Source organism: Populus alba, chromosome 14 (assembly GCF_005239225.2).
Source record: "Populus alba chromosome 14, ASM523922v2, whole genome shotgun sequence".
NCBI lineage: Eukaryota > Viridiplantae > Streptophyta > Magnoliopsida > Malpighiales > Salicaceae > Populus > Populus alba.
In genome coordinates this window covers 5,007,965-5,078,991 of record NC_133297.1, presented here as the reverse complement: position 1 = coordinate 5,078,991, position 71,027 = coordinate 5,007,965, and the positions used below count along the sequence as shown (strand labels likewise).

General features: G+C 33.2%; 7 protein-coding genes and 1 long non-coding RNA gene across 16 annotated transcripts in view; 4 read left to right on the top strand and 4 right to left on the bottom strand.

Moving 5' to 3' along the window:
- Positions 1–11,671: 11,671 nt before the first annotated feature.
- Positions 11,672–14,180, bottom strand: LOC118041352 (autophagy-related protein 8f). Of its 4 annotated transcripts, none has more exons than XM_035048646.2 (6): positions 13,985–14,180; positions 13,801–13,887; positions 13,666–13,721; positions 12,939–12,991; positions 12,579–12,697; positions 11,672–11,985 (listed from the first exon to the last, which is right to left on the bottom strand). In XM_035048646.2, the coding sequence occupies exons 2-6, from the start codon at positions 13,835–13,837 to the stop codon at positions 11,882–11,884; spliced, it is 369 nt and encodes a 122-aa protein (XP_034904537.1). In that variant the 5' UTR covers positions 13,838–13,887; positions 13,985–14,180; the 3' UTR covers positions 11,672–11,881. The 4 variants fall into 4 exon arrangements, with proteins under 4 accessions (XP_034904537.1, XP_034904538.1, XP_034904536.1 ...); XM_035048647.2 differs by having other exon boundaries at positions 13,801–13,875; XM_035048645.2 differs by having other exon boundaries at positions 13,801–13,854; positions 13,985–14,175.
- Positions 14,181–26,019: 11,839 nt separating this feature from the next.
- On the top strand, positions 26,020–29,060 carry LOC118041351 (scarecrow-like protein 6). Of its 3 annotated transcripts, XM_035048642.2 has the most exons (3): positions 26,020–26,292; positions 26,541–27,264; positions 27,355–29,060. In XM_035048642.2, the coding sequence occupies exons 2-3, from the start codon at positions 26,664–26,666 to the stop codon at positions 28,845–28,847; spliced, it is 2,094 nt and encodes a 697-aa protein (XP_034904533.1). In that variant the 5' UTR covers positions 26,020–26,292; positions 26,541–26,663; the 3' UTR covers positions 28,848–29,060. The 3 variants fall into 3 exon arrangements, with proteins under 3 accessions (XP_034904533.1, XP_034904532.1, XP_073260617.1); XM_035048641.2 differs by having other exon boundaries at positions 26,020–27,264; XM_073404516.1 differs by having other exon boundaries at positions 26,022–27,264; positions 27,373–29,060.
- Positions 29,061–40,486: 11,426 nt separating this feature from the next.
- LOC118041354 (phosphatidate cytidylyltransferase 4, chloroplastic) lies at positions 40,487–46,506 on the bottom strand. Its single transcript, XM_035048649.2, has 7 exons — positions 46,088–46,506; positions 44,505–44,806; positions 44,188–44,378; positions 43,367–43,491; positions 42,537–42,670; positions 41,526–41,641; positions 40,487–40,848 (listed from the first exon to the last, which is right to left on the bottom strand). Exons 1-7 carry the CDS (start codon positions 46,343–46,345, stop codon positions 40,757–40,759), a joined length of 1,218 nt encoding a protein of 405 aa, XP_034904540.1. The 5' UTR covers positions 46,346–46,506; the 3' UTR covers positions 40,487–40,756.
- A 4,049-nt stretch (positions 46,507–50,555) lies between these two features.
- On the top strand, positions 50,556–54,691 carry LOC118041355 (SKA complex subunit 1 homolog). Of its 2 annotated transcripts, XM_035048652.2 has the most exons (10): positions 50,556–50,755; positions 50,845–50,969; positions 51,398–51,501; positions 51,588–51,663; positions 51,941–52,008; positions 52,420–52,525; positions 52,614–52,643; positions 52,921–53,034; positions 53,367–53,493; positions 54,150–54,691. In XM_035048652.2, exons 1-9 carry the CDS (start codon positions 50,659–50,661, stop codon positions 53,445–53,447), a joined length of 801 nt encoding a protein of 266 aa, XP_034904543.1. In that variant the 5' UTR covers positions 50,556–50,658; the 3' UTR covers positions 53,448–53,493; positions 54,150–54,691. The 2 variants fall into 2 exon arrangements, with proteins under 2 accessions (XP_034904543.1, XP_073260800.1); XM_073404699.1 differs by lacking the exon at positions 54,150–54,691 and having other exon boundaries at positions 50,557–50,755; positions 53,367–54,132.
- Positions 54,692–56,276: 1,585 nt separating this feature from the next.
- Positions 56,277–56,939, bottom strand: LOC118041356 (putative lipid-binding protein At4g00165). Its single transcript, XM_035048654.2, has one exon. The coding sequence runs from the start codon at positions 56,802–56,804 to the stop codon at positions 56,409–56,411; it is 396 nt and encodes a 131-aa protein (XP_034904545.1). The 5' UTR covers positions 56,805–56,939; the 3' UTR covers positions 56,277–56,408.
- A 6,419-nt stretch (positions 56,940–63,358) lies between these two features.
- Positions 63,359–64,122, top strand: LOC118041357 (uncharacterized). The gene has a single exon (XM_035048655.2). The coding sequence runs from the start codon at positions 63,593–63,595 to the stop codon at positions 63,776–63,778; it is 186 nt and encodes a 61-aa protein (XP_034904546.1). The 5' UTR covers positions 63,359–63,592; the 3' UTR covers positions 63,779–64,122.
- A 212-nt stretch (positions 64,123–64,334) lies between these two features.
- Positions 64,335–66,932, bottom strand: LOC118041358 (uncharacterized). 3 transcript variants are annotated; one of them, XR_012167777.1, is made up of 6 exons: positions 66,567–66,932; positions 66,265–66,380; positions 65,988–66,191; positions 65,819–65,860; positions 65,095–65,175; positions 64,335–64,713 (listed from the first exon to the last, which is right to left on the bottom strand). It is a non-coding gene; the product is annotated as an uncharacterized lncRNA (long non-coding RNA). The 3 variants fall into 3 exon arrangements; XR_012167776.1 differs by having other exon boundaries at positions 66,265–66,926; XR_004686303.2 differs by having other exon boundaries at positions 65,988–66,161; positions 66,265–66,924.
- Positions 66,933–70,666: 3,734 nt separating this feature from the next.
- LOC118041359 (protein RGF1 INDUCIBLE TRANSCRIPTION FACTOR 1) overlaps positions 70,667–71,027 on the top strand; it is a 2,685-nt gene continuing 2,324 nt past the window's right edge. Inside the window, exon 1 of the mRNA XM_035048656.2 lies at positions 70,667–71,027. This exon is cut by the window's right edge and continues 77 nt beyond it. The gene's annotated coding sequence lies outside the window, so the exon portion shown is untranslated.

The window sequence follows — 71,027 nt, the reverse complement described above, 5'->3', positions numbered from 1 at the left end:
CTGTCTAATACTATATAAAGAGTAAAATATCCAGATTAATTAGTCAATTAGATAAAGCAGATTTGGGTAAAAAAGAAGAAGATAAGGTCGGGTAATTATTATTTTTTAAAATAATTTAAAGTAATTATCCGTATGATTACCCCCACAGTCCCTTGTAGAGTAATTCTTTGACAAACCACACATAATTAATTAAACCTCATTTATGTAATAACCAGATGGTTTTTCTTGTTCTTAGAAAAATACTTAGGTGAACTTGACAGTCGACATATTCATTTGATGTACTCATCAAATATGTCTATGTTTAAATTCTTTGTTTGCAGACAATTCAACGAAGCATTCCTCGTCGGAGACACGACTAGAACTCTAGAAGGCCGTTAAAAATATGGTTCAATAAGCAAACAAGTAACGGTATGGCTACGAAATCAGGTTACCAGTTGGTGTAAGCGAAGATGGCCGATTTGCTGTCGTTTCAGAGGTCCTCTATAACAGAGCCTTAAGGTTGTGGGCCTGTGGTTTAAAGGCCTGGAAGAAAATGCGACTGAAATTTGGGTTGGTTTAAATAATATAACAAGTGTTCCCTAGAGTGTTACAAAAAATTGACCAACTATAAAAAAAAAAATATTAACTGAAAATATGGGAGAAAGAAATAAAAATAAAAAGATTTAAAAATAAAAATTATCCAGATTCTATTTCAGAAAATTAAAACTGATTATACCGAATTTAAATGGAGTAAAAAATATATATAAATAGAACCATAATTTAACCCTAAAACATGTTTAATATAATATCTGTCTCTCTTGTGATTCACGGCTAACATAATTATTTCATGTAATTTTTCTCTCTTAATAGTTGTCATGACTCGTTTCTCTCCTCACTCTTCCCCTTTGTAGTCTTAATTTGCTCTCTTGCAAAGTCAAAAGGTGGGTTCATTGATTTAACCTTTTGTTTTAATAACAAAACGAGTTTAGGATTTCAAAGTAAGAAATCATTTGTTGTTTTGGTCTTTGTTTTGGATTTTTTTCGTTGAATTTTTAGGTGTTTTCGGATTTTCCCCGCTTTGTAAAAATGTTTTTGTTTCTTAAAATGTTTAAATGAATACCAAATTCTAATGACTTGATTGTAATTATTTAATATTTAGTTCTGGATTTAGGAGTACAAACACAAAGTGTTGATTTTTGAGTTTCTGCTTCGATCAATAGCGAGAACTTCCGGGTAATCCAAAGCCTGGTGCCGGTGTTTATTCGATTTGCTCAACCAGACCAAGTTATCCGCAATTTTTGTTTTCTTGTTGCTATCTTTTCTCCCTGCATCTATTCCTTATAATGGACCAAGTTATCTTCCCTCTCTATTGGTGTAATTTTATTGGAGTTAATGGTTTTTTGGTTTTCAAAGTAAAAAAACAACCCAAATTAAACCAAACTATTTCATTTTGAACTCATTTTCAGTTTAATTATTATTAAATTTTTAGAAATTACAACTCTAGTTTAGTTAGATTTATAGACCCAAATTGAACCAGACAGTGAACACTGTAGTGGTACCCAAGGAGAAGCTGATTCAAATTTGTCAGAAGAGGAGAAGTTCATTACATCTTGACAGAAAGCAACAGAATTAATGCCGATTGCAGCGCGCGGGGTACGATGAAGATGGCTCTATTGTCTCAAGATTAGACTTGAACCTCCAGAATCCCTACGGAATCCTTCCAAGTTGAGTGCAGCCAATATGGTCTTTAAAAGTTCAACAGATCATCAGGAAAGAGAGACTGGACTTTTATTGGGCTCCAATAGTCAACATTTTGCAATGGTTGCTGCTATGATCAAGTTTAAGCAGGACTCCTCTTTGCCCAAATCAAAGATGAATGAATAAAACATGGGTTATTAATTTTCATTACCACGCCCCTGAATGTGACGAGTCATTTTTTACTTGATATTATATTAATTTCAAAACTTATTTTTTCATCATATTTTATGATAATAAAATAAATTAGGAGGATATATGTTGGCAAAACCTAACTCAAGCAACCCTTTTTCTATATGTATAAAAGGAAGGTAGGTTTTTTTTTATATATATATCTAGTGTTAGGGAGTATCATTTGGTCAGCTTGTATGTTAATTAAAGTTAAATTCTTTAATGCATTTTTAAAAATAAATTCTCTCGAATATTGATCTCAAGATTTAAATTAGATTTTAAAAAGTATCTCATAAAGTTAAAAGAGAGAGAGAGAGAGAGTATAAGTTATATTGAGAAATTTAAAGGTTAAAAACTTTAATTTTTTCATTAAAGCAAAATTCTAACACAAATTTGTAACAAATTTTTTATGTAAGTAGGATTTATTTAACTAAACAGAATTATAATTTTTCTTTCACTAAAAACAAATCAAATCAATTTGTCAAAAACCTGACAACCCTAACCTTAATCAAGTTGTTGTTGGTGTATATTATGTTTTTTCGGCATGTTAATGTATGTTTTATTTTTCTGTTCTATATAAACAGCCAATGATCTGCCTTAATCAATCACCAACAACTTATATATCATCAACGTATAATTAATCACACAATAAGATTCTTCGAGGAACATTAATTTTCATGCATGTAATTAAGCTACATCGAGCGTAAATTACAGAAAGAAAAGATGCATTGAAAAACTATAGAGCTTCGATATTATGAGGGAGGTTTATTGGAAGAACTACTTGCTATATATGCGTTAAGAGATTCACGTGGCTTTTATAATTAATAAACGGCAACCCTCCATTTTTCTTATTAATCCCTTCCATCTTTAGTTAATTTCAAATCTCTTTGTATCGGCCAAAAACTCACTTGCCCATTTTATTGATATATATGTGGACAGATTTAATCAAGATTATCTTTGACTTCGATCGAAATGGATAGAAGGATCACGTCACAAAAAAATCATGAAATTAATACGAGGGTTGCATTTAACATATTAAATTGATGAGGGGCTGGATCAACAAAAATACGATCCTAGAGGGACCGATTAGGATATTTTTTAACCATTTTGAAATGAGGGTCGCCCTTTCCATCTTAAACTAAAATCAAAGAAAACCGAGCCTTGCATGGCTGTCAATTGGGAAGTGGGAACTAGTTGGAGTGCAATTCCATCCCTTCGATTGCATGCGAAAATGTTTCATTCGCCGGCACATTGCTCATGCTAAAGTTTCAACTATGGGATGTTTGTTGTTTCCATTACAGCAAGAAAATTTATGTTGTTTTTCCAGATCTTCTTTATTGGGATTTTAAAGTAAAGTTCAAATTACTAGTGTGGAGTCTATTTCTTTTGGGAACAATCTAGGAATTGATGCATCTTATGTCTCTTGTTAGGTCCCGAGCCTGCCTGCCTCCGTACGTGAACCCGCCTGCATTTAGCTTGTTGCTAATTAATTAACTCAAATCTATCTGCTAGGAAGGAATTCAGTTTGGGATAGTTTCTCGTAAAGAACATGAAAATGGGAATGAAGATCCCTATTGGCTTTGCTTTGACATGCATGTCAAAATTACTCTAAGAACAAGAAACAACTTGGTCAACCATCTATAAAGACATGATTAAATAAATAAACGACATTTAGTTCATGTATTTTGACTGTATCTTCTTTTGCCTGTGGGAGTTTTCTGAGTTTGAATCCAAGTTTTAAGGGCAGGGAATTCTTTTTGGTGACGAGTGATGAGCATAAATTAATTCTTCACCATATATACGAGAAATACTTTTCACGAAACAAATTCATATCCATGTCCATAAGAATTAAATTGCTGTGTAAAAAGAAAACAAGTGAGGGGACTAGCCAAGGTTGGTTTAATGAATCAATTAAAGAAGTCATTTTAACTTCGCAGGACTTGCCAAGGTTTCCATTAATTAAGTAGTCAAGTCATACAAAAACATTAAATCCCCTCATTCATTGCGAAGATAAAGAAATGCGTTTGCTTGCGACCAAAATACCAAATAACATGTGAGGGGAGAATTTCAAACATTGATTGTAACTGTAGCGACCGGAGATAAACCAGCCGCCCCTCATTTATGAAGAGATCAACTACCATTCCTCACAAATATGATACCTCGTCTGGTTACTTACCCTTCTATCAATGGTTCGTTTGAAACCCTTGAACTTGTAAATTCATATGCATAGAAATTGACTTGGATAAAAATGAACAAGAAATCATATCTCTGTCCAATATATTCTAGCTATATCTCGCTACTATCTAAACAAACACACTGCATTTACAATTAGCTACAGATGCATGCATGTTTTGATTGCATGCGATGAATCGTGACAGTCGCCGAATTAGGATGTTTGTGTTTGTGCTCCCTGGTCATGATCATATGAATCTCTGACCATAACATTTTTTGCACATATTAATAATTATATATCAAGCTACTACACCAAACCAATGAAACCTCAGTGATTGCGTGCATAAATTAAGATGAAGACATTAATTGATCAATGGCAAAGTAAATATATGTTGTAGTGAATTACTGATAGTCAATCACCTAGATATATAATTGGCATATATGAATTAATTAGACACTTAAATTACAACACCAAACTAATCTAACTTAGCTGACCAAATTAGTCGGTGCAATAATTACCCCGCGCAGGAGATGCTATCATGAAAATGATAAAAAGGAAAAAAAAAAACATGTCAAATATAAGAAGAGATGGCCAGCCATGATCATGACATTGTAAGTTAGTGAAGCAAATTTACATTTTGATATTGTACATCAGCTAAAAAGATAGAGAGAGGCTCTTGCCAGTACAGTAAATCTAGCAGCCTGTGCCATGTGATATAATATATGACTTTATAGCTATGCAAAATGCAGCGATTGTTAGAACCCCAGGGTTCTGATAGTCATGAACACTCCATCTGACTTCATATTCTTCATTGCTCTATATATGGCAATTAAATTATTTTTTTGGTTGAAGCCCTCAAGGATTAGAGAAACAAGAAGAGAAACAGGTTCACAAGATAACCTAGAAAAAGGTTAAGTATTCAGTTATGGGAAGGAGGGTGTGTCTTTGGTGGAGAATAATCCAAGTTGAAACCAGGATGTGTTTCGCCACGTTTCTTTTGAGGCACAGGCCAAGAAACTGAAACAAGAGACTCTTTGCGAGCAGCACCTGAATCTTTTACTTTCTCGTCACTCATTGACTTCTGTTTGGCTTTCGAATCCTTCAGCTTTTGAGCATTATCATCCAACTGATCAGTCTTTGCAATGCTGTCTTCTTTTGCCGCTCCAAATTCATTTGACGAAGAGGAATCCGCTTTTATGGTAACTGAAATCTTCTTCTGATCACTAGTCTGTGTAAAACCCAGGAAATATATTATTAAAAATATCTACCATGTTATACCAAGCAAATGGAATTTAAAAATACAAGAAAAACTAGCAACTGGGTGCACCAACCTGATTAGAAATTATCTGAAATTTCTTCTCAGGCTTCTTATCAATATCAGCAAGTGGTCTGGCATTGCATGCATGCAAGGAAATGCATAAAATTGAAAGCAGAAAATAGCAAGAATATGTGATCACTGACATATTAAGGAAGACAAGCTTTAGCTAGCTAGAAAGAGTGTTTTAAGGTTTCAAAAATAACAACAACAAAAAAAAGCTTCCTTGGAGATTTGGAGAGTAGCGTGGTAGTGGTTAGGGCAGTAGCAATGGTGTTATTTGTAGGAAGAGCATTAAATGCAAATATAAAGTCTTTGTATTGCAGAACATGCAAGTGTATGGGTGGGGAAAAGAAAGGGTAAAGTGAAAAGAAATGGTTTGTTTTTTTGTCCCTTCTCTTTCACAATTCAATCGATTGGATGACACAGCCCTCGCCAGGGAAAGAGAAGAAGCTTAGAACTCTTCCTGTAGATATAATGGGGGAGAGAAGAAGAGAGAGAGTCCAAAAGAGAGATTTTCCTTAAAATATATCACAATATATAATTACGAAGCAAATGGAAGCAGGGGTGCTGGAATTAATATGCAACGTTAAATTAACATTAAACAAATTCGAGAAAGTGCGCGCACCCCTCATTGTTTCTACCGAAGAACTCCATTCTTTGTCTGTGTGAAATCTTCACTTGTGTGTCAAGTGAGGAAAAACTCAACGAATAAGTCATATATTATTGCATAGTTTCTGCTTCCTTGTTTCTTGCCCCTGGGCCTTCCCTGCCTTTTTTTCACCTTGAAAAACTAGTTACGAATATTTTATGAGTCATATATTATTGAAAGTAGGTTACCTTTTTAACTTGTGTTTCTTATATTTTCTCTCCTTGTTTGTCAATCTGTGTATTATACTTTATATTACCTTAATAGGGAAAAAAAAAAAAAAAAAAAAAAAAGAAGAAGTAGAAGCACATGCATGACATTGTTTGATGCGCGCAACTTTTTTTGAAGAACCAAGAATCAATAAAATTTGAAGAACCGTGAAATATCAGTCCTCGAAAGTCTTGGTAAATGCAATGTGCCTTTATCAACATGTCTTTTCGGTAGTTTTCCGATGAGAAATAGGGCACCGGGATGGGAATATTCCAGTCATATTTCTTCACAGGTCTTACGAAGTGGGTGAAAAATCTCAATGGCTGCTAATAATGGATGGGGTTGTCCTAACGAGAGTTGTGATGGTGGATCATCTGCAAAATAATTCTCAGTTTTTAAGTTTTTATTATTGAAGGGAAAAGCTAGTACCAAATTATTTTAGTTGGTGAAATAGATGATTTTTTTTTTAATGTGTGGTCAAGAAATGAGAGTCTTTACTCTTTACCTCTTGATAGTGATCAAGTCTAGTAAAAGACTTTAACTTTTCCAAGACGAAGGTCAGATTTAGAGGCGTAAAGGCTATTTATAGCTTACCCAGCAAAGTGATTTATGCTAAACAAATCCTTACCTTGTGAAATAAAAAATGCTTGATTGGCGGGTTATTCGTCCATTCAAAAGTATTCAAAAGTAGAGGTTTAAATATTTTATATATTGAATTGTATAATTAAATTTATTGTGTGTAAAGAGTACTTCAAAAGACATATTGTGCTTGACCAAGCGAGATAGGCTTGTTTCTGACGTAACTTTTATATTTAATTTTAGGTTGTTTTTAGTTTAAAAAAAATAATAAATTGATATTTTTTTAATATTTTTTAATAATTTTGATGTGCTAATATTAAAAATATAAAAAATTAAAAATATATTTTATTATATTTTTAAATAAAAATTATTTTAAAAAATACTATATAACACGATTTCAATCAAATATTATACCAGCGAAGTTTTTTATTGAAAAATCAAAATGTTCTCCAATATATTCTAATTAATGATAATAACAATAATAAGTAACACTAGAATTAAATGAAACACCTAAAAGTTTCAAATTCAAATAAAGAACTAATTAAACAGATCATTGTAAATATGTGTTTATTAATAAAATAAATTATTTTCCAAAATAATATAAAAATCTTTTTAAATCCAATGAGAATACTCTTCTAAATGAAAAAAGTAATAAAGTTAGATTTTGATTTGAAATCTAATTTTTATCAGAATTATAAGAACTATTTTATTTATTTATTTCAGAATTAAATTCCATTTGATTATAGAGAACTATAATTATATATTGTGTGCATTTTTATTGAGAAATTAAATTTTAAAAAAAAAATATTTCGTGAATCTTTTTTTAAAATTGAAATCAGAAAATTCATGTGAGTTTTTTGGATCTTGATGTTGTATACGTTGCAGACGAAGAATTGATTTTCTCTCCATGAAATCTTAAACACACGAAAAGGTCCTAAAACAGTTTAATCGGCTGATCAACGATCGTTGACTAGTAGCCACATGATCAGCCAAACATAGGTGGGCCCTTTGAAAAGCAGGGACACGAAGGGGAGAGAGACAGGAGGGGACACTGGTGCATGAACTCGCCCCTTCTCTGTACCTTCACAAGGAACAGGTAAGAGTGTCCTAACCGTCAACACCGGCCATACAGGACACGTGGAGAACACCCATGTGATTCATTCAACTGCCACGTGGAAAATGTCCGATGCACCTGTATCCCAACATGGTAATTAAACCCGGGTTCACCAATAAAAGAGAAGGAAAATCTTCGGCACACCAGCTGCAGCTCCAAGGCATAAAACCAAGAATTACCCGCATATCAGAACTCTTTTTTGTGTGTCCATTTCATCGCTTCTTCTTTTCAATTTAATTCATGGGTAGTATTCTTCTTAATTACTCCTTTTACTCTTGTTTGTTTTAAGAAGTAGATCTAGATGCAAAGATGTATCTTTATCACCAAAAAACCTTGCTAGAAATAGACATATATATATATATATATATTCAAAGATACCAAAACCTAAAAATATTACTGAAAATGAGAAGACACGAGCTGACGTTAAAGTTACTGAAAAAAAAAAATACAAGTTACCGAGAAAAAAAAAAGGATTATTTAGGTTAGGTAATCACTCAAGTTTCAGATTGAATAATCTAATTATAAATTTAGTTTTTTAATATCTAAAATCCAGCTAAAATCTTAATTTATTTGGTTTCAAGTCAACCCGGAAGTCAGGTGAGGTTTACAACCATGCCCGCCCAAGGCTTGCCCATATTGGCGTCCCCAGTGGTCCGAGAAAAACACACCATAGGTCAGGTGCGGGCATCGTGATCGCCAAGGCCCAGGATGACCGTTGATGGTTATCCAATCTGACGGCAAAATATAGAAATGGGAGAGATTTTGAATGAAGGAATTGATTTGGACTCTCTAAAATGGTTTGTGGCCTTTTTCTTCCCTTCTTTTAAATTAGTTCTTAGCACACTAAAATGTTTGTCAAAGTACCGATTTTTAAATCACTAAAGTCCATGAAGTTTATGTAGCAGTTCATATATTTGATTATGGACTACATGTAATGATTTTATTGAATTGAGAATTGACAAAAATTGACTAAATGTAACAGTTCTGATTAATTCTGGACTAATTGTAATGATTTCTTCAAGGTCTCTTGAACCAATAATTTTAGGCTATGGATTACGATCATCCAACCGTTTATACGATAATCAAGAGATTGTACAAGATGTACTTGGGACCAAATGTTTGTTTTGGATTTAATTCCTATTTCTATCCAATTTAAATTTATTTAATATGTATAGGTTATCGGACATGATGCTTTTGATGTATTTTTAAAATCTGGTAAATTTTATTAGAAGATTTTTCACTTGTATTTTTAAATTTAAATTTTAATAAATATTTTCCTTAAGCAATTATAATATATAAAAATTGATTCGGAAATATATGCTTTTTCTTAAAAAATGTATATATTAAATTGAAATGGGAAGAAGATCACAAGCTCGAGCTCGACTCTCCTGTTTGTTTGTATGTTGGTTTGGCGAGTTGTAGATTCCCCGTGTAAATTTGTAGGCGTTGATGGCCTCCTCACGTGGAGTGTTTATGTTGGATATGATCGACGGCGCGACAGGCTCGGCTATCAAAAATGGCTAGGGATTCGGGCTTGGCGTTGACAGCCAGCTCAACTGGTTGTGTCCTGTAAAAGCAGAGCAGTCTCGGTCGGCTCGCTCAGTTGTCCCCACGGCATCCTCGCTTAATCTGCGCATCATCGGCTTATCGAAGTGAAGGCGGTCCAATATCTACGAGAATTAATAATGTCAGAGTAAGTTCGGTAAGACCATGTCGGTCGGTCGTAGAAGTTAAGAGTGAAAGCTAGTAATGGTTTGTATGTTGAGACTTCCAACATAAACAGTCCAGTTTGACTGCTTCTCTGTATCTGAGATCAAATGCCCCATCATTCCCGTGTCAATGCCACTTAGTTATACAGTTAATCCTGAATCCATCCGGATTTAAAAAAAAAAAAACAAAATCTTGCTTAATTTTATTAAAAATTCAGGTTGATTGAGTCTAATTTCATCAGCATCCAGCTTTTATTGTTGACTTTTTTTAAAAAAATTATTTATTAAAACAATGTTGTTTTTATTATTTTTAGAAAAATTTAAAGCCATGACCTGGTTTTATTCCAAGTCGATTTCTTTTGGATTTTACAGCTAAGATTTTAAATGAATTCATATTCGAGAATGAAAAATTATTCACAAAAAAAAGGTATAAAATGGCTGTATATTTTGAACTAATGTCACTTTCTTTTATCTAAAAGGGGCTTTTGTATAGAAAAAGATAAAGCTTATGTGAAATAATTATTAAATTCTAAAGACCATTTCGAACTGTAGAGGGCCGAGGCTTAGGTGGTTCGATGGTGAAATTTGAAATTTCATATCTGTAAAGTTTTAGATTCAACATTTTTCAACACCTTATAATAGCCTTTACATGTAATCAAAGAGATGCCTTTTCGATATATGGAATGTGAAGTGTAAAACGTATCCAATAAAAATAATTTGAGGTCTAAATTAATTTCTCAAAACACCACCACTTGGAAAGTCAAGAGACTTGATAGAATAATATTTAGAAGTATCTAGTGGTAAGAGTTTGGGATTAATAAGTTTATTTTTTTATGATTTTAAATTTAAGTCTTGTGATTGTTAATATTAATAATTATTAAAAACTTATATGATTATTAATTTTAAAATTTATAAAAATTAGTTGAAATGTGTGTAAATTAATCTAGACACGTTAATAAATAAATAAATAAAGCCTTGATAGCCTTGATAGAGATTTCATGGGCTTGGCTTGACTGTCTAATGTTCTGATTGAGCAATCACCTCGTAAAAAATGTTTTTCTTTTAATATAAACTATGGATTGATTTTACCCTCCCTGTGTGGCGTAGATGCAGTTTTTCTTTCAAAGCTGCTTCTCTAAACCACGTGCATCATTTATATTTAACAATCATAAGTTACAAATTAAAATTTATTATTTTTTCATTACACTTTAGATTAAAAAGAGAGTAAAAGAGATAAAATAATTTGATTCTTTAAAAAAAAAAGTTCAATTAGGAAAACCACGAAGGATAGAGTTTTAAAACCATCCAAGTCTTACAAAAAAAAAAATTATATTGATACATGCACATAATAATCAAATAATAAACTATTTTTAAGACTACCTCGTCAGTCAAACTTAAACATGGTAATGAAGATTAATAGAAGCAAAGCCGAATTAATTTATCTCCCAATCCAAGCAATTAATTAGCAAAAATAATTTATTTAAAATCTTGAATTTTTTTAAAATAAAATCTAATTTTTTTTATTTTAAATTATTTTTTTTTATTTTAATGTACTAATATCAAAAATAAACTTTTAAAAATATTTTTTTAAAAAAAAGCTTTAAAATAAATCCTCTTCCATACTATCAAATAAACCCCATCTAGACTACACGGATCACATATCAAATCCGCGATCCAATATCAAAGGGTTTTGAGAAAAAAGTAAACATGTACACATATCAAAGGATTTCAAATCCGTTGATACCACTTCGATGGATCTCCCTCTTCTCCCCTTTTCCTTTACTACTGACAGCTTCTCACTTTCCAAACCTGAGATGTGCGGTTTCCCACATTGGGAGCCAATTCAACCTTTTCTCCAGATATACCCAATCCTCACTCTCTCCCATTTTGTTACCACTGCATTCATTTCACAGTAATATTTCTAGGCAAGCTTCAAGATTTACTCCAAAGTAAACCAAGACGCCTGCTCCTCATTTATGTGGAGGCAAAAACTAGAAACCAATTAATAGACAAGTAGTGAGCGAGGAAAAGAAAACATGTTTCCAAATTTTTATTTACTTTCAGTAGCTGACACCATTTCAATTTCCGAAGAGCTGTACACATGTACAAGAAAGACAACAATGCCATAAATCACAGGGCATAATATCAGGACTGTTCAAGTCCTAGGAAACGAGAGATAGATTTTAACTTGTAATGACAAAGAATGGAAGACACTGAAAGAACTTGGCTATGACAACATCTGGCACCCAAATGTGTTTTCCCCACTGTACGTGACATAGAGAAATGCATCCTCATCCTTCTTTTCATTATAGATTGAGGACATTATTGCTCCTGCGATATGTTTGAATTTACACAAATTATTACTCCCAGGTTTCTGAAAAATGTTAAAACACTTTTGCCTGCTATTAAAAAACTATCCACAATTTTAAAGGGAACACGCCAGTTATACAAGCAAACACAGAGACTAAATACACACCAGTTGCCCTGCATATGAACTAATTTGTGCTAAACAAAGTTTAGATTTCTACAGAAATTAATGTTCGTGCATCTTCATGAACGTGCATCTTCAATGAGCAACTTAACAATTGAAGTAAACAAAATGATCATTAGATGCTTTAATTGATAATTTAGTTTCGGTTGAAAAAACATTTCCTTGACCCATTTAATTTGCGATGGACTAGTTCAATTGGTTAGTTTTAAAGGAAAAGTTATTCCATGCAGTAGAGATTCATTGTCAAAAAATCAGTTTAATAGCAGTATCTAAAAACCATTTCACACCCACAGCCATTATTATATATAAAAAATAAATATACATATCTGTATCAGTGAACCTGACTAGTTTGAGATTCAAGCTATTTTTGATAAGTTCATAGATGTATTATGCACATTTCATTAGGAGGGGGAAGAGAGAAAGTGATTGATACCAGTTGGTGGGAGGACATTGTCCACAAATATAAAAATTGCCTTTTCTGCGCTCAGTTTAATTCTCTTCCGGATCACATAAACAAATTGACCGACTGTCAGGTCAGCTGGGACTAGGTACCTGTAAAACTCAAACCAAATAGATATTATCTTTTGCACTTCAAAATGTATAAATAAACAGAAGTACGGGACATAAACAACCATATGGTGCAATTTGAATTGTAGGGGAAAAAACCCATCAACTGAATTTTTGGAGGACAAGAAAGATGCATTCTCTAACTAACAATACTAAAGGAAGACCCGAACCATATCATGAACGAAACAAAGGGAGAAAACATTTGCAGTATGAAAGTGATTCTTACTTTATCTTGTCGATGTTGGGAATATCGCTTCTCTCAGCCTTCTCCACAATTACCTAGTTGGTAAGTAATAGAGGCTAACTGGGATGAGAAAGGTGCCAAAAGACTTTACTCCTTATTGAAATTAGGCTATCCATTGTAGAACATATATAACTTAAACAGAAACAAAATTCAAGGAAATAATATCATTCAACGAGCAAATGGAGCACCATGCATCAGTCCTCAACACATGTAATTAAAATTGAATGCGTAAATGATGTGATGAGCACAGATTTCAGCGCAATGCAACAAGCAAGCTCGCATGATTAAAGCACAATAAAACCCACATCGAAACAGATACAATATGTACAAAATTAAAGCATGTTCTACCACCTAAATTGTTTCAAAATTCAAAAGGCTTTCTTTCAACAAGAGAAATAAAAGGCAAGCAAGATCTTGTGTTCTGCTTTCCAGAATGAACAGCAAAATTTTAGGAAGTTCAATCAGATGAATAAATCGACCTAGCCCACATTTATTACCAACAGTCACAGAGTAGAGATAGAGGCTTCAATCAATCGCTAAATGCAAAAACAACCATCATAAATCATCATGTCTAAGTAGCGAGAACAATTCAAGCCCCATTGACAACAATACCAATATTCATCAAAAAAAAAAAACTCAGCACCAGCAAAAAATAACTCTATCCCGAACTCCGTCAACTAATGAGCTACAATTAAAAAAACATCCTTACCGGAATCCTGTCCGGGTATTTCTCCCTGATTCTCGCAGCTTCAGCCCTCCTCTTCTCTAAAGAAAAAGAAAACGAAAATTAGGGTTTCGTAATTACACAGAATCAGGCATGATTAAACAAAAACAAGAAAAATACCGAAATCATGCTCTTGCTTGAAACGGCTCATAGTCATAATTTTTATCAGAAATTCTGCAAACACAAGATTATCCGCTGCTTACGAAACTAAAATCGATCAATAGAATCAAAAGGACGAGAATATCAAAATCCAAGAAGTAATTAAATTTCCTCGGCAACCAAACAGAAGTTAACGAAGACTTACACAAACAGATTTTTTTGTTTGGAGTTCGAAGTGATGATTTTATTTAATCTCGGTTCCTCTCCGATTAATTTGTGTCAGGCATGCCAATGAGTCATTACCACGTGAATAAAGTGGAGTTGGGAGTAGAGTTTTGGATACGTGGTATTGTGTGTTTGGTTGAGTGAAGGAAAGGTATGCCGATGAGTGATTGCCACGTAAATAAGATGGAGGGGAAGTAGAGTTTTGGATACGTGGTCTTGTGTGTTTGGTTGAGTGAAGGAACTTGAGAGCCAATCACCGTAGAGAGGGATTTAGGGGTAGAATAATGTGGCCAGCTGTTTTCTTCCTGAAGTATCAAGGGAGTGTTTGTTTTATGGTTAAATATTTTTTTTTTGAAGTATTTATGATTCAAGAGGTACTAGATTGATAATTGTGCTGCATGCTTTCTGCTCTTGGCATTAAGGGTAGGGGTGGAGCAAAAAAGAGAAATTAAAAGGGGTTAAATTAAAAAAAATTATTTAAAAAATTTAAAATTTTTATTATTTTATATAAAAGAAGGGCTAGAAAAATTTTCCTTGCAGGGGCAGGGCCTGCCTGCCCCCCTTCCCTGCCACTGATTAAGGGGTTGTTTTAATTTGTTGTTTGTTCGATTATTAATACGTTATAAATATAATAATGTGGTATTAAGGTTTTAGTTTTTTTTATTAATTGTTCGAGTCAACTTACGTATACTTCAATTTATTATACAGGTTTGAAAATTAATAATTATATATGCCTTCAATAACTATTATATTAGTAATTATAGGGCTTAAAATTGAGACTGTATAGAGTTTTATTATCTTATTAAACTAAATGCAACTATTACAACATAATTCATCTAAAAAGAATTTTAGTATTGATGGCTTTATGAACGTGAAACGACATATGTTAAAAAGTTATTAAGAATAAAATAATTATGGTGTTTTGTCTTTTACAATAGATCTAGCTCGAGTTCTACTACTCTCTTATTCATGTAACAACTATAAAGAGAAAAAATGTTATTTTTGTTTCGTAAAGTTTCAATAATTAAAAAAATAAAAAAGATAAAAAAGCTAACACGTGAACCTCATAGTAAAAAGATAGTATTCAATATTTTTTGTGAACCTCATGCTGGAACTCATTTATTGATGGGTTCCATTGACTCTGCCAAAACTGTGATGCATTCAGAACATTAAATTCATTATAAAAATAAATATGTTTTAAATATTTTTTTATATAAAAAAATAATTTAAAAAATAAAAGCTATCACAACATTAAAAAAAATAAAAATGCAGGACTTTTTATGTTCTCATCACATGTAGCATTTTTAACAAAAGAAGAAGAAAGATATCTATCCTTGAATCGCGCCAGATCTCTATCCTTGAATTGCGGCAATGCTCCTTTCCAGCCATCTCCAGTGTTGCCGATCGCTGCTTCTATTCAATATTTTGAAGCTCGACTTTGATAACAAATTAGTCAAGCTATTAAATCACCGAATTAAATAATTGGATTGGTTATATATATGCATTACAAAATATATAATATAAATAAGAAGTGGTGAAGTGATAAGTATATATTTTAAAAAATGGAGGTATCGAGTTCAAACCTAGCAAGGCATCACCTTTTTTCCCCGAACCAGGTCATATGGGTTCCAGTATTTAGTGTCAACCTAGATTGGTTGGGTGGCTAGGCCGTCGAACCTACAATCAGACCGACCAGTCCAGTTCATGTTTAATAACAATGCTTTTGTTAGAACCCTAATAAATCACCCTGTCTTTTTCGGTATATAATTTTTCTTTTCCCTGGATTAGTGCTTGAAGTTGTAGGCTAAAAATCATGAAGCTGTTAAAGCGTTAAGCCTTCAAGATTGTTTACTTTAAGAATTTGAGTCTCTCTTTGTATCCGCGTAACATCCAAAGAAGCGAGTATTTGTTTCTATGTTTTTTTTTTTAAAAAAATCAAAATTAATTGTTTTAAATGATTTTCACGTGTTGATATTACAAATAAAAAAAATGTCATATATCATATTTCTAAATACATGTATAATCTTTAATCTTGTATGGACGATGTCATTATCCAGGAAGAGGTTGAAATAGTGTCATTTTCAACATAAGAATTGGAAGTTTATGGAATTATGTCACGTCAATCTCGTAATAAAATAAAAATCAACTGTTGAAAACAGCTGGAAATTAAATGTATAGCTAAAAACACATCACCCTTTTTATTATTATTAATATAAATATTTGGTTTAATTTATCCATATTTTAATTAATTTTATAAATTTTAAAATTAATAATTATATAAATCTCTAAAAATCACTTGAACTGCACTCTTACTTGTATTCACTGTAACGTTGTACATGGGATTAAACTCACAAAATTACTTGGACCTTGTACAACGTTCCAAAATTTTAATCCCTTTTTCCACCTCACTGGTTGTCTTGGAATTCAAAACAAATCAGGCCATGCATTGTGAGTTTACACTCAACCTTGCAGGCTGCCCATGTATTATGAACCCAGGCCTACAGTTTCTCGTAAAAGGGCTAATTAAGTCTGGCCCATCAGCTTGGCACGTGCCCGACCAGATTGAGCGCTAAACTGGGCTTTGAAAGACCATCAATAAGCAAAAATGACTGTCGTTTTTTTTTTTTTTCACTCCATAAAATTATTAAACTTAGGTTGTATCATGATCTGATTTCATATTTGAATTATGAGTTGGGGTGATTTAATTAAGTTTGGCCGGTAACCATTCAAAACAAAATAATGTCATTCAAAGATTTATTTAAAAATTAAAATAATATAATTTTTATTTTTATTTTTATTTTTAAAAATCAAACTAAATTTCCATCCAATTATTCAAGTTTAATTGAATAACTCTAATATTTTAGATTCAATCTTGGCTCGATGGAGTTTTGAAATTGACCCCTCAAGCTAGGTCAAATTTATTAACATTGATTTTATGGATTTTTATTATTATTATTACTAGTTAGATATGAAGGGTGAAATGATTTTAAAGCTCATTAAAATCATTATTGAAATTTGAACCTGCAATCAAAGATAAAACCGAATACTTCCAGCAACTAGCTGTATAGCAGGGCTACATTTTCTCGCCGTCCTGAACTCTACTTGCTTAATATTTTAATTGAGCAAAAACACGAAGACATGGAGGCCTCAAGTTTAATTTTCTTTAATAGGAACTATCACAAAAAAAAATAAAAAATGCAAAGCACCGTTTACCAGTATAGAATATATACAAACAGCTGCTGATAAAAGACCTTGTCCATAATAAGAGTAATGGAGAAATAGAAGTCAAAAGACAACGCACATCTAATAATATATATATATATATATATTATCTCTTCATTTGCAAATGCATGCATGCATTCTGTATATGGTTCAATTCCTATTTTATTGAGCAGTTACACTTAATCGATCTCGTGGCCTATGAGTGCCGCCGGCCATCTAAATTTTGTTCTCTAATCCTGGCCTGCCAACTATAGAATTAAAAATTGGTAAAAAAAAACATTGGTATTACTGTTAAACAAGGTAAATGATATTCTTGGGTGCTCCTAATTTCATGTCCCTGAAATAAATCTTGTTTTTGAACTGAGGAGGCATTCATTTACAGTGCCCTCTACGGCTCAAATTCTGAGATTTATGGGGTTTTTGAGGTTGAAATATGAAAGTTATACCATTTGCACTGCTAGCTAATTCTCTTCATTTAGATTAAAAAAAAATACATCTTGCCAATTTGATCTTGGTTTTTCTCTTGTTTGATAAGATAGCGAGGTATTGATTTTAATCCACCACGCCAGAGGAGACTGGAACAATAAGGCCCTCGCACCCGGTCAGGACCACTGTGCCCAACCCTTGCGTGCTGATCCAGGCTGGTTAGAGGTTAGAACAACTTCAAGCAATCTGATCGACCAAGCATGTGGCTAGCCTAACAAATACGTTTGTTACATACATATGATTTTAGCATGACGACGACGAGGAGCCTTCGATGAAACAATAGTAACAAGTTCTTACTATTGCTCAATGAAAAAGTATCGGGCTTTAAACTTTAAAGTGCTCTTTTAGCTCTGCTAGCTATATGTGGTGGATTAGGGCAGGCAAATATTCTTGTGTGTTTTCGCTTGCTTGAGGCGTGGGGTGTCCTGACAAGAGAGAGAACTTGCGACCACCTTCCTTTTTGGCAAGCAAAGAAACAAAATTTGTAGAGAAAGAAAAAGAGAGGGATATAAAAAATTTAAAATTTCGAATAGAAAACTAGAACTAGGGAAGAGAGAGGCAAGCAAAGTGAGTTGAGGGGTCACTTTACACTTCATAACAGGAAGAAGAGAGGTTGTTGTTGTTGAGCCTTCACATGGGATGGAAAGGATAAACTAAGCCTTCTTCCTGACATGTCCAAATCATGGTTGCCCTAAAAAATTATTGACAAACCTAAGCATGCCCCTCTCTATCTTCCCAGTTCATCACCAAAAACTGCAATCTTCTCCAGACAATGGAACTACTCCCTTCTTCGAGTTCCTTTAACGCCCACAGTACTGGTTCCTATTATTGTCTGAGCGTGATCATCATGGCGCCCTCCTGCATGTTCATGATCTGTAAGCGTGTGGAGTTAAGTACATGGGTGGATGAGGAAATTAAGTGACACTATATTGATTGAACGTGCCCCATTTTTACAAATTTGGACCAGACCTCTTCTGAATTCTGGAGGGGGTGAAGATGAGTAAAGATAGAAAATTGAAAGCAACGCTGAGATGAAAATCAACATGTTGATGAGGCTAGCTATAATGTGTCGAAGCATGGTTCCAGAAAGAGATACAGAAAACATTCAAAGTCTACCTGTGCTCTGAATTATGTCCCACCCTATAAAAGGACTGTTTCTTCATTATATTATTTGACCCACATGGTGACCACTGCACTGGCTATTCACAGGGTCACGTATTAATTTGCCCCTTTGAGTACCAGCGAGGGTTGGGTCTTGCAGCAACTGCCTGGTTCTTCTCGTCAAACGAACGCGGTTTTAATTCTTGCTAGCAGTGAAATTTGTTCTAAGGTGGGATTCGTTTTCTAGTCTGGAATTTTGCCTCTTAGAGTGCTCTAAAACGAGAACTCAAAACCTTTACTTCGAACTTGTACGATATGCCCGGAGGAGCAACTATATTGTTTTTTTATACACTCTTTGCTTGGTGAATGAAAAAACTAAATAATGGTAATCCAAAACAATAATTATCACAATTTATATATTAAGATTGTGCACTGTTCTTCTTTTTTTACATGTATGTTATTATGTTTTTTTTTTTAATAATATTTTTTTGTAAATTAATATAAGTATTTCGGATCAGCTTGCGCGCATCTCGATTAATCCCACGAGTGAAGTTAATAATTATATAAGCTTAGAATGACCCTAAGATTTATGAAACTTAAACTAGTAATTTTTATAAAGTAAATCTAGAGCATAACAAATTAAATAAACTCAGGAATAATATAAAGATGTGTGTTCTACAGTGACATGATTTATGCAAATGAATTAAGTTTTCTACATGTTGGTTTCGAAAACTGGGAATTCATTTAAGAAAGTAAACTTTTTAAATTACCAAGTCAAATTCCTGAGATCTATATATGCACTATACCTTTTTGATTAACTATAGAGGTAGACTTGGTTTTAAAGTGTAAAAACTAGTATTTCAAAAGGATCACTTAATTGTTAAACAGGAATAAATAAATAAATAAATGCAATTAACATCTGTTAATTACGGATGACTCGAAGAAAAAAGAAAAAAAAAACATTTCGAACTAAAATAACTCAAAACACAAAAGGCAATAAAGTTCCATCAATGTTCCACTCTTGTAATTCGGTGCCTATACTAGCTAGTATCATTTTTTTTAATCTTCCAAAATAGAAAAACAACCTCATGTGTGTTTACATGGTTTCATCGAAGCGGCTTCCTGGGTACTTGGGCAGCGGGAAATTGTATGCCAGAATTTTTATTTTTTTTAATTAATGAGATCAATATAATATTAATAATTAGCTAGGAAAGAGTGCAGGCAAAGGAGCAATGTTATCTTTGATCACTTTGCGGCCATTAGCTTATGTTCTTTAATTAATGCGTCGGCTCAGTGTCTTTCTCTACTTTGTTGTGCTGTTTTTTAAAATAGTTTTTATTTAAAAGTATATTAAAATATTATTTTTTTTATTTTTTAAAAATTTATTTTTAATATAAATGCATCAAAACAATAAAAAAAAATTAAAATTTTTAAAAACACCCATTTTTACTCTAAAAACAAATATGCACTAGGATGGTGAGCAGATGGCTGCTGATATATTATTTCAGAAATTTTAAAGTAGTGTTGTCGATTTACATTTTTCTCTGCATTTGGAAAAGATATTGTCGAGGCCCTGCTTCTTCTTTTTTGTGTGTAGTCACTATTCATCTATTTCTTGTTGCCGAGCATTATTGTTTGTTTCCATTGATCCGTGCCAGTGTCCTGATAACTTTATCAACTAGGTTTTTGTTCATCTTCTCTTTTAATCCTAGCTGGTTTGCAAGCTGGTGTTATGCTACAAATCAAATCAAATCAAGGTTTCTTTTTTACACAATAAAAAATATATAAATTGTGAAAAAGTATATGATATTATTGTTAAATTCAGCTTAACGGATAAACTTTGAAACCTTTATAGTCGGACTCCTTGTTCATAACAAGTTTAAAATTAAATTATATAAAATTTGATTCAATATTATTAATATTCTTTTTATGCAATAAAAAATATATAAATTGTGAAAAAATATCTTATATTATTATTAAATTTAGTTTAATGTATAAATTTTGAAATCTTCATTGTCTAATTTCTTGTCCAAATTTAAAATTAAATTATATAGAAATTGACTCAATAAGATCCAGTTGACTTTACGAGATTAAAAAACACTTCAAGTAACTGGTTTAAAAAAATTCAATGATAAAATTAAAAAAAAAAAATTATTCAATTTTTTATCTAGTCTGTATTTAAAATTAAAATATGTGTGAATTGTTCCAACGTGATTCAAATAACTTGTATCTGATCTAAAGAAAATTCAAATGACTATTAAAAAAATTAATGATGAAATTTAAAAAAAAAATTAAAAAAGGCTGAATTAAGAAAAAAAAAAAGTAGCTTATTTTTCACATTAACAATGAAACTCAAGAAATAAAACGTTTATTCTTTTAATACATAAAGGTAATTAACAATACAGGTTCAGCTCTTTTTTATATTTCATTTTAAGGTGAATAACAACTGTTTTTTTTTTTTTCCAATTAGGCACTTACGCTCTTATTCTTCTAATAACATCACTAATATTTTCAAATTAAGTCGATGAGCTGGTTTGCTTTCTCCCTTAATTTTCCGAGTTCGAACTCTTAAAACCAGTATTCAAGAGATATTATTTTTTAATACACTAAACAATGTGAGATGGTATATTTATAAAATTCATTAAAAAATAATATTGATTTATGTATAGATCTGCTCAAGGATGATCATAACCCGTTGAGTAATAAAAACTAGAGATTAACTACCTGTGATTTGTGGTTAATTTTAGTTAAACCCTTGAGTTTTGGGTCATATACAATTAAATCCTTTATGATTTGGGTTAGTTTGACGATTGGTGTGAGAAATAGATACTTTATCACCGAGATTTTACAAGTGACGAGCCGGTTCTTTCAAGTGACTCGGTTTTAAAAAAAGAACTTATTTTTTTGGCTCTTAAAGATTCATCAATACTTCATTTCTATCCCCGTACTTTGAAAATCTCTCAATTTCACCCTATAATACCTCTTAAGGTGTTTGGATTTCACCTTTCAACTAACAAAAAATTTAAATATCTTACAAAAACACTTCAAAATAAAAATAAAAAACGAAATTCATAAGGCAGATTGATTAGTCTATAATAGCGTGAAGTGGCTAGCTGGTTTTTCAAAGTTGCCGTGTTAGATGACTAGCAATACACAGTTTACTGCAATAACCGACCAATCTACCCTAATCATGCACCTTTGACTAACTAGTAATGAGTCGCATCCTATTTTCATTTTATTTTTGCATTTAAAATTATAGATAATTGTGTTTTCAAGATATATTTAATTTGATGGAACTTATTTTTAGTGTTTTTTAAATACTTGATATAAAATATATTTAAAAAAAAAAACACGTGAAGCACATTACCTCCAACTGTTTAGGAGTGATTACGATTATTTTTTAAAGTATTTTTTATTTGAAAATACATTAAAATAATGTATTTTTATTTTTTTAAAAATTATTTTTAATATCAGTATATTAAAATAATTTAAAAACATGTATTAATTTAAAGTAAAGAAAAAAAATAAAAATATTTTAAAAAATAGTATTTTTTTTACTTTTTAAAAACTATTTTTAATATTAATGTGTTAAAATAATTTTAAAAATATAAAATAAATAATTTTAAAATATATATAAAAAAAAAAAAAATTACAGTTCAATCAAACATTGATGGGTACTGGAACACACGTGAAAAGTATAAAAAGCTACTATTCTGGGTAGAAAAATGCTGGTGGACAGATTGACATTTTATCGTTGCTTGTCAATTACGTGAAGGTCACAAGGTGCACTACAGATAATCAGCGATTATAACATTCCTTTTCCTGTCAATTGATGCAATTTTATCATTCATTTGTCCTTATTCAATGAACACTAAATCCAACAATAATTCTACGAATGCATCCTCTCTCGAGTCTTGACTTTTGCATCGACCTCAGTTTTAATTTCCAAGACAACCTTAAAAGTCATTACACTCAGTTCCGTACCCGAGTTATGAGTTGGTTGGATCAATAGAAACAAAGTTGATTCAATTTCGAGGAGATTAAAATGGCCTTTCTTACCGATGCTCGTATTTAAGATTCTTTCAGAATGCTGTAGGGTTTGAATCTTTGTGTGTCGAGATCAATCACGTTTCAAGTCCGATAAAAAATAACTAGCTGGATCCACAAAACAATTTTATTTTATGAATTCTAGTCGTATAAAAAAAGCATGTCCTTTTTTCCACCAAAAAAAACATCCCTTTTGAGTTTTGAGAGTTTGTTGATTTATATTTTTTAAAATATATTTTACTTGAAAAATATTAAATTGATATTTTTTAATATTTTTATAATATCCTGCTACGAAACTTGATAAAATTATTTTTATGTATTTTTAAATATAAATTACTTTTAAATATCATTAGATTTTTGATGAAGTAGCACACTTTCATCTTGTTACATTTAAATGCGATATTTACTAAATATTGTTATTTTTAAACATGATATGATAATTGTCGTGTTTTAAAATAGTGATATTTAGTAAAAATCGCGTTTCTAAAGCACAGCAAGGTGAAACTCAAATTATTTAACTCAACCAGTTGACCGGATAATCTAGTTGTATGAAACACTCAACATATCCACATAAAAACTATAATTTTATGAACTTTTTTATTCCATGTATGTTTTGTGAGTCAAGATATACATCTTTGTCCAACGTGTAGAATAAAAAATAAGCTCGAATTAAAATCTAAAAAAATCATTGTTCACCTAGTAGCTATCATCTGTTTTTCAATGTCAATGATTTAGCTGAGCTTACGATAATGTGTGATTATGAGTAGTCAAATGTGGGTCTGTTATACTTAAATGAGGATCTGCTCCATACATATTACATGAGATGACATAACATATGCATTCATAAACTAGTGGTATAGGTCCATTCATAAGAGGAGGGATAAACAAAAAAACTGATTAAACTGAGAAAATCAGGAAAAAAATAACTGAAAAAACCGAACTGTTAAAAAAACTTGATTAAATCGATTAAAAATTTAAAAAAATCAACCGGTTCGGTTTTATAAGCTTAAAACAAAAAAAATCAAAACCTAAAAAAACAGAAAAACGAGCCAAACAGAGGAAAAACTGAAAAAACCAAGCCAAACCGGTTTGAACCGGTTTTTGTCTTAAAAAATCAAGCCGGACCGAAAACCAGTTGGTTTGAACTGGTTTTAATTTTTTTTTTAATTTCGGCTGGGTTACTTTTTTTTTTTTTTTTTTTTAATAAAAACCAAAGCGAACCTAAAATGATCACCCCTACTAAGGAACTGTTTGGGAACGCGGTTGAAACCGCGTTCCCAAAAAATTCAATTTTTTTTGTTAAAATTTAATACAGTTTGTATGTTTTGGATCATTTTGATGTGCTGATGTCAAAAATAATTTTTCAAAAAAATAAAAAAACATCATTGGTATACATTTTGGCACGAAAAAGTTATTTGAAAAACAACTGCTACCACACTACCAAACATACTCCAAGAGAAGGTCTGATCATACCAAACTAAAATAATAATTCAAAAGGACAATAACTTCTGATCTAACTGTTGAATTATACTTAGATTTTCACAGGAATTTCTGAAAAGTGTTTTTCTTAGAGTATTTATTGGATTGCTACTCTATCCGTCGAAACTTCAAGTTTCTAAAATCTCACATTGGGATCCTGATTTTGATAATTTTATAATTTTCATAATGAAATAGTTGATCAGTTTATTTTAAATTTAAATAAATATTATAGTTATGAATTACATTATTAATTAATTTTTTTTTTACAGTTTACAACCATGACATCAAAAAGATACGCTATTTGATAAAACCTTTTGCTTCCGTATTATTTCATTATTTCTTTGGATTTCACATGCTAATTGCACAATTTATCTTGTGTGGATGGACTTCCTCGCTATATTAGAAAAGCCATTTTGTTTCCCGGACAGGAAAAATCATTTCTTTTTAATTTAATAGTAAGGAAAAATCATCCTGTTGAATTGACTAGACATGTAATTTACTATACTTTTTTTTACTTTTTACCAGCAACTAGAAAGTGACAATCCATCAAACGACCACAAATCCATTGGTTAATCACAGCTCCAACTACGGGATTTGGACCCCAAGAACTGATTTTTCTTTGTTTTTCTATTTGAGCCAAAAACAACAAGAAAAAGAAAGAAAGAAAACAGCCACACATATTTGACTATAACAAAAGATCATGACCGTTGAATTAGTCTCGATATTTTCAAAACCCCACAAATGCCTTCACTCATTGTCTCGTGCCCGTCAGATTTAGTTTCGAAATCCTGGCCAGCAGAACCTGTTTTCTCATAATTATTTAAATGACCCTATGTTCAGCTATCCGTCCTGTAACCACTCGGGAATGGCAGGGGTGTTATGGGTAATATGATAAATTACAAAAACTATCTGAGCTAGATCACCTTTTCCCTGTCCCATTGATCTCTGTAAAAGAAAATCATCAACAAAAGACGACGCAGAATGAGAAGCTCACGCGCTTTCATTCGAGTGTATAAACGTGCATGTAACCTACCATTAAAAAAAACTGAAATGATAAAAAAAGAAATAAGTATAAAATATTTAAACTAACTGTTAAAATATTTTCATGTTTAAAGTTTACTTTACCCTCCCTTTTTTGTTGCATCAATGTGTTCTCGGTGGTTTTTTTTTTTTTCATATATATATTTATAAATTCTTTGTTTGAATTTTAAACAGATTATTTATATTTATATTTATATTTAACTTCTGCATTTACTGGATATTTTACATGATTTAATATTTTTAAATGTATACATATATCACTGCATCCCGAATAAAATATTATTTTTGTTTTGATAGTAATTTTATTTAGTATTGAATTAAAAAGTGGAAGTGCATATTATATATATATATATATTAAAAATATAACAAATTGTCTATTTAAATGAACATATCATTAAGAATATAATGAATTTTCAATTAAAATGATAATAATATAAAGATCTCTAGCTCACTATTAACGTGATTGTTAGGAAAGTAAGATTATGAAAAAACTCTTCACTGTTTTTTTTTCTTTTCAAATTACCTTTCTTCTTTCACACGAGCCATGGAAGGGAGAGTGGAGTGACACTCAATTAAAGAAAACCCTACGAGAGAGATAACCACATCTACAGACAAAAGCCACATGAAAAATTACAAATTAAAAATTGAAAAAAAAAAAAAATATAGACTATAGAGAGAGGAAAGGAGGAGAGAGACAATAAGAAGAGAGAGGGGGGTTGAAGGGCACTTTACCACTTTTACATGCTGCGCGCATCTACAGCAGAAAATAGAAGGAAGACAGAGTACTGCAAAGCCACAACAAGAAGGCAAGAGAAGAAGCTGAGAGGGGGGAGAGAGAGAAACACAAAAAAACTGAACGAAGTTAACTAGCTTGGAAGAACCATGGAGATAAAAGATGGTACAAAAAACGAGGTAGCTAGCTAGATGAGTGCCCAAGAAGAAGAAGAAGAAGAAGAACTCTTTTACAAGCTTTCTGTGTGTTCTAAAATGGGATTTTTTGCTTTTCTTTTTGCCAGACCTCTCTTTGTGCATTTAACAACTTGTCTCCTCTGAAAAAAAATTGATTTTGATTCTGGAAGTTTTTTTTTGTCTCTTGTTGCAAGGTCCAACTTCTTGTTTTGTTATATACAAACTAATCCCATAAATATTTTGCCTTTCAGCTACTTGCTTCTGCAAAGCTTTAAACCCTGAAGGGGTAGTGGTGGGGGTGGTTTCTTGATTTTCGTGAAACTAAACTGGATATATTCGGGTTTCTTGAATTCTTAGTTTCTTGATTTTGTTAAATGAAGGCCATGCCCCTACCCTCTGAGGACTTTCAAGGGAAGGGGGTGTTAGATTTCTCTTCGTCTACTACTTCCTCTCCAGATTCACTGTATCAATACCACCACAAGTGGCAGAACAACAACAGCAAAGAAAGTTGTGGTTTTTTCGTGGGCGGTGCTGAGCCCACATCTGTGCTTGACACAATAAGCAGACGAAGCCCACCAACATCGTCCTCAACGCTGTCTTCTTCTCAAGGCGGAGGAGGTGGTGGCGGAGGAGCCTCCACCGACACCACCAACGACGTGGCAGCAGCTGGTGGAAGCATCCCTTGTGTAGATGAAGAATGTGGACAGCAACTTGGAATGGAGGATTGGGAGAGTGTGTTGCCAGGTTCTCCTAGTCAAGAGCAGTCAATTTTAAGGCTGATTATGGGTGACATTGAGGACCCATCCGGGGGACTTAACAAGCTGTTACAAGGTGGAAGTAGGTCTCTAGATATGGAGCATGCATCGGGGTTTGGTGCTGTAGATCAAGTTTTTGGCTTTGATATATCCAATATGAGTTCTGCTAGTGCCAACTTCGTTGCCAACAACAACAACATCGATCCTTCTTCAATCCATGGTATTTAGCCTGATTTCCCTCATGATAACCGCAATGTTACTAGAATTTCTAATATGGGTATTGAACCAAATCCTGTTTTGTTTAATTCAGAGATCAATCTTTTGCCAGGTTTGTTTACGCAACAACAGCAGCAGGCAGCATTTAATCAAGATGAGAAGCCGCAGATTTTTAATCCGGGGATGATGAGCAACCAGAACCAACATCAGTCTGTGCAAAATCCAGCCATGTTTTTGCCATTCTCATATTCACAATTAGAAGAGCATCATAATAACCAGCATTTCTTATCACCACCGCCGGCGAAAAGGCTTAATTCTGGGCTTGGATTCAATTATGTGCCAAAATTCTTTGATTCGAGGCCTCCAGAGTTGTTTCATCCACGACAACATCAACAACAGCAGCATAATCATCAGTTTCAAATGTTGCAGCAGCAGAGGCAGGGAGTGATCATGAATCCGAAAATTGCAAGCGATGAATTGGCAAACCAGCAACAGCTTCAACAGGCAATAATAAACCCGATATGTCAAGCAGCAGAGCTGATCGAAAAAGGGAATCCGGTACTGGCGCAAGGGATATTGGCGCGGCTCAATCACCAGCTCTCTCTTCCTATCGGTAAGCCTTACCAAAGGACTGCTTTTTACTTCAAGGATGCCTTGCAGTTACTTCTCCACACGAGCAGCAACAACCCAATTGATACTGCTTGTAACCTGATTTTCAAGATCGGTGCTTATAAATCTTTCTCCGAGATCTCACCAATCCTCCAGTTTGCGAATTTTACTTGCAACCAAGTCCTTCTCGAGGCTTGTGAGGGGTTCGAGAGAATTCATATTGTTGATTTTGATATTGGATATGGTGGACAATGGGCTTCTCTTATGCAAGAACTGGCTTTGAAGACTGGAGGTGCCCCTTCTCTTAAAATCACCGCTTTTGCTTCTCCTTCCTCGCATGATGAGCTCGAGCTTGGTTTCACTCAAGAAAATTTAAGAATCTTTGCAAGTGAAATCAACATGCCATTCGAGCTTGAAATTCTAAACCTTGAATCCTTGGGTTCTGGTTCTTGGCCACTGCCTCCGCGCACCTCGGAAAAGGAAGTAACTGCTGTGAATCTTCCAATTGGCTCCTTCTCAAATGACCCATCAACTCTTCCCCTGGCTCTTCGCTTTGTAAAGCAACTGTCACCCAAAGTTGTGGTCTCTTTGGACAGAGGCTGTGACCGAAGCGACCTCCCATTTGCGCACCATATCAACCATGCCATTCAATCTTATTCAACCCTGCTGGAATCACTGGATGCTGTGAATGTGAACTTGGATGCATTACAAAAGATTGAGAGGTTTTTGGTCCAACCAGGCATTGAGAAAACTGTTCTGGGTCGTCATCGTCGCCCTGATAGGACTCCTTCTTGGAGGAATCTCTTTTTGCAGTCTGGTTTCACTCCAGTGACTTTCAGTAACTTCACCGAGTCGCAAGCCGAGTATTTAGTACAACGCACTCCAGTTAAGGGTTTCCATGTTGAAACGAGACAGTCTTCTCTTGTTCTTTGCTGGCAACGGAAGGACCTGATATCGGCTTCTGCTTGGAGGTGTTAAGAAAAAAAAAAGCATTTTGGATATTGTTTCTATGGTGCGGAGCTCGTAATCGCCGGTTTAATTTCTGATCTTTTTTGAATCTTGTTGTCCCTGGTACTCATTCGCTTATTGTCTATGTGCTCTAGGTCTCCTATTATTTCCAATCAAGAACATGAACATTTGACTAACTGGATGGGTGTACAGTTGTTATTTTCTGTCACTTCAGTTATTGCTTATAGCTGGTTATGGTGCTTTTCTTGTTTTAAGTTGGTAATTGTTTGTTGCACACTTGACAAGAAGGCAAAACCCAAATGTGGAAGACATAATCAACCCTTTTCAAATCATTCTTTGCCAGATCTGCTGAGTAATTTTTTCCTTGATTGTCTCTCATGTTCACAGTAATCATATCCTTTGATGCCATGGTTCAAGAAAAGCATCAAGACAATGATTCTTAATCTCCACATCTCCTCTGCTTCAATCACGTAGCTTGCCCACATAGTACTTAGAATCTCTGGTTAATGCTATCAGAATCTGAATGCTACCCCTTTTGTATGCTTCAATCCCCACTCTGGATTAAAAATTTGACTGAGCCGGACATCTTTTTCCGTCCCGGTAATAATCTCACCCTTCTCTTATTTTTTGGTTTTGGGTTTTTCAGAGTATTTTTTTTAAAATAAATTTTTTTTATTTTTTTTTAAATTAATATATTTTTTGGTATTTTTTATATTGATGTTAAAAATAATTTTAAAAAAATAAAAAATATATTATTTTAATATATTTTCAAGGAAAAAGCATTTTAAAAACAAAATCCTACTTTAAATTTATCTGAAGAGCATAAGAGCATACGATTACAGTTTATCCCCACATCATAAGATTACAGTGTACTAGGTTAATGGATTTGCGCCATTGAAGGCCACAAGGATGGCAACAAATGGATGCTTGATACAACTTTATCGAAGAGTATTATTATATTATTCACCAGATGTCTGTTACGGGGGTGCAATCGATGCTTAATTTAGTAGCGAGGGCTATTTTTTTATCATGATATTTATGTATTCATCCTAGCACTTGTATTATTTTACACTGAATTTGCTATTGGTTTTTTATTGCCACCCCTCATGAAGTCACATGGGTCTCGTACCATTGGACCGTTGCGTGATTATTCTAAGTCCGTTTCTTTTTCATCATCTTCATTAGCATGAGTTATTAATACACTTTAGTTGAGCTCCAATCACCTTATTATATGATAAATTCCATGTTGCATTTGAAAAGGAGCGAGGGGTATGGTTCGGACCCATTATTAATATTACGTCTGAAAAAAAGATTGCTAGGAAAAGCGAAAATCGTCGGCTCTGTGGACTCCATGTTAACAACCCTGCAAATTAACAACCCATGATTGTTAATATTATTGTGCTAAGTAGGGATGATTAAAAGTAGTGTTCTTAATTGCGGTCCAATGTTGGAGAAAAAGCGGTGGTCCAATTGGGAAAGCATTGCTACCATTTCACCATGGCCAGAGGGCACCCCATTATCTATAAAGGTAGGGGCTAGCTAGAAGAAATTGACACAATTGCAGACATGCAGCAGACAACCGTGGTATAACCGTGTTTTTATAATTTTTAATTAATTATTTTAGTGTTTTTAAACTGTTTTGATATATGAATATTAAAAATAAAAATATTATTTTAATGTATTTTTTTAAAAAATATATTTTTGTAAAGTAATTTTCACAGTATTTCCAAACAAGCCTGCATAGTGTTTTTTTTTATAATTTTATTTTGTTGATATTAAAAAAATAAAAAAATTATTTTAATATATTTTTAAATAAAAATTTCTTTAAAAAACATAAAGAGTACATCCATGCAGGTTGTCTTTATTAATTATTAAAATGATCGTGTCTGCTGTTTATCCATGTTATTAGCTGTTATGTGTGGCATGATAACTACACAATTACTCTGGACAGAAGGCAATTCCTTTAAACAAAAACATAAATAATACTATATAATTTGCAGAGCAATAAAATATCAAATGTCAATTCTTTTTTTTTTTAATCAAATGCCATAAAGTATACGTATCTCGTTTCATCCAACCTTACAGGTCAAGGGAGATTATAATTTTTGTTATCTTATAAATTAAAATAAGTAAATAGAGAATTCAAATGTATAGTTAAATCCCAAAAATATTAGTATACTTGCCTTCAAGACTAAACTGAGCCAAATGAATGGCTTTAGATAAATTTATTCCTTGCGTAGCAATGGCTGCCAAGTTACCTTACCTTCCATGCAGGGTGCCACTAGCAAAATAGGGCTTGCGTTTAGCCAGCGTCACCGCCCCATAAACAAAAGGGCTTTTCCCTTTTCAATCATCGAGTGATCGATTGCGTGTAGCCATAAATTAGCCAGCAGTTTTACAGCTTCCAAGCTGGCTCTCTCCAGGACTCTCCGTCTCCAACATTAGTGTTGTTGCTAGCTGACAATTCTTCCATTTCAAAGAACTTCGAAGGTTTTTTTTTTTTTCTCCAAAAAGTATTTGAAATTGTTGGAATGGTCAACGGGGTGTCTCCAACAAGTTGTGCTGACATGGAAAACTTAAGAAAGGAAAAACCTTTTTTTTTTTTTTTTTTTTTTTTTTTTTTAATAATTAATCCACATACTCTCACTTTCAATTTTTTTTAACTTTCTGGTAGTTTCATATATTTAAAATCAATCTTTTTTTTTTTTTTTTAAATCGTGGCTCTCTCTATCTTACATGTAAAATTATGGAATAACTTAAATGTCCTTGAAATCAATAATCTTCGACCTGGTTGATTATTTATTCACTATAGTTATTTTTAAATATTTAAAATAAAATAAATAGATTTAATATTTAATTTTAATTATCTATTCAAAAAATTTAATTTTATCTTCTTTTTTTTGTAAAATCCAGTAGCCTAGATACTCTTTCTTGTTCATCTTAAAAAAAACCCAGTAGCCTCAAAATCTCTTCTTTGTTTTTTTTAAATTTAAAATCAATCTTTCTACATGTAGAGCTAAAATTATGATATTGAATTTATTTTTAAAATATATTAAAAAGTCTACAGAAATCTAATTCTCAAACATTTAATTCAAGTATATTAAAAAAATAAAAACTAATTCAAATTTTCTAAAAAATAAGAATAAAATTAAGAGCACAGGAATCTAATTCTCAAACATTTAAGTTTTTAGCAATTTAACTTCTCTATTTTTTTTAAAAAAATCACCATAGTCCAGTGAGTGTACCGAACATGGATCCAACGACTGTGACCTATTGTCTCATGCGTCGCCACTGCTAGGGGACAGTGACACTGAAAGATGACAAGTGGGATAGATACATATCCTTCCCTCTTTCATCAAGCAAATTGGGACCCAGAAAAGAAGAATGAAGGGTCATAATCCCACGTCGGGCCACGTGTACGGTCAAGAGTACCTATACTTTGATCACTAAAATCCAAAATCTACGGATCAAAAAAATGGGAACAGATTGTGGCTCCCACATCTGCCTGTCCACCATGTTAAAATGAGGACGGATACATTTACATTTACCGTCTGATTAGATATATCACACCTACATGGTGAAAAGTCATATGATCAAGTGATCTGACCCCACGTGCTGCTTTAAGATAACTTATATGAGGGATTTTTCAAAAAAGTGATTTATATGATTATTTTCTAAATATAAATTTTGAATTATAACTCCCCGGGAAGTTTCATGATGCTATATGAATAATAATTAGTGATATATTACTAGTTATTTTTTAGATTTACATTTTAAAAAATACGAATAGAATTGAGAAATTCTAAATAAAAAAAGAGTCTTCCTATTAATTATTTCTTAATCACCATGAAGTTTTCCTAACTTCTCAACCAAAATTAATTAAAAGTCTCTTGTGAAGAAATTATGAGTGTTTAATACTTGGGTCCAAAGCCAAAGATTTCATTGTATGATACAACGATTCCTCTAAGATTTTCATAGAATATATAAATAATATCGAACTTAATTATTCGAAGATCAATTATTAACTATTCTCATATTGCACTCTCTTCTCTAGTATGAAAATAGATTTTGATGATCAGGGCAAACTATATTTTTTCCCCTTATAAATTCACCAATGTTCCAACTTTATCTTTTATAATTTGAAAATCTTCAAGTTTACTCCTTTGTATTTTTTTTTAAAATCAAATCTACCCTTCACTGCTAAATAGCTAAGAATAAAACCAATTTTTTATATTGTTATTTTACTCACTTTTCTAACATTTTTTTCTTTAAAGTCCAAATATATGATATAATATTTACAAACGTTTAGAAAGCTAAAATGACTCAAAAACCTAATTCAGAAAGTAGGTTATTTAATCATTAGAGGTAACATTAAAACTTTTTGAAAAATAGAAGGGTAAAACCGAAAAACATTAAATTATATTTCTATATGTTTTTTTTTGGGTTGTTTTCTATAGAAGGGTAGAATATTATTGAATTAATCTATAGAGGTAAGATTAAACCCATTCATTGACGATATATATGAGAAGGGAAGTATGAAATGCACAGTATCTAATATTAATTTCTCTTAATTCTATCCATATTTTGATTGGTGGTAGCTATGACCACCAAATTTGTTTCGAGAAAATGTTTGATGAGGTGAATCTAGCCATTGAAAACGAAGAATTAATAGAATAGCTGATTTGCAAATAGACACGATCTTTTATATATTTCATTGGCTATATAATCAAGGATTATGAGAGGTGGAGGGGGGTCCAAATTGAAAATTACTCAATTAATTTTAAGTGATAATAATAGACATAATCCAGGTATGTTTAAGTCTATAATGATGTTTATTTTACCCTTTAGAATTGGAAGGCAAGTCCTTCAGGAAAGGATAATGGCCCTGACAACTTGATTTTCTTTCTCTCGTCCTCTTCATACCCCTCCATATGAACAAGATTGAGTTGGTTTTCTCTATGTTTCTGTGGCATACTATTTCCTACAAAATTCAAGTTTGTGGGGTTCCCTTTGTTTCTTCCTTGTTCCTTCATGTCTTTGCTCTTGTTTGAGCTAAACTAGGTCGTGTTTTCTTGCAGTGTTCTCTTTTCAGATATTCTAATTTCTGTACGTGGAAGAATTTAAAGGAGTGGCAATTTGGTGCATGTGATGATTTTTCTTTTGGCTCTTCTTCTTCTTCATCAAATCTTCTCGGTCCCCATTTCAATTTATTTGTACTGGCTTATCCAAATTCCAAACAAGCATCGAAGAAGGAAAGAACAGCAATCATTTTTTCTCATTCTGTTTAGATTATTTTATTTTGAGTGAGATTGTTTTTATAATATAATATCATAGTTTTATTAATCTAAACTAGTGTTTGATATTATAATAATGATTTTTTTAAAAAAATATAATGTTTCTTTTATATTTTACCGAACGGTATTTAAACTGTGTTTTTAAATACTATTTAAATATTTAAATGGAGATAATTATTTGATGTATATGCCTTCAACTCACAACTTAATTATTTATATTAATAATTTTTAATTCTTTACCAACACGCGAGTACATGTGTGTGTGATATCATAATTATTATCCAGGAGGATAACCGGACAAGTTTCAGAAAAACGTTGAACAACTGTTCATGGCCGTCCAGCAACATGGGGAATAATTATCCTGATATATGCAAGCAGGCTTTTCAAAAACAGCAATGTAGATTGTAGAGTCATTATCAGCTTAAGGAATTTTTACTAAATGCAGCATTTGATTCGTATACAAGCATAACTTGACCATCGATCTCTGTCCAATGAACAATAATGAAGTTCAAGTAGAAGCAAAAAACAAATAATAAATTAAAATAAGAATATAGTAACTAACATGAAGAATCAAGGGTTAGATAAAAAAGAAGAAGACATACATTGAATTTGCTTCTTATGTTTGGGTTAATTTCTTCTTATGCAAGTCTTTACATACAGTAGGTGACGTCCCAATTCTCAATGTTTGACAATATATTATCAAATTAAATTTCAATTCATATTTCTACAAACCAACTTCGTATCTAATTTTTCTAGCCACTTTGAAGCTCGGTCCTAGACACCTCCAATCGAGCCGGGAGGCCAAGATTTATCAAATGGAGGTTACAACGACCTCAATAGATGTCGAAAACTGGCTTTTCAGCTAGCTTTTATCTCCTTGTTCGTTTTTCTGACAGGGAACCTCTCGCTCCAACCAGAGATATGTTGATACACCGGCTAATTCATGTAAAAGAATCAAAAGTGGCTGTGCTAAAAAGAAAGACGAAGGAGAAAATTCAACTAAAATAACATCGTGCTTTTGTGGGAGGGTTACTGTTAAAAAATGAACAGTAAAGGGGAGAATTTACTGCGGGTTGGAATGGTAGCTTCAAACCAAAGAACATGAGCAAATGTGGTAAAAAAAGAGGCTTTTCCCTATCCTATCATTCTCTTACAAGACCGAATTCAAAACCCCCTTGCATGGACCTCCGAAGCAATGTTGCCTCGGGTCACTTCAAGAGCTGAAAAGCAGATTCGGAGGGGAGGAGAGAGAGAGAGAGCACCATGCAAATGCGAGCATCTTTCAGATGTGGAAGCCTAAAAAAGCACAAGGCTTTTCTGAAGCTGCAAATAAAAAGGATGGAAAAGTATAATGATACACAACTTTCCATTAAGAAATTGAGGGAAGCACTTTTGTCTTCAAGAAGCCTCCTAGGAGTTAGGGATTTTATCAGCTAATAAATAAACTAATTGAAGGGCAAAAGGTGCCTCTTACAATGTCCCTAGCTAGTTCCCTTTTAATATTGTTGTTGGATGAGAATCATTCGATTTTATCTTTTAAAACAAGAGAACCACTAACCCCATGTATAACCATTCGCTTCCTTTTCCCAAAAATTCAAAAAAAAAATAATATATTTTTTCATAATTTAAAAAAAAAGTATTTAATTTTAAGTATTCAATTGGGACTGAAAATACAACAAATTTGTTTTCCAATAATAATTGAACACGCATCCACCTCTTTGAAAAGGTCCAAGGTTCGAACCTCTCCTTCTTTTTACTATTTTTTATGATAGAAATGTCATGGTTTATTAATTATTTGACTATAAATAATACACATATTTTACTGTGTAACGCGATTTTTTTAGTTTTTTTATTTAACATTCTACTTTATCATAGATATTTATATGATGTATTCATTTTATCATAAATATTTAATATTCTACTTTATTATAAATATTTAGCATCGCAATACGCATTATGAACAACAAGTGGGATTGTAAGGTCACCGTACTGTAGAATTAGCCGAATAAAAATATGCTATATATATATAGGCAGCTTTGTCATCTCCAAGAACTGTTTGGTCGGTCATTAACTAAACCCTAATTGGTCATCCATTTCTGGTTCATCTAAAACCAAGTTATTCTACTGGATAACCAATGGGATCCCCACCATACTTAGATTTTAGAAACTTATAGCCAATTATTTCTTCATTTTTTTTATCAAAAAATAAGTTTCCTATATATTTTTCTCTTTCTACCTAGCTAATTAACATTGTCCACTGCTTTTCTAAAACCCTTTTAAATCGATGGGTTCGAATCCAAGTCTTTTTAAGAGTATATTGTCAGAAGTATTGCTTTCAATCAAAAACCGAAAGAACTTGATTTCTTTGTTGAAAGACAAGTCATAATTAATTAGATATTTACCCTTTAAAATATGGTGCGATTTGATATATAGGTGCTTCTATAGATATTTACTCATGCCATTGCGTGTTGAGACTCTAAAATTAAAGAACGAATATTTTCTACATTCGACGCGTTTTCTCTAGAATCGAAGTGCAGTATTTATAATTTCTAATTCTATTACTTTTTTTTATACAACAGTGTTACTCGGATTTATGCTATCTGTATCATATCCTTTTGGCACCCATAGTTTTTACCTTTGAAATTGTGTTTTAAATATCTTTTTGGTTTAAAAAATATTAAATTAATATTTTTTAATTATTTTAATATACTAATGTTAAAATTTTTAAAAAAAATCAAAAATATTTTAAAAAAACAACCTGCACTATAATTAATACCAAACTCACTCCATATCTAGATGGAGAACTCTATCTCTCTCTTTCTGTTTTTTTTTTTTTTTTTAATGATAACGTCTCTTTGTATATTGTAATTGTACAAGTACTAGATTAAAAAATAAAAAACAGATTCTTCCATCTTGCATTTCAAACGTTCATGTTGCACTGATGATGAATGATGGCGGAATGCATGATATTCTAGCTTTAATAATTTCACAATGGAATTCCTCGTCATATATTGTGTGTGTGACTGGGCACAATAGTTGAAGCCTTTATTTAATATTTATACAGGATAGTTTTTTTTTTTTCAAGGCCACGATATTTCCCATAGTCATTAATTCACACTCAAACCAGTAAATCATTCACACTCATATATACCAGTATATTTACTGAGAAATTCTCTTATCACATCCTCTCATAATCTCATTGAATTCGAAATTCATAGTGCGTTAATAGTAAAAAGAAAGATCAAAACACAATGTATAAGGCGAAACGCCAAAAACATTTGTATGGGAGAGAGGTAATGAAAAGAAAAGCAAGATGAGATATGGTGTGCGGGTGCAACAAAAATTCATGCAATCTTTTCCTTGTCTAATTTGATCTCTTTCTACGCATACTTTTATAGATGCTTGCCAACCATATCTTCCCAAACTCTTCTTTAAGTTTCCTTCATTGTTTTTATTATTTTCGCTCTTCCTATCCTTTTCCTCCTTCAATTTCTTTATGCAGCTTAGAAACAACGCATTCTTTGAATCCCACATATTTTGTTGTCACGACTTTTTTCTCTCCAAAAACGCAAAAGTAAGCACTCATGCTTTCCTTTTTTTGGGTAAATAAGCACCCATGCTTGTCAAGAGCCACTTCGGTAGGCCCTCCAATAAGAAAAACCCAAATTATCTTATTGGTCTCCCACCTCTCTTCATGCTCAAGACTCCCTGTCTCATATATTTGGTGGAGATTTAGCTCCACAGGGACTTTTGCATGGATTTGCTGGCTAGTTTCCAAACCAAGGGTTTTGATTTTTCTTTCTATCCCCATCTTCTTGTCTTATCCCCGTCCTTTTGTTTTATGGTTATCTCATCGTGGTCAACCCAACATTCATTTCCCATGTCTCTTTCATGTTTTCTTTCTTTTTTATTCCTCCCTCCTTAATTATATGTCATTCTTTCTCGTGAAAAAATCAGACTTGGTCAAGCCTGGTTAATTCTAATTGTTTCTGTCAATTCCTTAATAAGATTAAATTAAGGGAAATGTATGTTTTAAATATTGATGATGAGATCATCGTGCATCGAACAAAGTCAGGGAAAAAAAGTATAATCCAGTCTCGTTACTAGGTGAAGCTACAAAAAATATATCAGGGAAAACCCATTCAAAAAAAGAAGAAGAAGGGGGGAGCAAGACGAGTATATATTACACTCGTTTCCCACCTTACTCGGATTTTCTTTCCCAGCTGGGTAACCTGGATGTGAGTTACCGATGTCTATTACGATTCGTAAGCTTCCAGGGATTTTTTGTATTGCGAAGTGTTTGCAAATTGTTTTTCTGTTCTAGTTTTATGATTAGCAGCCTTGGTGCTTCAGAAACTTGCAGTGTGAATCCCTCAAATACATGCAAATTGCCACGCCCACGGCGCTATTAAAATTTGATAGGTCAATGTATAAGTATAATGAGAATTCAGTACTAAAACATGCATGTGTGACAATTCTTCCAGTATCTCAAAAGAGTTGATAATTAAATTGAGTCCGTAAAAACAAACAGGAGAGTAAGCCAGCTAGTGCAATGAACCACTGGCCAGGTTTTGGAAGTCTTTTGTTTTGTGGCCAAGTTTTAAAAGTAAAAAGAGAAAGAGAAAGGAAATAAGAGGATGCAGACGAACATACTGTGGGTTAGACATTCCAGGCATGCCATGTGTTATCTATTATTGGACAGAAGATTAAAAGCAGAAGCATACAAAAGGCCAAGAGGGAGAAATTAAACAAACAAGTCCACATGAAATTACAAGAACTTGCAACTCTCAAACCTCTTTGGACCATGTCTTTATGTGGTGGTTGCCTTGAGAAATAATTGGGTGGCAATGGATTATAATAGTAGAAGAACTCTTTCGGCTATGGGATAAGAGATGTAGTCATCATGACTTGATTTTCCTCGCTTTTATGATAATTCCGACGGCACTAAAAGGTTGAAGAAGCAGTGATATACTGATATTGACTTCATTTTGCCGCTGCAAACAAGAATAGGTTGGTGGGATTTCTTTTAGGGTTGTCCCTTGTGGGCCTCTTCAATTTCTTTCGGGATTGATGAGGTTGACATGGTTGAAGCCTTGAAGCCATTTTTCTTTCGATGAGGAAAGTGATGGTATAAACGAAAGTCTGATGGTCAACAATTTGAAGCTGAGTGACAACGTGACATAAGTGGTGTCATGGCGACGGGGCCGATGTCATGTCGTTTTTAGCGTTGGAATGGACGTCATGGCCTTGTTGTGTTTTTTCAAAGTCATTATCGCAACCACCAGGATTAATTATTATTATTATTATTAGTATTACTACCATGATAAGCATTGGAATCGTTTTGTGGTTATATTTTTTGGATTCGTATTGTCAGGGCATCACAATCCAGTTTCAATCATTCGGTGAGCATGATAAATTCTTATTTTACAAATAACTTATTTATTTTAGATTTAAATTAAGAATGTATTTTGGAAACCGTACAAAACAGAGTTATAATTGAAATTGCCATGTTAATTGTCTAATCCAGGTAGGTTATAAATAAATACAAGAACAAGAAAAACCCAAATAAGATTACTATTTTTTGTATATTTTAATTTTTAACATCAGATGATATCTGTGGTATCCATTGAAATAATTAGTCCGTGAGGGTGCACTGTCTAAATCCAAATAATAAAATGCATTCTATTGGACCTTCACGCATACAGAAGCGACCAGCAACTGAATCTCTTCCTGCAATTATTACTTGAAATCGACGTATTACCAATTAAAATTTTATTGATTACCATCTGGATTAATTAATTGATGTATTTAATATGACCAGTAATTTCCACGCTGCCGGAAAACCAGTGCAGGAGTGGTATAAACATGTATGAAATTCTATTTTTTTCCAGCAGAAAGATCCCCGGGTTCAGGGGGCAAAAACTGGATGATCTCAGTCAGGGTCACCTGCAGGCTCTATAATGGGAATACAACAGAATACAAAATCTAGTTATAACTCAGCTGCATCCATGGCTAACAAAGTCCTCAAAGCTGCATGATTTGCAACAGTCCTACCTGGTATGATGGCGAGAAATTCTATAATGATGGCTAGCTTAGGCTCTGTGATCAATGACAATTTAGTAGAGTTCACTGTTCATATTAATAAAATGGGAATTTTGATAATTTGGAAATGCAGTGTAACTTGATGTATCAAGTTCGAAATGGAAATAGTCTTGGACCTGAGAGAATGAATGAACTATAAACTTCATGAAATCAATGGGGAATGTAATTCCCAGAGGAAGGCAGCTCTATCCTAGAGATCAACATAAATCCATGGAAATGCAGAGGTACGCGATGTATGAATAAACAGTGAAGTACAGGGAAAATTGAAACATTAGTATATAAGAAAAGCATTCTCTTGCAAGAGTTTCCAGGGAGAAATGTTGAAGAGACCTGGTAGAGTTGCAAGTTTAAGCCTCATCATCCTTCTCTGAGGTTTTCAGAACAAATATTATTTTCATCTGCCCCGCCCAAATTCCTACTTTCATGTATGGGCTTCTTCATGCTCCTGGATTTCTGGAGTTGAGAAAACCTAAAATGATTTGGCTCTGTTCTCTTCTCTTGTGTTGATAAAAAATTTATATCTCAAACTCCATGAAGTGGCAGGAAGGTTTTAACGAAGGAGTACGCAAGAGCACCAGTGAAAATGTAACTGTCTGATCTGTCCAGTATCCCACCTGCGGGCAGTATCAGATGTTAGACAATCATTTGAAAAAAGGGGGGGAAGCAATATAAAACTTGAGTTACAATCAAGATCGAAAGAAGAACTCAATAAACAAAAAGCATCAGTTCAGAATCTCTCTGTCCAGGGATAAGATTAATGGTGCAAAATCAGATAATGAGAAATGGTCGAAATGATGTATGCTGGGTGGAATTTTTGTTGTAAATTTAAATAAAGTAGTTAAATGATGAATAGGCGAGATCTGCTTGTGCAGCTGCCATGAAGATAATGACCATTATAGAAATGAATCACCAACATAAGAGGGTTCGATGTATAGGAAAACTGAAACCCTGTAAAACAATGCTGATATATGATGGTAATGACCAATTTTTAAACCATATTACAAATTACTTGAAAGAGTTGACAGGTGAAAAACTTGAGGATAGGATAAAAGGATTGGGAATAGTGCCCAAGGGAAATTCTAGAAACAGCCAGGCACGCACAAGCTGAAAGAATGATAGCTATTGAAAGAAAGAAAAAACCCTCTCAAAGTTGCACCAATCATCTAAATAACTCAAACAAAAGGTGTAACACAACAAAATGCAGCCAGGTAGGTTCTGCACGTCAGTAAGGAGTGAAGAAAATGAATTGGTGTCTTATCAGATAACAAAAGCATGAGAAAAAACATATTACCATGTCCAGGTATTAATGAGCCAGAGTCCTTGACTCCTGCATCACGTTTGATCATTGACTCCGTGAGATCACCAAAAATAGATCCGAAGAAATTTAGAAACCCCAAAGCAATTGCACTGAAAGCCAATCAAGAGAAAGTCAGTTTCACATTAACAAATTCTAAAATTACCAATGATGCATATTCACATAAAAACAATATGTACAGCAAAAAGTAGTACATATTTCACCTATCTTTTATGTTGATTCAAGCTGTTCTAACAAAAGACATAACAAAAAATTTAGATATTATTTTCCAAGAACAAAGAAGAAGCCACAAATTATCTTATTGACCTCTCAAGATGAGCGAATGAGATGCATATGCCAGTCAGTCATAGATAACCTCATTGCATTTTCAATCTATTTAAAGATGTGCAAATGGGCTGCACATTCTAGCCAGTTGACAGATAATCTCATTACAATTAAGCTGCATGTCGTTTTGTTCGTTGCCAAAAGCCATCTATATCTACCATTAAATGTTGTAAGAGAGAAGAGAATTGAACTGCCAAGACACTTTTTCTGAAACAGCAACCCACCCCAACTATAAGGAGGGACATAAGAAAAACATAAAATAAAGTAATAACTCATAACAAAAACAAAGCCTTGCAACACTAAATTAAAATGGGAATACATGTCTCACTCCCAAGTACCAAGAACAGTTTATTTAAGAAAGTCCACCCAACATTCCTCTAGTTCATTTGCATTGTTCATAATTTTATTTTGTGGTGGTTAGAGATTAGAAAAAATCGGGATTCCAAATAATAAATCCATGAACCTTGTTTATACACTAATATCAATCAGTGAGAAATCCATGAATAGTTATCCTGGTTAAGGTGATCCAACATTTCTGCTACATAATTGATAATTTTTATTAGCCTCCAATTCTATGGAGTTGAGACACATGGATAATGGACTGAAAAGTATAAACATGAGAGAACATACTGGTCCTGCTTTTGATCAAAGGCTAGAGAATACCTTAGCAAGGATGTTGGCCAGCAAAAAAACTTTGATAGTACCACCGAAGTGGCTATACAGCCACCCAAGCCTATAATTGTTCCTTCCCATGTCTTCTTTGGACTAATTCTAGTTAGGAGTGTCCTGCCAAATGCCTGTATCGGATTAGCAAAACTATCTCATGCTGCTTTGTTGATAGGACAAGGGAGAATTTGAAAACAAATAACATTGCTAGAAACTCAGGTTCTTGAGAAAGCTCATCACATTCTTGTATCCAGCAACCTTATTAATGGAATATCAACATCTTTCTACAAAACTCAAAGTAGAAAGGAAGAGTAAATTCTGTGAGGATGTATGAAACATTGAAACTGACTTGCTTATTTATTTTCTGGAAAGAAGCATCACATCTTGATACTAAAGTATGTACAGATGTCTAAAAACCACTGCAAGATTTTTCTTTTCTTTTCTATTTTCTTAATGATTTACAAACTCAGTAATTCCTTGAAAACTGACTGCTTAAATCCAGAAAACAAAAGGATTCATAATTGCTACAAGCTCAGAACTGCAGGAGCCACAACTTCAGCAAATTATGACAGAATGGCTGACTCATGAGTTTATGTTACAAGATATCCAACAAACACATATGCATACAACACATCCATGCTTAGGTTGATTTTTAGTTATTTGAAGCATATGTACCAATATGGAAACTATAAATCAGAAGCAATCTATGCATAATGCCTTTCGAAATAGAAACTTGCATATAACACCAAATGTTTTAACTGTTAAACAATACTTGTCCATTAACATTCTAATAGAAAATAGAACTCAGCTGAACAGCAATCCAGTACCTTGCCACCTATAAAAGCATATGTATCGGCTGCAATGATGCTGCTCATAGAAATCAAGGTTGCTACAAGACCTACAGTCCAGTGAGCTTGTCCTCCAAGAAGAACAGGCCATGTTGTTCCTATTCCTGCCAAAAATAAAAAGTACAAAATCACTTTGCTAAAAGCACCAAGTCCTAGATCAGGCCTCACATATGCATATAGGAGAACTGGGCTCACAAGATGGGAATAGGTTGATTTTACGTAAAATATAGCTAGTGCTTGAGGATACTCCTAAAAAACTCAAACGTAGATGGAGAAGTCTATGCATTTTCCTTAGCCATATCATGTTCCATTTATAACAGTTGAAGTCTCTTGTTGTCAATTTACAATTGGATGCAGGCCCACAGAACCTAAAAGTCATAAATGAAAGAGAGAAAGGTTCAGGCCCCACAGACATAAATTAGTCTGACATGGGAGTCCATGAACTAAAGTCTAATGCCATACTAGCACAAAAATCTAAAATCTCGAGTTGGATGCGAACATCTCCGTATTTAGATTGCTCCATATGTTGTTTCAGTCATTATCCTTCTATCCATTTAGATTGCTCCATATGTTGTTTCAGTCATTATCCTTCTATCTGGAGACTTACATTTAATGCAAGATACCACATTCATTTTCATGTGTCATAAATATCAGTAAAATAAATGGATAGTCCTTAATCCATCAGCATAGCATGTCATATGACATCTCAATTTGACAATATGGCATACACGTTCATTATTTGATAAGCTTCCTAAAATCTAACATTATCATTACATAAGCATAACAGTGCAGCTACTTACTTGTGTTCAAGGCAGGGGCTGCTAAACCACATCGAAGCTTCACCCAGAAACAAGGAAGATATCCACAATAAAATAGCCCAAATATAGTACTACTAAGCTGAGAAAAACGAGGATTCCCTCTCTGTAGAAGCAATGCCATTGCCACAACAAAAGCAGCAAATGTCACTGGAATATCAATCTGACCAAAATACCTGACCAAATTTTAGAAATACTAATTAGCAACTGAACAAAAAAATTTAATACTTGCAAGAATCATTCGAGTATCACAAGTTAAATGCATGTTCGAAATATAAATAAAGATACATCACGATCTTTACAAGGTAAGAACAGGCATGAAAGCACAAATAACAGAGCAAACTCGTGACACATATCGAGGAGGTGGAGTCATTCCTGCAGTGATTCCACGACTTCTAACCAATTCAAAGTACTCACGCGCACCAACAAATACAACGACTGCTAAAGCTACAGTGAAAACCCATCCTCCAGCTAATACTATGCCTCCGGCAGAAATCCCAATCCCAAGTCCAAAAATGATTCTTTTCTTCAGTTGACTTGCTTTTTGTTGAAGTTGTGAAACAGAATCCTCCTTTGCAGGTGAAATATGATCTTTCTCGACTTCCTATAACACAAATATTTCAACAGCTCCATTTAACCTCGCAAACAAGCAATATAAGAACAAAATAAATAAATAACATGCACACAAAAGGCACTAAATTTACTTTTAAGTATCCTGAAATCCCAAATTTGCTAGTTTCTTTGTACCTCACCATTTTTAACATATGTTCCTTGTAAATTGCATATTACTCTTACTTTGGATGGTGGAAGATGTGGCAAATTATGACACTTATGGAAATAGAAAACTCTTTTGTACCCAATCGATGTCCTTTTCCAATTTGAAAATTAGCACACTTGAATCTGCGAGTGATTTTGTTAATGACAGAGATGATTTTAGCAATTCCAGAAACTAGAGATTAACACCCAGGCCCCTTTATCAAGTTTATTTTTGCCTTTTTGCAGAGGCACCTCTAGCATGTAGTAAAATCGTTGGGATCCTGACAAGGATTCTAGTATGATTTTACAGCAGGAAAGACATGTATGAGGTGTGCAAGACAATTACTATCCAAAAAATAAATTTGCAACACAGATTGCATTTATTAAAGTACTTACAATCGCATGGGCAGACAGAAAATCTCATAAAACTACCAGGTCAATAAAACAGAATGCCATATATGTTACCATCCTAGAGATATACTAGTGATAACAAACACAACCAAAACCCTTTAAATACTTTTCCATCAAAACTCAGAGTCGTAGGAATTAGCAGAGTCTGTCACCACGTAATACTCTCCATCAGGAATAATATAGAAGTGAAAAGAATTAGGAGTAATAACTACTAGCAACTCTTAGCACTTCCAGGTCATAAGGAAGGAGGGTATTCTTTATGTGGCATACGATAGCAATTCCTTGATTCATCCGCGAGCTAACTTTAGATGTAGAAATATGAAAAAGGGTCATTTGCTGCATTTTGTTTTATTGACTTAGCAACTAGGTAGGAAGCGCGTGTGTTCTTGTCGGTACAAGAAATTCCTTGATTCATAGAAATTCATTGATTCATAGCAATTCCTTGATTCATCCGCATGCTAATTTTATTGACTTAAAATTCCTGTTTCGTAGCTTAACTATATTATTGCCTTGGCACCGGGCAATAGTGATGATAAGTGATTTCAGGCTCAGCTTTACTTTACATAGCAATTTTTTCCATCAAAAAACACAATACCTCACTCACTCACACTCGTCTTCCTCGACATAACACTATTAAAGTCTAACAATTGCTAGAATAAACTTGATTACGGAATTCCCAGTTATCAATGAACGTCAGTTATAGGAACATTTTTATTACCTCTTTGCCGCTGTCTTCGTCGACGCTATCAGCCTCAGCTCTGGCCACGGACGTAATTAACCACCGCTTCGCCGTCGCCCTCTTAGCGTGAACCGGAACTGCGGTTTTGGATCCATTTAAGAGGAGATCGAAATTGAGTTTCTTTCGATTGAGAATTAGGGAATTTTTAGATAATAGAGGGCGGTGGCAAGGGCAAGTTACTGACAGTACTGATATCAAATGGAACCGCTCAATTTCTACAAACGAGGAGGACGCCATGGAAATTGGAATAATTAAAATTTTAAAGCAGATAAAATTAAATTAGGTCAAAATTTTGTAAGCATGCTGATTTTTTTATTTTATTTTTAAGATTTTATGAGGGGATATTTTGATAGACAATAGAGATAGTGAGGTTGGCAATGTATTGGACGCGTTGTGTACTGCGCGTCGCATAGTGAAATCCTAATTTGTGTAAACCTCGTAAAGATCGCCGCAGCGGGATGGTCTCTTCTGAGAGTCTCAAGAATTATTTCTTAATTCTATGTCCCCAGAGTACTGAGTTGCTGTGCAGTAACAAAAAAAAAACAACAATTTTTCTTTTTTATTTTCAGTTTTCTTCTTTTTTTCTAGTCTTTCTTCTTTAATAAAAAATTATATTGTTTTCCATTTAGGGAAAAAAATAAAATAGAAATCCTGCTCTTATTATATTTTTTACATTTTAACATACACAAATATTTTTTTATTTATTATTATTTAAAAAAATATTTTTCACTTAATTAAATTAAATAAAAACAAGAATAATATAATATTTTCATTGTTAAAGTGTATTGATAATAAATTTTACATGAATAAAATTAATTAAGATAAAATAAATTTTTAGAAATTCATTTAGAAATTCCAAATCCTTCCCTACGATCAGTTATATCTTCCATCCCGGACCACGAAACATGTTCACGAAGGTCTTTTTTGTTAGGACAAGAGATTTGAGTCAGAAATCCGGCATGGTTTCTCCTGCTCTCCGGTGCTTCAAGATCCAGAAAACCACACATATTAAATACTCTTTTCGACATTCCTTAAACATGTCTAGTAAACATATCTGTGTCTGGTTAAGTGTTGGCTTACCTCTTTACATGTTTCTGTTACCTTTACTTGAACATGCAAGGATGCAGCCATTTCTTCTGTGGGGATTGCATCATCTAAGCCTTGTTCAAGATCCTAATTTCACTAGAAGAAGTTAGAAATGCTGATGAAACACTATTACAGTAAATCGTGATTAGTTGTCTCATGATTGGTTGCTCCAACTATTCAATTAACTTGTGAGAAATGCGATGCTAAAAATGCAAAGATTGTAAAAAGCTGAAAAACTTCACTGCTGGGCTGATGAATGGATGCAATGACAGTTCTTCCAAGTCCATCGTTGTGATCTAACCTTGCAATCCCTCTCATGACATAATATGATGCTTCTCTATAAAAAAAAAAAACTAGTTAGCATTTGATTGGTGAGATCCTAACTCATAATTGCCATGAAACTCTAAAATTGAGATAATTAATAATAAACAAGTCATGAACCCGTATTTTTATTTTTCTTGAGACGATAAAAGTATGTTGTTTTTTAATATTTTTAGTCGATTATGATCAAGGAATTCTCCATATGAGTGTTAAACCATGTCAGCAAATACATTATCAAAAACAATAAAAGAGTATATATTTTGTAATTCCATCAAAGGGCATTTAGCACTAACTCACTGTCATCATGGGATATCAACTTCCAGGCTTAATCTTGCAAACAAGTGCTTTAAGTAAATTAGATTGCAGTACAACCTATTGATTCTGCTTTCTTTTGTTAATCTATGATGCACAGACAACACACCAAGAGAGCAAATCATCCGAAACAACACATACACATATACAATAATTCTTAAGGCTTTTTTATTCAATTTCAATTTCTATTTGTTATTTAGCATTAAGGTACATAGCTTGAGTCACTTAATTTTTTTTAAGAAAAAAAACACGTTGGCAGTATTTTAACATTATTTTAAAAAAATATAAAAGAAATTAACTTGACCTATGACAAGGCGCGGGCATCTATTTAGCAATTAACAAAAACTCAAAGAGAAGGGAATTTCATTATACTTCTCATTGCAAGACATTACTCATTATAACAATGTTTTTTTTCTTCTTCTTTTTTTTGTTTTTTTTCTACTTTAATTACACCATTCAACATTATATTTATTAGAGATTGAGATTGTAATTTATTTCAATTTATTTTTTTATTAAATTATCATAGTCACATGACCTAGACCGCGAGTTTAATAAGTTAAATTGGCTAACTCAAGTTTTTTTTTTCTTTTTAATTTCATCGTTTAACACTGGATTAATTGAAGAATTAGGCTTTATTACTTGTTTTTATTTTCTTTTTATTAAGTAATTTTCATCTCATAACTTAGATCATGAATTTTATGAATTAACCTGAATTGACTCGAGTTATTTTTCTAGTTGTCTTTTTTTTAAAAAAAAATTTATTTTATTTTTCAATACTGAGTTAATTGAGAATTAAACTTCATAGTTTATTTTATATATATATATATATATATATATATATATAAAACTAAAAGAGTAAGGGTTTCAATGTGCCTATCATCACAAAATACTATTCACTATAACAATGTGATTTTTTTTTATTTTTTTTTTATTTTGACTACATCATTTAGCATTAGGTTTATTGGAGATTGAGATTCATTATTATTTTTTAATTTTTTTATGAGATTATCTTAGTTTTATGATCCAAATCACGAGTTTAGCGAGCTAACTCGAGTTTTTTCTTCTTTTTTCTTTTTTTTTTTTTTAATTTTATATTGCAATATTGGATTTTTTTTTTTTTACGATGTTGCCTTGCTAACTTGGAAACTTCTTTTGTTATTTTTTCTTTTATAAGAGATGGACAACTCTTATTTTTGGAAAAACAAAAAAAGCACCTAACATGTCACCTACCATGACAAATAATATACTTCATCTACTTTTTTAAAATCTGGCCATCATTATGGTAGTAAAAAAATAAAAGGCTTGTTTTTTTACATAGGAAGTTATTTTTAACTCATTTTTTTCAAAAAATAAAAAAACACCCAGTAACGTTATTAAAACCACCTAAGAGCAATTTATTAAGAAAACAAGAAACATAAAAGCAGTAAAAAAAATAAAAAAATCAGGAATCTGTTTTTGGGTTTCGTACGAATAAATGTTCTTTATATGTTATATTATTCAATTATTAGATCAAAAGTTTTCTTTTATCTCTCAAGGCCATTCTAGTTTTTCAAGCTAGGTGAAGGCCAAAAACCATTTCGTCTAGCTTCTCTCATAAAATAAAGCTCTTTGATACCAAGTTTGCTTATTTTAATTGTAGCGAACATGACAATTAACAACCTTTTCTTTTCCATCGTCATCTTGCAACAAATTTTTCTCCTTTTTGAAATTTATAATTGAAAAATAAATTTTTTAAAATTAAAATGAAAATTGACATGAATATAAAGGGAGTAATGTATTTTCTTTGTGTTTTACTTTTCAGTACTCTATTTTTTTAATTTGGTATTTGTTTTTCACAATTTGAAGCCTAATTTTATCTAATTAGGCTATATAAAAATTCAATTGAAAGAAGAAAATATAAAAGAAAAGCTTTACTGTTTATACGAATAAGAAAACATCACAAGGAACCCTATATCTTAGATAATTGCTTGTGAATAAAGATCGAGCAAGACTACAACCTTAGGCTCGTTGCACAAAAGTACAGAGTATGAACAAACATTTGCTTAGCTCGTGGGGTTGATGACCAAAATGTTGTTTTGATGTTTGTATTGTAAGTTCAATTCATATAGTATCAAGGGTCTTGCATATGTCTAGGATGATTTCTGTTGAAAAAATTAGATTTATTTAAATTATTGTACCTAATTTAGATAATTTTTTTTTTCAAACTTTATGAAAAACAAACGACTTGGGTAATTATTTGATTTTTTTAAATTGTTTTTTCTTTCTCTTTTTTATTTTTTTAAAAAAACTACGAGTTTGTAATTTTTTTTTGGATAGAATCCATTTCCATCAAAGTCTAACATTCAAGTTTTACTAGATCAGTCCGCATATCAACAAAGCTCAAGCTTATCCATTTCCAAAATCAAACATAGTCCTCAAACCTTAAGTTTATTTTTATATTTGTCCCTCGAAAATGATTACTTGCTCCCTCCACAAATTTTCAAATATTTTCAAATATTTCTCAAGTATAATGATAATTCTAACTTCCTCCGCCCAAACATTTGGTCCAATAAGAAAAGTTTTCATTAATTCAATACTATTGGACTGAGTTGGAAATATTAATTTGATTTTGGTATTGTTTACCTGAAGAAACCCCATATTTATAAGGAAAAAAAAAACATAACTAATTTTCATAAAACGGCACCCTTGACTGCGTTTATCCCAAATTTTTTGAAAACAAAACATCCAGTTCCCACCAAAATCATTTTTATGAAATCCTAGAAATACAAATCCAAATACTAGAGAGAGAAACTGCAAAATTATTGAAAGAAAACCTAATCTTGTAGAGAGAAATGGATGTGAAGCAAGCTGGTTCATCACTCGATTCACTGATTTCTTCATTCAATACTCGAATCGCTGAGTTACAAGAACTCGTTATTGCCCGAAACAGTGAGTCACCGAACTCGATATAAAATTCTCCTGTGACATTTTGTGTTTCATTTTCTCATACACGGAACTGAAATTTTTTGTTCTTGCAGTGTATCCAGCGAGCAGCGTCACCGATTTGAAGGCGGTGGACGCAGCATTGAAGGCGATGGAGCTGCAAGTGCAAGCTATCAAAGACCGCTTGCGTGAGGAGACCTTGGCGATCCCTAAAGCTAAAGTACTACACCTTTGCTCTGAATTCCCTGTCTTTGTTTTTTCAGTCAGAGATTTGTTTTGTTGATTGTAAAATTGAATAACCGAAATCGAGTTGCATCTAATTAGGGTTAATCATCTAGGTTAAGTTGAATTATGAAAAAGAAAAGGAAATAATGTTTTTTGTTTTTTTGAAATTGATTTTGCTAGAAGTCATATACGGTTTAAAGAATTAAAAATAATAATAATTAATTAGGCTCAATACAATCATTGTGGTTTATTTAAGTGGAACACAACATTATCTCGAAGAAAAAAACTTGAATAAAACAGAATTTTATTGTCTCTAGGGTTATAAAATAGAGGGGGAGCTGTTTTAGTTATGTTAATTAAGCATGCGCATTGATATTTTGTTGTTGTAATTGTTTTTTGTTTTGTTTTGTTTTATGGATTCAGAAACTAATTGAAGCATCACTAAGGCAGCAGAAAAAATTGCAAAGTATGTCTGTACATGTGCCAGAAAGAACAACCTTCTCGAATTCTGAAATTAATAATAGAAGGTACTGGTGTTTTTATGCGTATATTACAAGTCTGCGAGTCTAAGGTTTTGAGCTGCAAATGTGGTTATTTTATTATGTATTGTCAGCATTCTGCCAGAAGCATCTAATCAACTTCCTGGTTTTGGTCCATTGAAACCTGAGGAGCCTGTGGCAACACACAAGGTATGTGATTGTAATGGAAAATTTACGTTTTAATTTCAATCCGTAAATCTATGGGGATACGGATTGTTGACGTTTTGTATGGCTCAGACCAATAAATTCACTTTCATTCTCATTTTGAATTTAATGAACCCGGAAAAACTAGATGGATAATGAATAACTGAAATAAGGGGAAAATAGTTTGCAAATGTTCAGTTGCTATAATTTTCATAAATTTTTTCTGTAGCTTGAATGCGAGGGAACTATTTAAATCACTGATCAAGATTTTGTTAAATTTCAGGAGAAAAAGGGTCGTAGCCCTCCACCATTGTGGTATATAACTGCTGCTGAGCTGGATTCCCTATCTTCGTAAGTTAATCTATCTTTTCTTTCTAATCATGTGGTTTTTTTTTGAAGAATCCAATTCCATTCATAGACTACTTACATGTCACTCAGTGCCATTCCTTGATATGTCACTCCGAGCAAGTTCTCTGTTTTGAGTCTTTTGACACGGCCCTAGCTTTCCAATGACATATCAAATTTCACACAAAACAGTATGTATTTCTGCAAGTATAGGACTAGTGTTTACACTTATGTCTCAACTGAGTTTGAGGCGTGGCACAATCTTGGTCTGAGTACTTTTGCACAGATACTGAAACCGAGGCTAGTATATGAGGTTTCATAACATAGATTAGCGGGGAAATGTTGGGAATGAAGAGTCCCGTCTAGCATTCATATTATAAAGCTCCCGACCAACTCCAGTGCTATTGCTGATTGCAGATACATGAGAGGAAGGCTCACCCTAGATAAGGTCAATGCAGCTATTAATGACATGGCAGCATATGCTGATTCAAATTTTCAGCTTATTACAGCCCCAAAGAAGAAGGTCTCAATTCAGTACTTTTTTCTGACTTCCATAAGTACATGCTTAATTTTTCAACTATTCTGATTTTTTTCAACTTTCCGTTGTGAAGCTGGCAGAGAATCTCTGGGAAAAAGCATTGGTAAGTGAACTTTACTGCTGGGTAGTATAACCTAAAATTTCTTTATCTATGTTCCCCTTTGAAGGTTAAATAGTTCTTTGAATAGCAGTTCCCTCCTGAGTTGTTGCACGATAAGGTTTTCCTAAACTAGGAAGTGCTTAAGTAAAAAAATATGCGGAGTCAAAATTACACGATGCGTCTGTGATTTATTTCAAATAGTTGGCATTTAGCATTGTTTTGTATTCATAGGCAAACTGACTGTTATATGCAGTTGAATTTAGTGTCTCCTTGACTACAGGAACTAAGGGATATTGCGATGACAGAATCAATAAAGGGAAAACACTTTTTTCTTGAAACTGACATAAAAGGACCTAGCTTGAAGCTTGACAATACAGGAAAAGCGATTTTGACTGTAAGTTGTTCCTCTTTTCTTTTTCACCTTTTGCTAGATAAATTTTCTACCCATAATCAAATCATGGAATACAATGACTAGTTGCATGCTTAAGAAAGTCAAATTAAAGTAACTGCAGTTCCTGTTCTATATTAACTGTAAATTTGTCATACATGGCATGAACTTTGACACAGGGTTTACTTGGCATTAGGGAAATAGATCCAAAATTCTTGGAAACTTGTTATGCTGTTATTTTGACAGCATAAAATGGTAAACACTGTTCAGTAGATTCATATCTGTTAAGTTCGTTTACTTGGTGAAATGTCATACCCATGCATTCTGGTCTTTTACAGGTTCTTCGCCACCTTGGTCGCATCAGTGAGACTCGAATTGGGCATCATCGTGTTATCATTCTTTCGAAGCCTCAAACTTGATGACATCTAAAGTATGAAACACATCATGAATATAACTTCAAGGAATGTAAGTGTGTGTTTCATATGTGAAAAAATACAGAACCGTGGTCAAGGCAGGCTATGCACCCTCTATGAATAACATCTTCAGTTCCCTGCTTCTGTTGCTCATCATATTTTACAATTTCTTGAGTCTCTGGCTTCAAAAACTCTCTTGCTCGTTTGCTCTATTTTATCATTGTCTTCTTTGTTTTCATAAGCAGTTCGTGGCATGTATAGTTATAGACCCTGCTCCAGCCTCAGATCCCTACTGGCTTCCAATAATAGATGTCCCTTTATCAATCCTGCGAGGCTACTGCACTTCCTGAAGCCACCTGCAATCCTTTTCCATTTCCTCAATGGAGAGGCCTCTATCCCATTACTGCAACTGATTGCAGCATTGCATTTGCTCGTGACTATTCATAATATAATTTATATAGTTTTTTAAGATATTTTTTCAAGTAAAAGCAATTTAGGTTTCAAACTTACATAGGTTTGTATTAAATTGTGTTTAATTTTTATTAAATAAAATGAGGATGATGTGATTCAAATTTGTGACTATTTAGTCAATAAAACTTTGATATTATATCAAAAAATTATCTTGAATTTAAGCTTTTGAATGGGATAATTCTTTAACATTTTCACCCACACTTGCCGAGTCTAATGCAGGTTTTGGTCGCTTTGCAGGCAGTGGAATCAGTGAAGTTATTGAATCATGTCCTTGTGTACCCGAGTTGCTAGTATCTGACTCGGTTGTATCATCGCTGGCTTTGCAATTAACTTTTTTAACTAATAAAGGATTTTGTATTGGCGTGACTCGAAACCATGCTGTGCCTGGTGGAAAACGCGTCTGTACGTTCATCAATGCTATGCAAAACATCAAAAAAGTAAAAACCCTTACTGCCTGAACTAACCCCCTCTCTCAACTGTGCGGCTATCATCAATGTTCCAGCTGGGCTAGAGTCCGCATACTTGAACTACTGGCTAGCCACACCAGCTGCAGACGTGAACTCGGTTATCAAGTGTGAATTAAATGCTAACAAATCCTGTAGACCCAACTTGGATCGAACCGCGTTTCTGTTGCCTTGTGATGCCATCATGTTACCAGCGGCCAGGTTGAAGTGTACCAAAAAACACTTCGCCTGTCCTCGTATTTGCTTCATTTATTCATACCAAATCCAAAAATGGATTCCTGTCCAATGGAAAATTTCCTTACTTTGTTACTTTATTTATTATTTTTTCCCGATCTTTCTTTTCTATAAAACAATCTTCTTCTTTGTACAATCATTTAAGTATCAGCTAATCTTCTTTTACGTGCGCTCTTGTATTGGTTTGTCTGGTGAGAGCAGTAAGAGCCGATAGCAACAAAAGGGTTTGCTTAGTGTGTTTGGCGGATTTTAGGAGTCGCTTGAACCATCAAGTTCTGCAGAGCTAAAACGCATTCTTCCCAATTGCATGGTTACAGAAGCCTGACCTTTATGGAGGAAAATGGGGTTGATATTATTTCAGAGAAGCTTGGTGATTTGATAAATGGATTGGACGAGGAACTTTTTCAAGGAGCAAAGGTGAGGATTGTAACTTAACCCTAATTGTTTTTGTATTTCAAAAATATTTTTTAAAAAAATTTAAAATTTATATTTTTTTAGTGTTTTCAAATTATTTTGACGTATTAATATTAAAAATAATTTTAAAAAAAATAAAAAAAATATATTATTTTGATGTATTTCTAAAAAAAAAATACTTTAAAATACAACTACAAACATCCTCTCAAACATCAATGCAACCAGAAGTTCTGAAGTTTGGGGTTGCTTGGTGGCCATGGCTTCGGTTTTACGGATTGGGTTTTGGGTGGGGAAGTGTGAGGTTGAGATCACATAGAGATAAGGCCAGAAATGGAACCTTTGGTTGAGTGCTTCTCTCTGGAATTGCACTAGCCACAAAAAGACACTGACTTTTGTAATCAAGTTCTGTCTTTGAAAGGTGCATTTGGTGCTTTGTGAGTTCTTCGTCGCCGTTGAGACTGCAATGGGACATTATCATACTGTAATCATTCTGTTGTTTACATTGAAGAGAAAACAAAACTTTATAATTGTAGATGCTGCAGAACACATTCTTTATTTATTGAATCTTAACATGTTTATTTATACAATAATAAAAAAAAGAATTGTAAGTTATCATCCAATTATATCTGATATTCTATTACATAGAATGAAAGATAGTAGTCATTAGAATAGCAACCGTAAATAAATTCTAATACTGTAAACAAACTCTAATTCTGCAGAGATTTTATTTTGCTTCTAGAGTATCAACACATTCTTTAAGCCCCAAACTTAAAAACATGTCAAATTGTACATTATCATACACAATTATCATTTCAAAAACATGCTTTCGATTAGAGAAAGCCCTGCTACAAAAATCCGTTTGCACAATTGAGTCAAAGCTTCAAACCTTACTTGCTGCACTGGAAAAGGAGTGCTCCTTTGGTGATTCAACTGGCTATGATGCCTCTCCTATGGACATGTTCTACAAGATTTAAACCCCTTGGTGCTGGGGGCCATATGTTTCTTTTGCGACGCTTTGCTGAAAGGTTTTACAGCATCTTATTAGCTTCTTTATTTTATTTTTTTTAAATAAATTATTATTATTATAAAACAGGGTAGATGATGAGGATTCTCCTGATTCTCCTGCGCACCTTTACACGTTTAAAGTGAATGAATTAACCAAAATGCCTTGCAGCTCTTAAGCTGTAATCTAGCTTCGACATGTTTTCGCATTTTGCCATTATTTGTCTCAACTCTTTAGAACAGATGCAAAGCAAAAGGAAGAGACTCAAAACACATTTTATTGAGAGGCATTCAGCTTCGCTTCTTATAGGAAAGCGAGTTTTACAAGAGCAAACAAGTTTCAAACGTGAAACAAACATCAATGAACAGGAACAAAGGAGTTCTAAGCGCATTTAAAGCCTTCAGGAACTTTCTTTCCACAAGCACTTAGGAGCAAGCTAACTGCAACGGGAACTTTGAGCTTGACAACTCCCAAGACATTGGCCTTAATAGCTGTGCATAAACACAATGCGGCTTCAAGATCAGCAAGACCCTTGATAAGGGTACAGCATTCCTCGCTTGGAGGGGTCCCAAGAGCCTCGTGAACCAGCCCTAACCAGTTGCCACAAACACCAAATTTGAGGGTATCTTTAGGGCATTTGGCTGGCTTCTTCGGGGCTGGGGGAGCTTTTGGAGGACAGGCCGGTACGTTATGAGATGAGACACAAGTGAACAAAATGACATTGAGCAGAACAAAAATAGCTGCTGCCTTAGAACCCTTGAAGGCCATTTCTTTCATGCAACACACACGTTATGGAGCTTTCAGTGCTCCAAAAGAAGCTTTATATAGAGAAATACAAATGCATAGACAATTAAATACTGAAAATAACAGGCAGCCACTACAGGAGCGGTGGCCAATGTTAAGCCATGAATGTTGTGTACTTGAAGCTGGATTTTTATTCAATTATGTGAATGGCGTTACTCAAAAAAGCAAAATCTTTGGCCCATCGCCATGTGCAGTAATTGTGTGGCCAAGATAACTTCTTGCTTATCATTTCGCATTCTATTTGGTGTTTACCTTCGTCCTCTTTGTTCTGTCCTCGCAGAAATTAACATTCCAGGTATCTCAAGGTCCCAGTCTTGATTATCGAGAATTTTATTGCTAAAAAAACACCAGGTAGGTGCTCGCCCTCCTACAAGAGCTTAAAAACAGGATACTATCCTGGGAAATTGAAGCATACACGACAGAAGACTAAGTCCATTTTACATACTCTGACCGAGAAAATTATCAGCAAAATCGGAGTGATTATACATAACAAATCATATCTGGGATTACTGTTCATAGCATGTTTCAGCAGCGTTGTCTTACGTAATCTGTACTGAACAGATTGGATAATTTGCCTTGGCAAAGTAGAGAAATCCGAAGCAACATTCTCACGCGCTTTCTTATCTCTCTCTTGCCAAACAGAAAAGATATAGCTGGCACCAAACTATTTTCACCTCAGAACAGCTAAGGAAAACAGGGTCCCTATCTTCTGATTTGTCTCACCTTCATGGTCGTCAGCCAATTTAGGGTAGATTTTAATCTCCAGGTTCATGTATTTTTTCAGTTCCATCTAAAACTTTTGATTTGTTTCGATTAGACCTACAATCTTTATTTTTGTTCCGCTATGTGTAAATCTTAATTTCATCTCCAAAGTTTATGGGATATCTCAATATAAATCAAAAGGTAAGAACCAAAAAAAAAAAAAAAAAAACTGAAATTGAAAAATAATTAAAGAAATAAATCTTCTTTCAATTGAACAATAACGATAATTTTTTTTGCATCAACACTATCTACCAGTTATTTGACAATACAAGAATACAATTAAGACAAAAACATATTTTTTAATAGAAAGTATCAAGCATCACTGTTCCTATCTCTCATACACTCTCTCACTAGCATATTATATCTACATTTTTAATCCAATTCATCAAGTTCTTCACAAAAGAATATGAGAAAAATAAATAAAACCCCATATGAATGGATGATAGTTTAAGAACATAATAAGTTTATCATCACCTAAAGCATGATCATTTACACATATCAAAGATACGATTTAAGGACAAAATTAAAAAAAAGAGTTTATTTTCTTTTGCTTTATTGATTAATTCTTTATTTTATTTTCGAGGAAGCCCCGTTAATGAGAGCAAATTCATTGATTGTCAAGGGCTGGTTTAGACCAGAAATGCTGACTGGCCCAGTCAAATTTGCACCTTATCCACCAAGTATGGATGCCGCCATCTAGAGTAAAATATTTAACACGGCAAGACAGCGGGGTTGACCCTTGTAGTAGAGGTTAGCTTTATTTAGTGAAATCATTTGCAAAGACAACTTGGGCATCAAGTTGTCTTCCAAAGACAACTTTTATAAATCCCACCAGCTCAATCGCCTAGTTCCCAACACCATATCTATTCTTGCTCTCGCTTTTACACAATATCTAGAGTAGAGTTTATAAACAAACAACAAGGGAGATGAGGCCTGTTTTTGCCTTTTTTATGGGAACTGTGTTTGGAGCCTTCGTTACGAGAGGAGCACAACGTTGGGAAAATCCTGAAGCTCACTGGAAACGGACTTGTCCTCGTCAAGCTCGCAGGGCTGCAAGCCCAGGAACTGAACAGGCAACAACCTCGGACATGCCACTTGCTAGTAATTGAAAGAATAATTAGAGCGCTAATGAAGATTTATGTTGTGTTACTTACTTGTAAGAATCCTGTGTTGTTGTTTGGAGGTCAGTGTTGCTTATAAATGGTTTGATGATGTACTGTGTTAATTTGATTTACTATGGTTTTTAATTAAATAAATAGTTACTTTATTTTTTTTAATTGTCGTTCTACTTTCAGATCTTGGCATGTAGATTACGAATCACATCATTTGAAATTCTTCCTGAACCATCATCTTGAAATATAATAGTTGGATTGAGGATGTAATTGTAACTGATAAAAGATTTTATAAAAAGAAACAAAATGGAAAGTATAAAAATATTATGATGAGTGGAGTTATTAAACCCAAACTCAAGGACTAATATATATTTTTTACCAAGACCTCGGGAATTGAAAAATAAATATCTGATTTCTTTGAGAACATGATAAAACTATAGTTTTAAAACCTGACCCGACAAGTCGGTCCGAGACCCGATTGATCCGGGGCTGAAACCAAGCCAAGTTTATGAAAAAATAGGGGTAGTTAAAAACCCGACCGACCCGGCGGGTTGATCTGGAAAGATCCAATAAAAAACCTGGTTGCAACCCGTTGACTTTTTTTTTTTTTTTTTTTACCAAAACAACGTTGTTTTGATTTATAAAAAATGGGGTTGACCCGATCAAAACTCGTGACCTGGACTTTGGGTCGGGTCGGCCACCGGACCGAGTTTAAAAATACTGGATAAAACAAATCATATATTTAGTGGTGGAATCCTTAGGGATCATTAATATTTTTATTTGTATTAGGATATTTATCTTATTGTATTTTTAATAAATAATGTCAGTTTTATTTTAGTTAAATAATAAAATTTAATTATATTTTAAAAAGAGGCATGACTTTTCATGATAGAGATTTATATCTATCAAAAAGTGCAACAACGCGCATAATTTTCAAGAAAAAAATACTTTGAATATTTGACATTAACTAAAGCTAATGTCACTATAATATTAGGTCTAGTAAACATGATTAAAGGCTCTAGAAGAACTAATATTTTGTTACCAAATAATACAAAATTGGACAGCAAAGATGCATTATATTCACTTGAGTTTCGAAGAAATTTACTCAGTTTTAAAGATACACGTGCTAATGATTATCATATTGGAACAATAGATGAAGACAAAAAAAAATATCTTTATATTTTTTTTCATATATTTAAGGCTAGAAGCTTGTACTTGAAAATTTATTTGTTTTCTCTTCTAGAATTTATTTGATAATCATGAAATATATTGAAATAAATGTTGTAACACACATAAGTGTTTTAACCCAAAAATATTTATGCTTTGGCATGATCGACTTGAACATCTAGGATCACTAATGATGTGATGAATTATTGAAAATTCACATAGTATCCTTTAAAGAATCTGAAGATTCTTTTATCAAATAAAAAATCATGCATTCATGTTCTCAAGGTAAATTAATTACCAAACCATCTCCATTAAAGGCTGTTATAGAATTACCATCTTTTCTTGAAAAAATTCAAGGAGATATATGTGGAGTTATTTATCTGCCACGCATACCTTTTAGATATTTTATGGTATTAATTGATGCATCAAGTAAATGGTCACATGTTTGTTAACTTTCTAGTTAAAATATTGTATTTACTAGATTAATATCACATATTATCAGACTATGGATGCAATTTCCTAATTATCCAATTAAGAAAATTTGATTCGACAATGCTGGTGAGTTTGATAATCTTTGCATACTCAAACATTTGATAATTTTTGCACTTCTATCGGATTTGATGTTGAACATCCTGTTGCTCATGTACATAATCAAAATGGTCTAGCGGAATCATTTATAAGTGCCTTCAATTAATTGTTAGGCCATTATTTATGAAATAAAAATTACCTATATTTGTTTGTGGACATGCTATATTACATGTTGCATTATTTGTTAGAATTAGACCAAGTACTTACCATAGATATTCTCATTTGCAACTTGTTTTCGGTATACCACCAAATATATTTTATTTACAAGTTTTTGGTTGTGCCGTACTTGCGACAATAATGCCCCTACAAAAGACTAAAATGGCTCCACAATATAGAATATGAATTTATGTTGATTTTGATTCTCCATCTATTATTAGATTTCTTGAACCTTTAACCGATGATGTTTTTAAGGCACGTTTTGAACATTACCATTTTGATGAAAATATATTCTCATCATCAAGGAAAAAAAAGTTACTTGCCTGAAGCATGACGACGAGAAAATTACTTGGAATAACTCGAAGCTATCTCATTTTGATAACGAACAAATTAATGTGAACTTGAAGTATCTATATTAAAATCTTCTATTGAATTCTGAAGTATTCAGAAATCACACAAAAATATTGTACTCTTTTTTCTTCGCTAAAGGTTTTTCTTTCTATTAGGTTTTTTTTGTAAGGTTTTAATGAGACACATTTTTAGTACATAGTCATTCAAGAGAAAGTGTTATAAAATTTATAATTATATATATATTGAAAGCTCATTAAAATCTCTAAGACTTCACTCTTAATTTTTCATGACACTTAGTTTTCTAGTGTCCATTAATGCTATTATTTTCTTTTCTTATAAATAGACTCTTTGTCTTGTATGCTAAACATTGGAAAAAATATAAAAGAAAATATATGGATTTCTCTTTTATTCTATATTTTTTGAACAATTATTAAGTTTTTTTAATATTCAATAGTAACTTTTAAAAAGTCGAGGACTAACATATAATTTCACCAAGATCTCGGGACTGAAAAAAATAAATATTCAAGCCCCTGGAGGAGTCACTCTGGTTTTCTTCATGTCTTGAGAAATACGTCAGGACCGCCCACAAGTTATATAAATCCTCTGCTAAACAACCTTGCCTTCTCCAAGCTACCGAATTAGTTCCTGCTTCAGTAGTGCTTAATTTTCTTTTTCTGTAGCCAGCTCGGTCAAGTGAAGCATCGTTCCTTGAAGAAAAGAGGCAGCCATGGGTCTGATAAGGAGAAGCTTCTCATTCATGTTGGGGACACTGGCTGGGATCTACATATCCCAGAACTACAACGTGCCAGACATCAAAAAACTTGCCGAGACAGGCCTTTCTCTGGCTAGACAAATTGAAAGAACCCATCGCAAACCCAGAAACCAGAAAGAGAGCGATGACGTTTCCGAATGATTTAACTCATCACAATGTCATGTATACTTGCTAATAAAATTACGTGCATCTGCAAGAAAGACAGCGATGGAGTTTAATTTGTTTCTGTTTACTCCAATTTTTACTTCTTTTTTTTTTTAATTAAGTGGATCAAATCTCTTTTGAGATTTAAGTTATTTGAAAACTAGTTCATCATTTAAGAAGTTGATATTGACCTCTAGCAACTTTGATTCGTTTGAAATTGAATACTTCAAGTTAGATTTTGTAGGTTTCACAAATTGTCCCCCTATTATTGAAATTCATCAAATTGAACTCTCCACAAACAATTTGATCGTGTTGAACCCTTTACTTCTATTTTTATTCTTTATTTTTTACTTTAAACCTCCCCTCCATTTTATTTTATTTTTCTGTTAAATTGATTGTGAGGTAAAATAAAAAAATTTAGCAATAAATCTAATTACAGAAAAAATAAAAAGTCCAAAGATGAAAATTGAGAATTTTTTTTTGTTTTCCGAATTTTATGAGATTTTCTTTGTTGTTTTTTTATTTTTATTTTTCATGGATATTTTTTCCTATTTATGGATATTTTTGTATCATTTTTAAATATATTTTTTTATTTTTTTATTTAAAAGTCAAATTCATCTAAAGGCTAAGAAACAAGTCAATAAATCAAGGGGTTTGGATCAATTTGTACATAAATCATATGACTTTCACATACAAAAATAGATGGGAGGTTTAAAATAACCAAAAACTAGAAGTAAAGGGTACAACATACTCAAATTATTTACAGAGGTGATTTTTAAACGTTAATTAATAGGAAAAAAAAACCCTACAAAAATTAACAAAAGGATCCAATTTTAAATGAGCGAAATTACAGGAGGTTAATTTTAACCTTTTTTGTTGATGAATCAATTCTCAAATAAATTAAAATTCAGGAAATAAGTGGCCTAATTAACAGATTGTTTCTTTGTCTGCTGTTATTATTGATTTCTTGGGTCGTGTTTGCTCAAGGACAATAATTTCTCTAATCACATTTTATCCTCAAATAATTTTGCATTTAATGAGATTTGAAGTCTTAAATCTTATGTGACTTTGAGGGATTCATTTTAGAATTTTAGAAAGTTAGGGACTAACATCTAATTTTACCATATCCTCAAGAACTTGAAAGTAGATATTCAATACCATTTTTCTCTTTTCCTCTAATTAAAATCAAAGTAGAAATTTTCCAATATGAATCCTTAAATTGATCTTTTAAAAGTGTGGTAAAAATATATTAAAATATTTTTTTTTTAAATTTATGATTAACATATCAAAAATAATATGAAAATATTAATAAAAATTTATTTTTTCATTTCTAGTTCAGCAAACACTAAGGTTTAATAGTTTTACATAATCTATTTTAAACAAGATAAATTGAGAATTTTAAAAAAAAAAAAAAAATCAAAGTAAAGCTATGTTGTCTTCTATCTTTTAAATTGTCGCTATCCTTTGAGAAAAATAGTTGCTTGGCCAAGAAGGGTTGACCCTTGGAGGAGGAGTCACCATGTACACAAAAGGAGGGCTCATTTTGAGTCTTGGGAACTACGACATCACGGCCTTACGAATCCCCTGCACACCCATCTTTGATTTCTCAAGACTGTAAAATTCCTGATTCACATCTCTCAGATCAAGCCAAGTCTCTTTCTCATAGCTCTCCATAGCTAGCTGCATACTAAAGAGTTCTTGGGAGCCAAATGGGTTTAATAAGGAGCTCCTTCTCGTTCATGTTCGGGACACTGTCTGGGATCTACATAGCCCAGAACTACAACGTGCCTAACATAAAAAAACTTGTTGAATTTGGCCTTTCCATGGCCAAACAGATGGAAGAAACCCATCGCAAACCCAGCAACAAGAAAGACAGAGATGATGTTTCAGAATGATTGATCGATCCATCACCATGACAGGGTTCGGCACCTATATTATGATCCCATCTTCAGTAACTCTAGTCTTATTCATATGAAGATCTATCTGAATTATTTGCAAAATCGGGGAGCTTAGGTTTCCGTGTATTAGCCTATAGTTTTTTGCCCCCCTTTCCCATCTTTATGAGTGATTTGTCTTACTTTTATGCTTGGGGTTAGTGCCTTAGTGGAAACGGTCTATCGGTTTTCATTTGATAAAGCAACATGTACCCTTACTCTATTACTAAAACTAAAGATTGCATAGGCTGAAAATTTATCATTCAATAACTAGCGTCCAATATAGCTCAATCTGTTATTTTCCAGACTGCAGCAATTCCATAATCTCACATTGCCTAGCAGAGCATTTCTTTCAAGTCTCAGGATTTGTCTCAATGATTTATGAAAACCCACAGCTTTTGAAGCATTCAGAATTCTACCAAGGGATTGATAATAAATTGCATGGGCACGTTGAAAAAACCACAGATATACAGGCAAAGAATCAGAGATGGAAAGCAAAAAATTGTACATTTTGGGGTTTAGGAAGAAGACTAGTGGCAGTCAATAGATTACAAATCAATCCATTCACAAGAGATCCTCAGTTTAACAGGCTATTAGCCAGTCTAACTACCATCCAAACCGACCTAGTTCTTGCTCAAACATCTGACAAATCAATAATCAAAAGTCCCAACAATGCATCAGACTATAATTTTACAGACTACGTGAGGAAGTCCTAAAAAGTTTCAAAACCTCTGGGAAGGCTGCACGCCCAGTCAACTCAAACTATAATCTCAGTCACTTGGATATTCACTTGAAGATATAGCCAACCAAGATGCCAAACAAACCAAACCAGAAAAACAACCAATAAAGAGACACCCCCAGCATGTTTTTTTGCTGATCTGTTTTCTCATCAGTTCCTGTTGCATGAAAAAGCACACAATAGCAGGATCGGTGAGCACTAACAGTGACAAAACACCATTAAACAACTAATGTGTTTCACTGACAAGAAACTTGAGAATGCGTCACTAGAAGGAATTCATGTAGGCAAAAGCGGATTCAACAACACAACTATCCTTCCTCCTTTCACCATACGGTATCTCATCGACAGCAGATAAAAATATTTCACATTAGAGAAGTATGCTGTGTATTTTAATGCAAAACCAATCTCAGAAAAGCATAGCGCAATCATTCGAGAATCAAACCAACATAAGATATATGAAAAGGAAAACCGTACTTTGCCAAACTTTCATAAACCAATTATCTAGACTAAAACAATGACATTAACATTCAATTCATACCAGTGCATGCCGAAGCTTCTGATTTTGCTGCAGGCATGGCAGGAGTTTCTCCTCAGTCAACCTTGAAATCATAGACCATGTCTGATATACAAACATGGGTCAGAAAATTGACCCAAAATTGCAAAAACAAAGGTGTTCCATAAAGCAAAATACTTTCAATATTAAATAGGCAGCATTTAGCTTTAAAATGTTTATTTATGGAAGCTCTAATTGGTGATTAATCCTACAGGTACATGGCTGGATATTTCAAATGCCACACATGTACCCTGTAAATCGCCCTCAGAGCAAATGCTTTTCCCGCCAAGAACAAAAACCAAAAGAATGAAAAGGCACATAGCTTCACAGTCCCAACATCCTTCTATTTAAATTGCAGTAACACATTAAATTCCTAAATATCCAGTATAACGGAGCATTCCCAATATACTTGCATATTCTAAATTTCATCAGAGGAATTTCAAAATACAAACAGAACAACAAACACAAAATTAAAGCTGTCATCAGTTTTTTGCAAGAAATAACACTTGAGCTGAACATCTTATGTCAATGGCTATAGTTTATGGAATCATTATGGACCTGTGTATTTCAGATTTCATGTAATGAAGTTCAACTCATTTCGAAAACAACATATTTGTCATTTGAGTAAATTAGGAACGTCAGATTTAAGTAAATTTTCACGATCGAAGTCACAGAATTTTAAGGAATACAGGGCAAAAAAATAATTTACCTCAGAAGATTTTTCTTTAGGCTCCTCTAAAGATTTTGATACCTGAAAAACGATCCCAAATAAATGAAAAATACCATAGCTACCTGGACCCCAATAAGCATATATGCGTACAATAAAAGCAAAAGGGAGGAAAGAAGATCTCAAAACAGAAACAAGATGGAACACTTACAGCATCAAGCAATGAAGTATCCTGATCACCGTTCTCAAACACAGAAGGCCTAGAAGGAGAAGATCCTTCATCAGATTCTTCTGCAACAGAAGAGGGAAGATTTGCAATGGATGTATAAAACCGTCAATTTGAAATCCTCCACAACCCTACCAGGCTACCATCCTCCTTATTAAACTGCAACACCAACCACTCCCATCTTTAATTCTATATTGAGCAAACATAACCGTCAATCTTTAAACAGGAATAAGCAAAGGAAGATACAAAGAAGCCACCCCACCATATCAAAATTTATGTCTTTGGTAGTTGTACCATCAGGTGCAACAACACTCTGAAGCAGGAACTTGTCCTTGCATTGCATATCTGGCGGTGACTCCTTTTGGCCTTGCATTGTAACTAACACAATCCAATCAAGAACAAGTAGAAAACTCATAAAACCATTATATGCCCAAACATACATGTCTACAATGCGTCATTAAAGCAAAACAAAATGAAACGAAAAGCCATCCACTTAAGGAAAACAACCATAATTTACACGAGTCGCTATCATCACATATAACATTAGAAGCCAAAATGCATTACCAGCTACGGATTTGAAATTCACAAATCCCAACAACAAACAATTTGGCTCCTAGTTAGAGCCGCTCTCGCGTAATTTCGACACAAAATCAATAAATTTAGATATTTTCTTTTGTTACCATTTTCTCGGAAAGCAAACAGGAAAAAGAAAAGGAGAGATAGAGAGCAAGAAAGGAACTAGATGGAAATTTGAGCTCTATTGAGTGGTTATTAAGATCTCCAGCACTCATGATTGCTAATTTATTTCAGTGCGAAGTAGAAATTTAATTTGTGAAAATCAAAAAAATTGTACCAAAATTAGGGCTTTTATTTTGTTCTTTAAGAGAGAATATATATATATATATATATATATTGAGTGGTTATTAAGATCTCCAGCACTCATGATTGCTAATTTATTTCAGTGCGAAGTAGAAATTTAATTTGTGAAAATCAAAAAAAATTGTACCAAAATTAGGGCTTTTATTTTGTTTCTTTAAGAGAGAATATATATATATATATATATATATATATATATATATATATTATTTATTTTAATGTGATATAGGAGAAAGGAAAGTAAAACAGTGGGAGGGAGGAGGGAAAAAAATAAATTATTTTTTATGTTTTGAGATTTGGGTTGGGAGTAAAATCATGATGATGGTGATTTGGGTGACTAACGTTAACCGTTTGATTTAAAGAAACGTTGTGATAGTATTGGGTTCAGTGGGGTTGTTATGCGTGAAGGGTCAACGGTTGGTGAGGTTAAGGTGGGAGTTTTAATTTCTTGATTTGTTAGGCTTTTCCATTATTTTGGAAGGTTTAACTTTCTTACCAGGGATCTCCAAGCTAATGACCAGAATACCCTTCGGATCCTGAGTTTATTTTCCGAGATGCTAACAGAGGTCGATGGAGAATTAGGCACCGTTTGGCATTTTTTATACCTGTGTTTTATTAAATTTAAAATTTTTTTTTGTTAAAATTGAGTGCGGTTTGTACCTTTTGGATTGTTTTGATGTGCTGATATCAAAAATAATTTTTAAAAAATAAAAAAACATCATTTGCATGTATTTCAGCACGAAAAATTATTTGAAAAGCGATCACTACCATACTTTCAAACACCTTCTTACCATGTATATTGTATCTCTACCTTAATTTGTCATCAGAGAAATCTCTTGTTATTGATGTCTTCGTTTTTATTATTAAAGGCAATTTTTTCATGCTCTGCTCCACCCACCTTCAAATAGAGGTAAAGATTATAATTTAATTATTATATAATTTTAAATTTAAGTAATGTGGTGTTAATACGATGGTTATTAAAAATTTATATAATTATTAATTTCAAGATTTATAAAATTAATCGAGATATTTATAAACTAGCTTGAACATTCATATTAATAAAAAAATTATAATTTAACATCGCTCATGAGCAAGTTTTTTAAGATAATTATTTTATGTTGTAAATAATAGATATATTATAAATATTATCTTCAACTAAAAGAAAAAAATAATAAAACAATAGATATTTTTACAATAAAAATATATTTCCCAATTCTCATTGTCATTTTCAAATAAAAGTTTGTTTGATTGACTTTTTTAAGATAAATTCCCAACTTGTTAAAAACATAAAATATTTATATATATTGAAAGAATTAATCAAAACAATATTAAAAAAACTATAAAAAATTATTTTTTGATATTCATTGAAAAGAATGTAAATATAATAAATCATATGTATATAAATTCAGGGATAAAGGTCCATTGAGATTGGAGGATATGCTTCGGTCTTTGTATTTAAATAAGTTAAGTATTTGTATAAACCTTCATCTCCTTGAAAAAATGAATGACGCCAGCCTTGTATAAAAGCAAAACAAAACTAATTGCAATCCCCATTTAATTTCAAAATCATCAAAGAGTATATTAAAAAAAAAAAATCTATGGATGTTGTTTCCAGTAGAAATTGAAGGTTGTGTTTCAAAATATTTTTAAATTATTTTAATATTCTATATAAAATTAATCTGTATGGATCCTTTTTACACCATGGTTTATGTGGGTAGCTGGTGGAGGACATGTACATCAAGAACGTAAGACAGAAGCTAAACTCGGCGAGAACATGATCATATACATGGAGAGCGTCAGACACAAGAGCTAAACTGGGCAAGAACATGATAATAAACGAGTCAGTAGTTTTCACGGAATAAAGGCGAATCTGAATAGTACCCTGTGGAGATGATACTAGTACCTGAGGCTGAGGCTATGCTAGCTGATGGATTATAATTTTCTGAGGGCAAGGGCTGCTGGAGTCAGATAGCTGTCCTACCATTTTCAATGAAACAGCTGCTGCATGCATTGCTTTGCTGTTTCATATTCGTACCCTTTTAGATGCCAATTCCTCTCTTCCCTCCTTGTCTGCGTCTTCCGGTACACCTCTCTCTTTCACATTTTAATTTCTTCTGTCATCTCCTCCGACCTACCCCCCCCCCCCTCTCTCGGGCCCATTCCTCTATCACCCCTTTGCATGCTCCAGCACGTAATTAACAACGAACCTCGGCTGCCTAAGCAGCATCAACACCTTGTGATTATTTTTTTGTAGGCAGTTATATTATCTTGGAATCGTATAATTGCAAGTGCTATGTCTTGATTCGGGGAAACTTTATTGACTGGTCTAGCATAAAAAAGCTCGTTGTGGCCAGAATTTACTGTCCGATTTGCTGATTATTAGCATCTAGCAAGGGAGCTTCTACATGATCAAGAACTATACAAGATGAGTGATTGCCAGATGCGCTTGGTTTTGTGTTTTCCAAACCGGCCTCTATACTGAACCACAAGTAACATGGACTCAACTCAAGTCAGCCTATTGATGGCTGCTCAGTTTTCCATGTTGCTTTCGATGCATCAAGATATACGAATTATTGACATGGAACATAAACGCATCACCTAAAATCATTATTGCAGCTGTGAAAAGCATACAAAATTACGTGTGGTCCTGTTGATGCAAAATTCAAACCGGTAGATCATTCATGGTTTCAGCTGGAGTCCTGTTAGCATCCTTTCTAAATTGAAGAGCCCAGTTACTGCTATTCCATGTTCATGAAGCACCCTTAAATAACCGCACCTCCATGTTCATGATGTTTCATATCATGCAAGCTGCCTGCCTGCATGACACGTGCAAACTTACATGGTAAATAACTAGGTAATTTTGACTGGAAAAACAAAAAGGCCAGATAGGTAATCCACCTTGTCATGAGAGCTTAATTTGATCCCAAATATAGTAGCTGTTAGTATGGTATTATTATCTCCTCGTTCAATTATCATTAATATTACTCTTGAGAGCTTAATTCACCGAATGGAGCCAGGCCTAACCATTATGATACTCGCAGCAGTATTATGCCAAGCCTTTTCTTTTCTTTTCCTTCTCCTTTTACTACTAGCAATACTAGCAGCAATGTTTTCCCAGTCTCTCTCTTTATTCAGAAGGATGGATTTCACTAAAACGACCTCAAATCATAGAAGGACAGACTCCCTATCCCTCTTTAGTTGCTCAATCTGCTATGCTACTGGCCCTTCTCCCCAGACGGCAAACAAGAAAACATAGAAAAGAAGAAGGACAATCTCTAGTCTCCTTGACAATTGGATCTATCTTCCAAGACACCTTGAGACTAAATTTGAGTAACGAAAATGTAAAATATGGGGATCCTTTCGAATAATTGAAACTGTGATGGACATGATATATCTTGCGAGGAAGTTGGATGGTCTATTTGTCTCCCATTTTCTCATTTTATGGAGAGAAAGAAGAAGATACTGTTCATGCAGACCGCCATCTGAACACCTGTTCGTATCTACAACCAAGTTACTCTGAGAATTTGTGCATGTCTCGTAAAATACTGTATAAAACTTAGTAATTCTAACCATAGAGATACAAATGGTGACCTGTGTGAAGATCTTATGAGGGCCACTTGCGATTCCTTTTTACCGTTTCCACCGAGAATTGAGAAAAGCCGCTGTTTCTAGTCTTGTCATTTAGCATTAAGCACAGTGCAGAGAAAAACAAAAAGAAAAAAGGAAAAGAGTAGGCACCTGTAGCCAGGCCAAAACACCCATTTACAAAGGAACAGATGGTTAGAGGTTTTTTGGGTTATGAGCTAGAAAGGAAAGTTTTAGATTTTGATTTGAGTTCCCTTAATTTTTTATCCTTTCTTTTATCATCTACTACAAAAATTTTGTCCTCCCTTTTGTGCTTTCACTTTCCAAACCCCGCTTGCACTGGCCTAGTGTATAATATACTACCACTAGCTAGGTATGGTGTATTTTATTTTTAAAAAAGAAAAGGATAGTGTATTTCTCTTGTCCAAAACAAAACACAATAATAGGACACACCCCTTAAGATGTGGCCGCCCTCCCCCCCCCCTCTCTGACTGTTCTCTCATTGGTAACAGTAACACACTGCACCAGTACCATTACCAATTTACCAGGCGCCGTTTCTCTCTC

What these genes read in the sequence shown, in the direction of transcription:
- LOC118041352 (XM_035048646.2), bottom strand. Translation starts at nt 13,837, where the DNA reads ATGACTATGAGCCGTTTCAAGCAAGAGCATGATTTCG. An exon ending in CAAGCAAGAGCATGATTTCG is followed by an intron (nt 13,722 to 13,800) that starts GTATTTTTCTTG and finishes CTTTTTCTTTAG; the next exon opens with AGAAGAGGAGGGCTGAAGCT. An exon ending in CCCAACATCGACAAGATAAA is followed by an intron (nt 12,698 to 12,938) that starts GTAAGAATCACT and finishes TGAGTTTTACAG; the next exon opens with GTACCTAGTCCCAGCTGACC.
- LOC118041351 (XM_035048642.2), top strand. Translation starts at nt 26,664, where the DNA reads ATGAAGGCCATGCCCCTACCCTCTGAGGACTTTCAAGGGAAGGGGGTG. An exon ending in CGATCCTTCTTCAATCCATG is followed by an intron (nt 27,265 to 27,354) that starts GTATTTAGCCTG and finishes TGTTTAATTCAG; the next exon opens with AGATCAATCTTTTGCCAGGT.
- LOC118041354 (XM_035048649.2), bottom strand. Translation starts at nt 46,345, where the DNA reads ATGGCGTCCTCCTCGTTTGTAGAAATTGAGCGGTTCCATTTGATATCA. An exon ending in ATGCTTTTATAGGTGGCAAG is followed by an intron (nt 42,671 to 43,366) that starts GTACTGGATTGC and finishes AATCCGATACAG; the next exon opens with GCATTTGGCAGGACACTCCT. An exon ending in CTCATTAATACCTGGACATG is followed by an intron (nt 40,849 to 41,525) that starts GTAATATGTTTT and finishes TACTGCCCGCAG; the next exon opens with GTGGGATACTGGACAGATCA.
- LOC118041355 (XM_035048652.2), top strand. Translation starts at nt 50,659, where the DNA reads ATGGATGTGAAGCAAGCTGGTTCATCACTCGATTCACTGATTTCTTCA. An exon ending in ACTCGTTATTGCCCGAAACA is followed by an intron (nt 50,756 to 50,844) that starts GTGAGTCACCGA and finishes TTGTTCTTGCAG; the next exon opens with TGTATCCAGCGAGCAGCGTC. An exon ending in TCTGAAATTAATAATAGAAG is followed by an intron (nt 51,502 to 51,587) that starts GTACTGGTGTTT and finishes ATGTATTGTCAG; the next exon opens with CATTCTGCCAGAAGCATCTA.
- LOC118041356 (XM_035048654.2), bottom strand. Translation starts at nt 56,804, where the DNA reads ATGAAAGAAATGGCCTTCAAGGGTTCTAAGGCAGCAGCTATTTTTGTT.
- LOC118041357 (XM_035048655.2), top strand. Translation starts at nt 63,593, where the DNA reads ATGGGTTTAATAAGGAGCTCCTTCTCGTTCATGTTCGGGACACTGTCT.